Below are 60,948 nucleotides of genomic sequence, written 5' to 3'. Positions count from 1 at the left end.
CTATTGTGTTTCCTTCTAAACACATGCATCTACTGCGGTGATCCCCCTAAAGAGCACACACACACACACACACACACCACGGTAGTCCATAAATACTTCCTGCCTACCAGCCCAGGGGAAGCCCTTGCTAAGTACAGCCGTTGATCCCCAGTTTCCTAAAACACTCACACATGTTGTCTATAAATATGCTAGCCAACCAACTGTCAGGGAAAGCCCTCACTACATGATGACTCACAGACAGTCAGGGTGGAGAGGTTAACTGTGGTTATTATTAACTGTTTGTTTAGGCAATGCTTTAGGCTCTTGCGATTCCCCAATGCTTTAGGCTCCTCCGATTCCTCAATGCTTAAGGCTCCTCCGATTCCCCAATACTTTAGGCTCCTCCGATTCCCCTCCAGGATCTCTTTCAGGCACCTCCACTAACCTTTGCAGTGGCAGGCAAAAGAAGGGCTTCAAAGTGTTTCCTTTCAAATGGTACCAATAATATGCATATCGTTGCTTCAGGGCCTGAGCTACAGGCAGTTAGATTTGGGTATGTCATTTTAGGTGAAAATTGAAAAAAGGGGTTAATCTTCCATGGGATCGGTGTCCCCCCACAGGACGGTTGAGCTAACGTGCACTAATGTGATTAGCATGATGTTGTAAGTAACAAGAACATTTCCCAAAACATAGATATGTCTTATATGATCAGAAAGCTTACATTCTTGTTAACCTCACTACACTGTCCAATGTACATTTTAGTCATTTAGCAGACGCTCTTATCCAGAGCGACTTACAGTAGTGAGTGCATACATTTTCATACTTTTTGTTGTTGTTGTTTTGCTTCCATTCTGGTCCCCCGTGGGAATCGAACCCACTACCCTGGCGTTGCAAACACCATGCTCTACCAACTGAGCCACACGGAACCACCATGTACAGTAGCTATTACAGTGAAACAAATACCATGCTATTGTTTGAGGAGAGTGCACAAAAACAAAAAACTTTTATCATGGCAACTGGTTTGATACATTCACCTCTGAAGGTAAATAATGTACTTACATTCAGTAATCTTGCACTGATATGTCATCCTGAGGCTCCCAGAGATAAAATGTAGCATGGTTTTGTTCGATAAAATCCATTTTTTTATTCAAATGTAGAAACTGGGTTCTACAGTTTCAACCCCCTGCTGTGTCAGTCTAAAACTTTGCACATACACTGCTGCCATCTCGTGGCCAAAATCTAAATTGTGCCTAGACTCCTAAGTGTAATAATGGCTTTTCTTGCATTTCAAAGATTATGAAAACAATTACCGTAAATTCCGGACTATAAGCCGCAACTTTTTTCCCACACTTTGAACCTCGCGGCTTAAACAATGACGCGTCTAATATATGGATTTTTCCCGCTTTAAATTTTTTTTTCTCCAAAAAAACACATTCTGTGATGTGCTCAGTTTTTTGGCGGCATGAAGCTTTCATTAGACCAATGAAATTGCCGAACGGGTTAAGGTCAAACAACTTTTTAGTTTACTGTTTAGATTAAATCAAGCGCTCTCAAACTTCCCATCATTCTGATTATGGTAGTCATTTTGTCACCCTCATCATGGCAAAGACACAGAGAAATGCATATGATGCAGCTTTCAAGTTGAAGGTGATTGATCTGGCTGTTGGAAAAGGAAATAGAGCTGCTACACGGGAGCTTGGTCTTAATGAGTCGATGATAAGACGTTGGAAACAGCAGCATGAGGAATTGACTCAGTGCAAAAAGACAACTAAAGCTTACTGCTCATTTTTTATTTTTTGTTACAAGCCGTGTTTCGTTAAAGCCTATTTATTTTTGTTACAAGCCGTGTTCCATTAAAGCCTATTCATTTTTGTTACAAGCCGTGTTTCGTTAAAGCCTGTGTAAAGTTAATTTGTTTCAATGTACCGGTAGGCACCTGCAGCTTATAGACATGTGCGGCTTATTTATGTTCAAAATAATATTTTTTTTTAAATTCAGTGGGTGCGGCTTATATTCAGGTGCTCTTAATAGTCCGGAAATTTCGGTAATAATAGAAAACGCTTGTTTTCTTCTTTGTATTATCTTTTACCAGATCTAATGTGTTATATTCTCCTAGATTCATTTCACATTTCCACAAACTTCAAAGTATTTTCTTTCAAATGGTATCAAGAATATGCCGATCCTTGCTTCAGGTTCTGAGCTACAGGCAATTAGATTTGGGTATTTCATTTTAGGCGAAAATTGAAAAAAGGGTCTGATCCTTAAGAATATTAAAGTGGTCTTAAAATTAAAAATAAAATTGCTAAATCATCCTTGGCATGATCATCTTAAAACAATTTCATATGTTAGCTTAACCCCCCCCCCCCCCCCCCCCCCCGGCTTAGACAGGGCTTAGACTCTAGAGGGTAAATGGTTAGCCCTTGGAAATCAAATCTTTACAGCCCTGAACAATGAACATGCTCTTGGCATCTTTTTTGATTTATCCAAAGCCTTTGACATGGTTGATCATGAAATATTACTTTTCTAAATTGCATTATTATGGTTTTCATGATTATACATACAATTGGCTATATCTAGAACCAGACTACAAGATGCCATTACACAACGAAATTACACAATGACTGCTCTGCAAGTACAAAGCACAAGCTCTACAATCACCATACGTGGCGTTAACAGATTGTTGGACGTCTATTAACACGCTGTCATACATCACTGTTAAGAGCCATCAAACTGATGAGAAGTGGGACATGAAGTACTGACAACTGAGAACATAGAGAAACACAGCAGAGAGCCTAAAACGTTGTTGCTGACTGGGTGGCACCCATATGGCTCTCACTTTACTGTTGTCACCCACCCAGTCAATCTACCGCAGTCCTGACTACCTAACAGCTGGCTCTCACTTTACTGATGTCCCCCACCCAGTCAATTTACTGCAGTCCTGACTACCTATTAGATGGCTCTCCCTTTATTGCCTTGGTGGAAGAGTGGTGTAACATCTCACAGCAATAACTGGCAAATCTGGTGCAGTCCATGAGGAGGAGATGCACTGCAGTACTTAATGCAGCTGGTGGCCACACCAGATACTGACTGTTACTTTTGATTTTGACCCCCCCTTTGTTCAGGGACACATTATTCCATTTCTGTTAGTCACATGTCTGTGGAAATTGTTCAGTTTAAGTTGTTTAAGTTGTTTAAGTTTAAGTTGTTGAATCTTGTTATGTTCATACAAATATTTACACATGTTAAGTTTGCTGAAAATAAACGCAGTTGACAGTGAGAGGACGTTTATTTTTTTGCTGAGTTCATGAGCATGATTTACATGATTCATTATTCATTATTGACGTTGGTTCCTGCGTCTAACTGACCGATACCTCACGAGGCGTATTCTCTCTAAGCTGAGACTGTCACAGGGGTCGTTGAATGGAGACCAAGGCGCAGCGTGTATAGTGCTCATTTTTAAACTTATAAGGAAACACTTCAACAAACAAACAATAAAATCACCAACAACAGTCCCGTCAGGTACTCTAGACTAAACGGAAACAACCACCCACAAAACCCCATGAAAAACAGGCTGCCTAAGTATGGCTTCCAATCAGAGACAATGATAGACAGCTGCCTCTGATTGGAAACCATACCTGGCCACAACATAGAAAATGACAACATAGAATGAAACTCTAGACAACCCACATAGAAAACAGAAAACCCAAAACACATAGACAAAACACCCCCCTGTCACGCCCTGACCAATCTACTAGGGAAAAATGACCTCATACCAGGGTCAGGACGTGACAGAGACCTTGAAACTGAGATAGTCCTCTTGGTTCCCAGAGCAATGTTCTGGGCGTACTGCCAAATTGCTAATACAGTGATAGAGAGGATTCCCCCCATGTTCAATCAATCACTGTGTACAATCATTCAGTCACTCGCATGAACCCAAAAGAGTTGGTTATTAGAAAAGCAGTAGTTATGCTAAACATACGATCTGTGTATGACCGGATAGACTCAAACATTTTCCCTCACACACAAAAAGCTTATTTCTCAAATCACAAATTATTAAGTTTACATCCCTGTTAGTGAGCATTTCTCTCCTTTGCCAAGATAATCCTTCCACCTGACAGGTGTGGCATATCAAGAAGCTGATTAAACAGCATGATCATTGCACAGGTGCATCTTGTGCTGGGAACAATAAAAGGCCACTCTAAAATGTTCAGTTTTGTCACACAACACAATGCCACAGATGCCTCAAGTTTTGAGGGAGTTTGCAACTGGTTTGCTGACCGCAGGAATGTCCAGCAGAGCTGTTGCTAGAGAATTTAATGTTCATTTCCTGTTCATAAGCCCCCTCCATCTTTTTAGAGAATTTGGCAGTACTTCCAATCGGCCACACAACCGACGATGACGTGTAAGACGTTCTGTGCTTGCTGATGTCAACTTTGTGAACAGAGTGCCCCATGGTGGTGGTGTGGTTATGGTATCGGCAGGCATAAGCTATGGACTACAATGCCAATCGCATTTTATTGATGGCAATTTGAATGCACAAAGATACTGTGACGGGATCCTGAGGCCCATTGTCTTGTCATTCATCTGCCGCCATCACCTCATGTTTCAGCATGATAATGCATGGCCCCATGTTGCAAGGATCTGTACACAATTCCTGGAAGCTGAAAATGTCCCAGTTCTTCCATGGCCTGCATGCCAGACATGTCACCCATTGATCCAGTTTGGGATGCTCTGGATCGACGTGTATGACAGCGTGTTCTAGTTCTCACCAATATCCAGCAAGTTCGCACAGCCATTGGAGAGGAGTGGGACAACATTCCACAGGCATAATAAACAGCCTGACCAACTCTATGCGAATGAGTTGTGTCGCGCTGCATGAGGCAAATGGTGTTCATAACAGATACTGACTGGTTTTCTGATCCACGCCACAACCTTTTGTTTTAATAAAGGTATCTGTGACCAACAGATGCATATCTGTACTTCCAGTCATGCGAAATCCATAGATTAGAGCCTAATTTATTTACTTCAATTGACTGATTTCCTTATGTGAACTGTAACTCAGTAAAATCGTTGAAATTGTTGCGTATTGCGGTTATATTTTTATTCAGTATATATCTTAAATGACCGCATTTTAAAACATTTGATGACATAATCGTCGAGCCCATTCAAAAGATTAGGGGAAATGACCCTGAAGTATGATGTAGGACGATTACCATGTTTATAATGTGTATTACCATGTTTATAATGTGTATTACCATGTTTATGATGTGTATTAACGTGTTAGTGATGTGTATAAACGTGTTTGTGATGTGTGTTGCCATGTTTATAATTTTTATTAATGTGTTAATGTGTGTTACCGTGTTAATGTGTTTTACTGTGTTTATAATGTGTATTACTTAGTTGATAATGTGTATTACCATGTTTATAATGTATTACCGTATTTATAATGTATGCTACTGTGTTTATAATGTATATAACCATTTTTGTATTACCGTGTTTATAATGTATATTACCGTGTTTATAATGTGTTTGCTGTGTTTATAATGTGTATTACTGTGTTTATTTTGTGTATTATTGTGTTTATAATGTGTAAAACCGTGTTTATAATGTGTAAAACCATGTTTATAATGTTTATTACCATAATTTATCTAAGAAATCATACGAAAATGTATTACCATAAGAACTCTAATCATTACAGAAGTGTATATCTGCTGAAAGGGTTTCTTTGCAAATGCAAACTGGCTAATGATAAAAAAAAATCACATTTGTCATTTATTTTCTCATTTATATGCACATAATATCAGTAAAACCCAGAACTAAAATCTTGAGTAATTTGGTCAGATGCTCTATCACCATTAATGTTTACGTAGTGTGTCCACAACAGATTCATATTTGTATAATCTGTGAAAAAAATAAAATACTCTCCCGCGAGGCGGGTTGCCTCACCCAATGCGGTATGGATCTGCTATTTTCTAAAGTATTTTTCTTTACTTTCGAATCCCCCAACAGAAGCTAGCCAGCTAACTAGCTACTAGCTAGTAGTCAGCTAACCACTGCTAGCGGTCAATCGCTAACCTCTAGCTCAGAAAACTCTCACCAGTTCAAACGCGATTCAAACCAGAGCATACCGTACTTATTTTCTCTCCACATACCCGGATTCCTACCGCAAGCTCTGAACCATTTCACCTGGATCATCACAGCTAGTTAGCTGCAATCCGAGTGGCTACTTCTAGCTAACGTCTCTGCCCCGAAACAAGCACCAATTAGCCTGGAGCTAGCCCATGCTAGGCCAATCTCCTGGCTAGCTGAAGAGGTCCATCAGCCACTCCTTGGGCTACAATACCTATTTTGCCAATTATCCTGGACTCCTTTTACTACACGAAGCCCTGCTAATCCATCACGACTGGACTACCGACGTAATCTGCCTGAGTTTTTTTTTTCTTCCAACAGGTCCCTCCGTCGCGACGTCCCCTGAATGCCCATCTGCTAGCCTGCTGTCCGTGGCCCGCTAGCTGTCTAGAGCATATCGGACTGTTAGCTGAATAGGTCCATCGGCCAATTTCTTGGGCCACTTTACCTATTTTGCCAATTGGACTGGGCCCCTTTACTGTCCCGAACCCTACTAGTCCATCACGGCTGGTCTGCCGATGGAACCACACGAGGAGGCTCCGCACAAGGAGGCTACAACAGACTTCTTCCGTCGCAACGCCCCTCTAAGGCCCTTCTGCTAGCTTGCTAGCCCCGGCCCGCTAGCTGTCTGAATCGCCGTGTCTCCAGCCAGCTTAACTACTCACTGGACCCCTATGATCACTCGGCTTCGCATGTCTCTCCCTAATGTCAATATGCCTTGTCCATTGCTGTTCTGGTTAGTGATTATTATCTTATTTCACTGTAGAGCCTCTAGCCCTGCTCAATATGCCTTAGCTAACCCTTCCGTTCCACCTCCCACACATGCGATGACATCACCTGGTTTAAATGATGTTTCTAGAGACAATATCTCTCTCATCGTCACTCTATGCCTAGGTTTACCTCCACTGTATTCACATCCTACCATACCTTTGTCTGTACATTATGCCTTGAATCTATTCTATCACGCCCAGAAACCTGCTCCGAAAGTACTAGACGACCAGTTCTTATAGCCTTTAGCCGTACCCTTATCCTACTCCTCCTCTGTTCCTCTGGGGATGTAGAGGTTAATCCAGAACCTGCAGTGCCTATCTCCACTCCCATTCCCCAGGTGCTCTCATTTGCTGACTTCTGTAACCGAAAAAGCCTTGGTTTCATGCATGTTAACATTAGAAGCCTCCTCCCCAAGTTTGTTTTATTCACTGCTTTAGCACACTCTGCCAACCCGGATGTCCTAGCCATGTCTGAATCCTGGCTTAGGAAGACCACCAAAAACCCTGAAATTTCCATCCCTAACTATAACATTTTCTGACAAGATAGAACTGCCAAAGGGGACGGTGTTGCAATCTACTACAAAGATAACCCGCAGAGCTCTGTCTTACTATCCAGATCTGTACCCAAACAATTGGAGCTTCTACTTTTAAAAATCTACCTTTCCAGAAACAAGTCTCTCACCGTTACCGCTTGCTATAGACCACCCTCTGCCCCCAGCTGTGCCCTGGACACCATTTGTGAATTGATTGCCCCCATCTATCTTCAGAGCTCGTGCTGCTAGGTGACCTAAACTGGGACATGCTTAACACCCCGGCCATCCTACAATCTAAGCTCGATGCCCTCAATCTCACACAAATTATCAATGAACCTACAAGGTACAACCCAAATTCGGAAAGACAGGCACCCTCAGATATCATCCTATCCAACTTGCCCTCCAAATACAACTCTGCTGTCTTCAACCAAGATCTTAGTGATCACTGCCTGTTGCCTGCGTCCGTAATGGGTCTGCGTGTTCAAACGACCACCCCTCATCACTGTTAAACGCTCCCTAAAACACTTCAGCGAGCAGGCCTTTCTAATCGACCTGGCCCGGGTATCCTAGAAGTATATTGACCTCATCCCGTCAGTAGAGGATGCCTGGTTATTCTTTAAAAGTGCCTTCCTCACCATCTTAAATAAGCATGCCTCATTCAAAAAAAATTTAACCAGGAATAGATATAGCCCTTGGTTCACTTCAGACCTGACTGTCCTTGACCAGCACAAAAACATCCTGTGGCGTACTGCATTAGCATCGAATAGCTCCCGTGATATGCAACTTTTCAAGGAAGTTAGGAACCAAAATACACAAGCAGTTAGGAAAGCTAAGGCTAGCTTTTTCAAACAAATATTTGCATCCGGTAGCACAAACTCAAGAAAGTTCTGGGACACTGTAAAGTCCATGGAGAATAAGAGCACCTCCTCCCAGCTGCCCACTGCTCTGAGGCTAGGAAACACTGTCACCACCGATAAATCCACGATAATTGAGAATTTCAATAAGCATTTTTCTACAGCTGGCCATGCTTTCCACCTGGCTACCCCTACCCTGGTCAACTGCCCTGTAACACCCATAGCAACTCGCCCAAGCCTCCCCCATTTCTCCTTCACCCAAATCCAGAAAGCTGATGTTCTGAAAGAGCGGCAAAATCTGGACCCCTCCAAATCAGCCGGGCTAGACAATCTGGACCCTCTCTTTCTAAAATGATCTGCCGAAATTGTTGCAACCCCTATTACTAGCCTGTTCAACCTCTCTTTCGTATCGTCTGAGATCCCCAAAGATTGGAAAGCTGCTGCGGTCATCCCCCTCTTCAAAGGGGTAGACACTCTAGACCCAAACTGCTGCAAACCTATATCTATCCTACCCTGCCTTTCTAAGGTCTTCGAAAGCCAAGTTAACAAACAGATCACAGACCGTTTCGAATCCCACCGTACCTTCTCCGCTATGCAATCTGGTTTCCGAGCTGGTCATGGGTGCACCTCAGCCACGCTCAAGGTCCTAAACGATATCATAGCCGCCATCGATAAGAGACAATACTGTGCAGCCGTATTCATCGACCAGTCAATCACCACATTCTTATCGGCAGACTCAACAGCCTTGGTTTCTCAAATGACTGCCTCGCCTGGTTCACCAACTACTTCTCAGATAGAGTTCAGTGTGTCAAATCGGAGGGCCTGTTGTCCAGACCTCTGGCAGTCTCTATGTGGGTGCCACAGGTTTCAATTCTCGGGCCGACTCTCTTCTCTGTATAAATCAATGATGTCGGTCTTGCTGCTGGTGATTCTCGGATCCACCTCTACGCAGACGACACCATTCTGTATACTTCTGGCCCTTCTTTGGACACTGTGTTAATTAACTAACCTCCAGACGAGCTTCAATGCCATACCACTCTCCTTCCATGGCCTCCAACTGCTCTTAAATGCAAGTCAAACTAAATGCATACTCTTAAACCGATCAGTGCCCGCACCAGCCCGCCCTTCCAGCATCACTACTCTGTACGGTTCTGACTTAGAATATGTGGACAACGACAAATACCTAGGTGTCTGGTTAGACTGTAAACTCTCCTTCTAGACTCACATTAAGCATCTCCAATCCAAAATTAAATCTGGAATCGGCTTCCTATTTCGCAACAAAGCATCCTTCACTGATGCTGCCAAACATACCCTCGTAAAACTGACCATCCTAGCAATCCTCGACTTCGGCGATGTCAGTTACAAAATAGCCTCCAACACTCTACTCAACAAATTGGATGCAGTCTATCACAGTGCCATCTGTTTTGACACCAAAGCCCCATATACTACCCACCACTGCGACCAGTATGCTCTCGTTGGCTGGCCCTCGCTTCATACTCGTCGCCAAACCCACTGGCTCCAGGTCATCTACAAGTCTTTGCTAGGTAAAGCCTCGCCTTATCTCAGCTCACTGGTCACCATAGCAGCACCCATCCGCAGCACGTGCTTCAGCAGGTATATTTCACTGGTCACCCCAAAGCCAATTCCTAATTTGGCCGCATTTCCTTCCAGTTCTCTGTTGCCAATGACTGGAACGAACTACAAAAATCACTGAAGATGGAGAATCATATCTCCCTCACTAACTTCAGGCACCAGCTGTCAGAGCAGCTCAAAGATCATTGCACCTGTGCATAGCTCATCCAACTACCTCATCCCCTTACTGTATTTATTTATTTTGCTCCTTTGCACCCCACTATCTATACTTGCACATTGATCTTCTGCACATCTATCACTCCAGTGTTTAATTGCTATACCAGAATTACCTTGCCACTATGGCCTATTTATTGCCTTACCTCCCTTAACCTACCTCACTTGCACACACTGTATATAGACTTTTTTCTCCTGTATTATTGACAGTATGTTTGTTTATTCCATGTGTAACTCTGTGTTGTTGTATGTGTCGAACTGCTTTGCTTTATCTTGGCCAGGTCGCAGTTTAAATGAGAACTTGTTCTCAACTAGCCTACCTGGTTAAATAAAGGTGAAATTAAATTAAATTGAAAAAAATGCAAAATTCTGGTTTGTTGTTTTCTGAGAACATAGTTCTGAGAATATCCCTACAATTCCAGCGTAAAGAGTGTAAAGAGTTAAAACTATAATTTTTTTGTGTTATGGATGGTCAGTCCTTACATCCATAGCTCAGTCTGAGAATTTGATAGTGGTTACATTTCTCCATCCTCATCCCTCAGATGTTTACCAAAAAAAGTTACCGCTTTGTTGGGGTGTCTGCTTTGTTGTTTTTGGAATCCCAAATTGCACCATTAAATAAAGTACAATATTCTATGGTATTAAAAATCTGTTTGCTAAGTAATAAGTCCACAGTCACAAAGGAAGTGTATGTAGGCCAACATGTTTTTAATCAATGCTCAACATTTCACCATGAAAATCATATTTTATGCAACACTGGAAAATGAAAAGACTTTGGTCTTCGTTTATTCAGCAACTTCTTTTCCCTGGAAGAAGAAAGAAATAATACAATGGATCAGTAATAATAATGAACATGATAAATATATGGATAGACTTGGACAAAATATATTATATCAAGCATTTAATGCTCAGTGCTCAGCTTGGATTTTCAATTTTGGACTACCAACAGAATTAACCTTTCTTTTTTAGCAATTCCTGAAATGTGCTGCTTGGTGATCTTAAATACAGCTGAACAAGTGTAAAAGGTCAGTATTGACCTCTGTGAAGACTGAGTCATAGGTGGTGTTGATGTGGTCATATCTGAACATGAGTCAGGTATAGGTTTAGCAGCAGTTCTGTACCTTTCCAGAGTCACGGGTCTTGGCTCTGAGCTTGTTGACCTGAGTCTCAGCGATGTCAGCACGCTCCTCAGCCTCCTCCAGCTCATGCTGAACCTTCCTGAACTTAGACATGTGCTGGTTTGCTGCTTCCTCCTGGGTGAGGAAAAGAGTGCAGAGCATCAGCATTTCAAGTTTGATGTTTCAGGTAGCAAATTAATATTCTGTCAATTTTTTTAAATAAAAAAAGACAGATTTAGGATAGGAATCTATAAAGGGAGATTGATGATACAACAGAAGGAGTGAGTGGCAGAACGGGGGATCAAACCGCCTCCAGCACGATCACTAGACCAGCAAATTCAAATTCAACCCCCTCTCCTTTAAGTTGGTAACACATAGGAATAGGAGGCACTCAGAAATGTGTATAATTTCATCAGCAATTACTTGCACTATCAATTGTCCCTGTTGACTGATGTGCTGTAGCAACACTTACTTCAAACTAAATTGTATGGACATTAAGTTTTGTAATGTTTACGGGGGATTTTATAAAACAAAATTGTTGAATTTATGCATTCAGAGTATTTAACTCAGTATGTGACTCACCGCTTCCTCAGCGTGCCTCTTGTAGGCCTTCACTTTCATCTGCAGCTTATCTACCAGGTCCTGAAGTCTGTTAACATTCTTCTTATCCTCCTCAGTCTGTGGGAGAAGAGCAAAGAATCAATGTCACAAGAGTTTTATACACAAACCTGTCTGTGTTAGAGTCAAGTATGTGAAGAATGCACTTTCTCTTACCTGGTAAGTGAGCTCCTTGACTCTGCGCTCATACTTGCGGACTCCCTTTACCGCGTCTACACCTCTTCTCTGCTCAGCCTCCACCTCAGTCTCAAGCTCACGCACCTTTGGGGAACAAATACATTTAGGCATTTGTTTGAGGTGGTGAAACAAATCTTTGTAAAATAGAGGTAGAGTCTTCTACCCAGTCAAGGAGGCACAATTGTTGTCTTTCACTATGTACTTTTCCAAGTGGTTCCCAAAGTGGGATTAACATTACATTTGTTCATGAATATTGCTAGCAACAACAGATGAAACTACCAAGGATCTGTGGAACAAGATTAGAAGGTCCAATACAATGTAATATTCTTAATCCACTATTTATGTTCTTAACCCTTAGATGTACAACATGGGTGTGGGAGGCTCACAGGGATATTGGTAGGCACACTATTCCAACAATTTCACATTTTTTAAACTCAATTGTTCTTGTAGTTATAATATATAGGACTCTTTTTTTATTTGACTGATTTTGTCGTGCATTTAGCAGTGCATGTTGCAGTACCAGTATGGCCAATAGAGGCCGCCACTCGCCTGTTTTAATGTTATGAGTTTGCTTCTGTTATAGGGGATTGCGAAGTTTGCCACAGCAAGACAGAAGCACCGACATAAATACATTTTTATGTCTTTATTTTTAAGGTAAGCGAGTGGAAAAGCACCATATTCTAGAGAGTAATGTTTGTTAAGATGTTATATTTTCATGAACTTATGAAAATCCTGTAGCCTACAAGCTAATTTAGCCGTCAGCCTTCTAGCTGGTAGCCCCGCATAGCAACGCTAGCTTTCTAGTAACGGCCCTTTTGCAGCAGAGTGAATGAGACATGTAGCTAGCGATCTAGAGAGAGAGAGAAATGAAATATTACTTTGAGATGAATTAGATGAATGTGTGTTCATGTATCATGAATTTGTATTATTATTATTGAATCTATTAATTAACTTGCAGTTGTCACGATCGTCGTACAGAGTGGACCAAGGCGCAGCGTGAGTTGAGTTCCACATCTTTATTCAAAGTGAAACTACCAAAGAACAAATAACCAACACCAAAACTGTGACCACAGTGGCGCTACATGCACAGACACAAAACAATATCCCACAAAGCAGGTGGGAGAAAGGGCTTCCTAAATATGATCCCCAATTAGAGGCAACGATTACCAGCTGCCTCTAACTGGGAACCATACAAGTCACCAACATAGAAATAGAATGACTAGAACACCCCCCACTCACGCTCTGACCGAAACACCATAGAGAACCAAGGGCTCTCTATGGTCAGGGTGTGACAGCAGTTTAGAAGAATTGTACAAGCCTAAATGAAACAACTAGATAAATACATTTTTATATCTTGGCTCCAATTGTTCTCAACTCCATAACATAAGTGTAACATATTCCCAATGTTTTTGTTTTGAACATAATTGCACTGTAATTTATGCTTGAAAACTGGAAAATATTCCCTCTGATGCCAAGAGAGGGGACTTTCAAATGTTCTTTCCCAGGGGCCAAGACTTGATTAGTCCGACCATGCAGTGCTGAAGTCATAGTAAAACTGTGTGGATGCTATTTATATCGCACTCTATTGTAAGATTTGTGTTCTGATATTATGAAGGGGTCCCTGATGCAAAGACATTTGGGAACTCCTGATTTAGGGGGGCTAATGAGAGAAAAAGTAATTACAAAATGCTCCAGTGTATTTTACATGATCAAATACATTTCCAGGAAACTGTCTTTTAATCCAACCCCAAATCCACCCTGCTGATAACTCACCCTGGATTCCAGTTTCTGGAGTTGTTTCTTGCCTCCCTTCATGGCCAGATTCTCAGCCTCATCCAGGCGGTGCTGCAGGTCCTTGACTGTGATCTCCAGGTTCTTCTTCATTCTCTCCAGGTGAGAGCTGGTGTCCTGCTCCTTCTTCAGCTCCTCAGCCATCATTGCCGCCTGGAAAAGTAGTTTGTTTAATTCATCATAACGTTCCTCTGAGATCTTTGTTGCTCTTAACCAGCCCAGCTACCATTGGCGCTTAGGGACAAATCAAGATGATGTAATTCAAGGACTCACATCAGTGATTGCCTTCTTGGCCTTCTCTTCTGCATTCCTGGCCTCCTGGACGATGTCATCCACCTCTCCCTGCACCTGCACCAGGTCAGTCTCCAGCTTCTTCTTGGTGTTCAGAAGGCTGGTGTTCTGAAGGAGGAAACAAGATGATTTGTTTAGCTCTAAAGAGAATTTACAAGGCTGAAATGATTAAACTCTCAATGCAAGCATTGTTGAATTCAAGGTGTGTTTAAACAGAATGCTTGGTTGGAAATGGCTTTTGACCCATACCTGGGAGTGCAGCAGTCCAACACGCTCGCTGGCGTCTACCAGCTCAGTCTCAGCCACTTTGCGGCCTCTCTCTGTCTGCTCCAGAGCAACTCTCAGCTCCTCGATCTCAGCCACCATCAGACCGTTTCTGCGCTCCACCATGGCTGCCTGCTCCTTCATGTCCTCTGCGACACGGACGGCATCATCAAGGTGCAATTGGGCATCCTGTGGTTCACAAGGACATACGTTCATTAGGACATGTGGAAATAGGGGTAATAGGATGGGTGATATAAACGTTCATTGGGAAGAATTTCCCCAGTATCCCTAACTTTCTACAGTGCATTGTCCACTCTATTCAATTCCTCTGTTCTTTTCTTTTCTACAGATTCACAAACAAATCCCTCTCCATGTTCAGGTTTTTGAGCCTGATGTCCCAGTCCCAATACCTTGAGCTGTCCCTGGACATTCCTCAGCTGTTTCTGGGCCTCAGCGGCCTGCCTGTTGGAGTGGCTCAGCTGGATCTCCATCTCGTTCAGGTCTCCCTCCATCTTCTTCTTCACCCTCAGGGCATCATTCCTGCTCCTGACCTCAGAGTCCAGGGTGCTCTGCATGGAGTCAACCATCCTCTGGCTGTTCCTCTTGATCTGCTCCATCTCCTCGTCCTTCTCAGCGATCTTCCTGTCCACCTCACCCTTGATCTGGTTCAGCTCCAGCTGCACACGCAGAATCTTGGATTCCTCGTGCTCCAGTGTGCCCTGGACAAACAGAAGCAGTCAGGCCAATTGTGTTTAATACATTTGGATGTAGGAATTAAATATATATGACTACAATAAACTCTAATACAGGGATCATTGGACTGTAGCTGGCATTGGCTAGTGTAACACTGCTTTCCCCATCAAACAGCTGTAGTTTGTACCTCAGCCTCCTCCAGAGCGGTCTGGATCTCAGACTTCTCTGTCTCCACGGTCTTCTTGGCCTTCTCCAGCTCATGGATGCTCTTGCCAGTCTCTCCAATCTGCTCAGTAAGGTCAGAGATCTCCTCTGCACACACACACACGAAGTTTAGACTTGGGAGATTTTCAGTGGATATGCCAGTGCACCGAATTTGACATTGAGTCATATTAATAGTTCATTAACTAACATTACCTCATAGCATCTTGCAAATATATTTGCCTACTACTTATTTGGAATATTCAAAGGAATACTGTCTACAAGTAAAACAATATATACAATTATGCAGAACACAAAATTTCTGAAATGGTGTAATAGTAGTTTTGATGATTGCAGTTCCCTCCATTTTCAAAACACTAGTCGAACATGAGCCAAATAAAACTGCTGTCAAATGCTCACGTTGCAGGTTCTTGTTCTCTCTCTTCAGAGTCTCCAGATGATCCAGAGCCTCCTCGTAGGAGTTCTTCATCTTGAAGAGCTCAGTGCTCATAGAGCGAGCCTCCTTCTGAGCTCCTTCCAGCTCAGCCTGACCCTCCTCATACTTCTGCTTCCACTCTGCCAGAACCTAGGAGAATCCATGGGATTTTCATTAGAAGTCGAAGATGAAATTAGTCGAAATTAGAAATATGCAACAATTATACAATTGATAACAAATATAGGTTTATTAATTTTCACCTTGTCAAAGTTCCTCTGCTTCTTGTCGAGGTTGGCGGCCAATGCGTTGGCTCTCTCAACATCAATCATGAGGTCCTCCACCTCTCCCTGTAGTCTCTGCTTGGTCTTCTCCAGGGAGGCGCACTTGGAGTTGGTCGCCTCAATGGTCTCCTCGGCATCCTGCAGACGCTGGGCCAGCTTCTTCCTGTTGGACAACAGACGGTGGTTTTATGGTGTAATTTTTTTAACATTTTGACAAACAATACATATTGATGTAACATTTTCTCAAAGCCCCCTACCACCCTCACCATCTACACCATATCTGAGTTTTTTTCTGTTGCGTGCGACTCACTTGGCCTCCTCCAGCTCCTCTGTGCGCTGGATGGCATCAGTTTCATACTTAGTCCTCCACTGAGCCACCTCACTATTGGCCTTGGACATGCCGCGTTGCAGCTCTGCCTTGGCCTCCTGCTCCTCCTCAAACTGCTCCCTCAGGAGGTCACAGTCATGGCGGGCAGACTGAACTCCGTGGGCCAGTGCATTTTTAGCCTGTGAGAAAGAAAGACAAAATGCAAAGAGAGATGAGAGAGATAATAAAATAAATTATGGCCGAAGTCTCTGAGGGTGGTGAGACAGTAGCAGTCTCTGAGGGTGGAGAGACAGTAGGAGTCTCTGAGGGAAGTGAGACAGGACTCTGAGGGTGGTGAGACAGTAGAAGTCTCTGAGGGTGGTGAGACAGTAGAAGTCTCTGAGGGTGGAGAGACAGTAGGAATCTCTGAGGGTTTAGAGACAGTAGAAGTCTATGAGGGTTTAGAGACAGTAGAAGTCTCTGAGGGTGGAGAGACAGTCGAAGTCTCTGAGGGTGGAGAGACAGTAGGAATCTCTGAGGGTGGCGTAGTCACTGTCTATATAAAGATATAGCTCTAAACTCTGTGGACGGTGGAGTCCGTTTTGAGTCCCTTACCTTGACCTCCTCCTCAATCGCCCTCTTCAGCTCCTCCACCTGCTGGGTGAAGGCCTGTTTGCCTCTGGTCAGCTGAGACACCAGGGCTTCCTTCTCCTCCAGCTGCCTACCAAACTCACCTGCAGGGACAGGGGAATATCTTGTTAATAAGGTCTCTGTTCTCTAAGATTGAAAATGTATGTTTAGGAATCGTAGGGCAATTTTAGGTGATGAATAGTACAGTAGAAACTATGTGGATTTAGCAATTAATACATGTTGTGTTCTACTGAAGGAATGCATTGGCTTGTTGTTCATTGTTGATGTTACCATTTTCTGTCAGGAGTCTGGCCCTCTGTCCGCTGATGTCGTTGACCTGGCGAACATTCTCATCATTCTTAGTCTTGAGCTCGCTCAGCTGGTCCTCAAGAGTACGGCACATCTTCTCTAGATTGCCCTGTTAGTGGAACATGTACCATCATTACTTTATATATGTGACTCCTGTCAACTTCAGTTCACTTGAATGGTAATGTAGTTGACCCTCCTCAACACTGCTTTACCAAAACATTACTACTCACCTTAGCCTTGGCAACGGCCTCCATGTTGCTGGAGAGGTCATCAATCTCCATCTTGTACTCGCTCTTCTCCTTCTCCAGCTTCTGCTTGACGCGCTGCAGGTTGTCGATCTGCTCCCCGAGCTCAGCCACACTGTCGGCCTGCTTCTTGCGCAGAGCGGCGGCTGTGGCCTCATGCTGCAGGGTGGACTCTTCAAGATCACGACGCAGCTTCTGGAACTCAGCCTCACGCTTCTTGTTCATCTCAATCTGAGCAGCAGTGGCGCCTCCGGCCTCCTCCAGCCTCTCGCTGATCTCCTCAAGTTCCCTGGAGAGATCAGCCCTCTGCTTCTCAACCTTAGCCCTGGCAGCACGCTCAGCCTCAATTTCCTCCTCCAGTTCCTCAATACGGGCCTAGAACAGGGGGCAGGAGCAGGGGGGATGAACACTACAATACAGTTGAAACAATTGAACCTCACAAAATTATAATAGTATGTATATTTAGCATAAATGTGTTTAATAAAAAGCCAGTTCCACTAATATATTCAGTAGACAGTGTCCCATGCAGGAACCAAAACAACAATGTTCAGAACCAACATCTTCCAACCTACTCAGCCTTCAGAAACCACCGGGAAGCATGTGTGCTACCAGAATAATGTTTTCAGGAAATGATTCAAGTCTGTGCTTTTCTGTACTGGAGCTTATATCCTGTACTATACCTGGAGTTCCTTGATCTTCTTCTGCAGCTGAGCTCCCAGAGACTGCTCATCCTCAACCTTGCTGAGGAGCTGAGTGGTCTCAAACTCCTTCCTAAGAAACACAAACACATCGATTGCTTAGTTAGTTTTTGTTTGATAGTGTAAAGGGAGAGAATCATACCATTCACTTTGCTTTTAAGAATACCATTCAAGTGTTAATTCATAATTACAAGAATTAGTCAAGAACAACCATTATAGCAGGTAATACTGTAGTCATTTGTTTGTGTTTACTTCTTGATTTTCTCATCAGCTTGCTGCTTGTCATTCTCCAGGTCCATTATGGACTCCTGGGCCAGTTTCAGATCTCCCTCCAGCTTTCTCTTGGATCTCTCAAGGTCCATGCGGAGCTTCTTCTCTTGCTCCAGAGAACCCTCAAGCTAGAAGATAAAAACACATATATTGTTAAAATCGAAACAACTGAAGATAATATCATTTTACATACTATCATGGCCAAAATGTCCAAATCCACTCACGTCGTCCACTTGCTGTTCCAGCTTGGTCTTGGCCTTGGTCAGAGTGTTGACTTTGTCCTCCTCTGCCTGCAGGTCATCCAGTGTCTGCTGGTGGGCCTCTTGTAGGGCTTTCTTCTCCTTGGTCAGCTTGGCAACACTCTCATCCATAGATGCCATCTCCTCTGTCAGGTTTTTAACCTGTAAATGGCCACAACATAATTACACTTCACCATAAATGGGAGATTTAGATTGGTATATATTGTTATACATTGCATTCATTTCATTTCGCTAACAAATCTCATCAACACTAGATGGCAGTGTTCACAATGTCAGTGTACTGAATGGAAGTCATAAATGAGAGGGATCAGAACATTCAATGAATGTTGGGAGTACCCCACAACTGAAATTCCACTATTGTGTCTTAATTTTTCCTGCACCCACAATACAACTTGAATTCCATATCTGTTAAGCTATGTTTTGATTGGATTATTGTTTGGTTAGACTGTCTATGGTAAGACACAAGACCTTGTTTTCAGTGGCGTGCTTCTCCTTCTCCACTTTGGCCAGGGTGAGCTCCAGATCATCAATGTCCTTCTTCAGCTCAGAGCACTCATCCTCCAGCTTCCTCTTCTTGGCAGTCAACTCAGCATTGATCTCCTCCTCATCCTCCAGCCTCTCGGTCGTCTCTTTGAGTTTGGCCTCCTGCTGGATCTTGCTCTTGATGAGCCCCTCGCACCTTTCCTCAGCATCGTTCAGACTCTCTCCTTCCTGGTTTCAGAACAGGAGTAAACAAATCAGAGGCCTCACTTTGTGTATCAAAATATACATTTTACTCAAAGAGGTCAGAGCAAATCAATAGAAATTCATGAAATATATACAATATATAACATGGGCAATAAAAATGTGTGAGTTAACCACATACTTTACAGTGTGTTCATATTTGTGTGTATGTGTGTGTATTCATGTGTATGTAAATGTGCCCATACGAGGGTAGGTGCTGACTCACAGATGCGACTTGGAGTGCCAGGTCGTTCTTCTCCTGCGTCAGGGACACCAACTTCTCCTCCATTTGCTTCTTTGTAGACAGAGCCTTGGCCAGGTCTGTCTTCATTTTCTCATAGTTCTCCTTCATGTTGGCCAGCTCCTTCTCAGTCTCAGCGCTCTGCAGCAGGGGCTTGATCTTGAAGTACAACTTCATCCATGGCCAGGTTTTCACATTCATGAATGAGCGGATGTTGTACTGGATGGAGTAAATTGATTCTCTGGTCGACAGAAACGATGGAGAGGCATGGTGAGTCATTAGATGATGGAATTAGATGAACAACAAAACAGAACCACCTGTCACTGTTTGTTTACAGATGAGCAAGGGGGCTAGGGAAATGTAACCCCTCCTAAATTCACAGATAGTGGACTAGATGCAAGGACTGACAGGTTATGCTAAGCTCATGATGTATTTTATATTCTTCAAGAATTAGAAGGTAAATACTACACATTTAAATGACAGTTGAACAGCCAAATCCCAAACTGCAGCTATAATGCTAGAATCCTTAGTTGCTACATCCATTTCTGGACTAAATGAATTAACCCAAAAGCTTTAGTAGACCATTATAAGATGTACTTTCTCATTCTGAACAGCTCCCAGCATTTACAGTACGTAAACATAATGCATTAGATACAGCTGGTTGACAGAAAGCTTTGCCAAGATGTCTACTATTTCTCACCTCCTCTCCATCATCTTGGTGAACTCTCTCCTCATGAGGAATCCACGGCTGAGAGCCTGGAGCATGCCGACTAGAGAGGCCAGCTTCTCATCTCTCATCTCCTCCAGGACACCCAGCAGACCGGCTTTGAAGAACACCTGAGACACAGGTTAACATCTTCAATGGAACAACAGATGCTGACAGATAGAAATGTTGGAATCAAAAGAGGGGAACAACACCACTAGATTGATTTAAACAACATTAACTTTGATATGGTTACAAACAAACCATGTGATAGGTTGTTTCTATGTTGTTAGTTATAAATTAATAGTTATAGATTAATAATGTTCACAGATACAGATAACAGCATTCATACCACTCTAACACAATGTACATGAAAAATAGTTTAGTTTCTCTTCTATACTTGTGATGCATGAATTTGAAGAAAAACACTACAATGTTTTCCACCTTTTCCATTAGTTAAATGAAGAAGAAAGAACAAAAGGATGGATAGATCACCTGGAGAGATTTTATATGGTACTGGTTTAAATTATCATTGAAGTTGTGTTTTGTTGTCAGCTTTTGCTGTGGGTATTTGACTGACCTTGGTGTGTCCAAACTTGTAATCCTCGTGATTCACATCAATGGATCCAAGCAGCTTCTCAGAAGCCTTCTTGTTGTCCATGAACTGGCCCTCAGGGATGACGCTGGCATTCAGTACTTTGTACCTGAATGAGAGGACAGTTTTAAAATATGCCAAGTTGTAATTGGTTGGTTGGATATACAGTGCGGTTCAAAATGATTGGCACCCTTGATAAAGATGAGCAAAATAGACTGTGTAAAATGAATAATACAAATGCTGAGATATATTGTAAGGTCAAAATGTTTTTTGGAATCGAAACAAATATGTATATGAGGAAAATAACCCCATACCTACTGTAAAATATGTTTATGAGGAAAATAACCCCCATTCCTACTGAAAAATATGTATATGAGGAAAATAACCCCCATACCTACTGTAAAATATGTATATGAGGAAAATAACTCCATACCTACTGTAAAATATGGTGGAGGATCTTTGATGTTATGGGGCTACTTTACATCAAATGATCCGGGGGCCTTCGCTAAGGTCAACGGCATCATGAACTTTCCCAGTACCATGACATTTTTGCCAAAACTCGGTTGCCTCAGCCAGGAGGCTGAAACGTGGCCACAGGTGTGTATTACAGCAAGACAATAACCCCAAGCACACATCAAAATCCACAAAGAAATGATTAGTCGACCACAAAATCAACATTTTACTATGGCCATCTCAGTCTCCAGACTTGAACCCCATTGAAAACCTGTGGTTTGAACGATGGATATCAAGGATCTGGAAGAATTCTGTATGGAGGAATGGTCAAAGATCCCTCCCAATGTGATCTCCAATCTCATACAACATTCTAGAGAAAGACTCAGTGCCATGATCCTCTTATTGAAAAAAGGGGTGTCAATAATTATGAGCCCTATCTTGAAATAAAATATGAATTATTAAACAAAATATTTTTCTCTGAGTATAAAATAATATAGTTGTCACAAATGCTTGATCATACAATATAGCTCAGTATCAGTGTTATTTATTTGATACAGTCTTTTCTGCTCATCTTTATCAACAGTGCCAATAATTTCTGTGTGTGTGTGTGTGTGTGTGTGTGTGTGTGTGTGTGTGTGTGTGTGTGTGTGTGTGTGTGTGTGTGTGTGTATGTGTATGTGTGTGTGTGTGTGTGTGTGTGTGTGTGTTTGTGTGTGTGTGTGTGTGTGTGTGTGCATGCACGTATGTACCTTTGCTTGAAGTCAGCATAGATGATTCTGCTGGGGAAGCCCTTTCTGCAGATCCTGATACCCTCCAGTACACCATTACACCTGAGCTGGTGGATAACCAGGAAGTTCTCCATCAGACCTGGTAAAACAAAACAAGTCTCTTTTAATACTCATAAACAGGTTAAAGATTGGAATGGTTGAGGTTACTGATACTGTACTGATAAGATGACATATTTAACTCAATATTTCTTGTACCTGGAGTCTTTGACTCGTTGGGGATCAGGCAGCGCACAAAGTGAGGATGAGTGCTCCTCAAGTTGGTCATCAGCTTATGTAAGTTCTCCTGTAAGAGGGTTACAAACCATTTTCTCAGAAATAATTTATAATAATTGCACCTTTTAAAGGACTGAATATACACATTTCAATAGCTCACCCTGAACTGGGAGGACACAGTCTGCATGGAACCACCCTTCTTCTTGCCTCCTTTCTTGGCTTTATCTGTTAAAATGGGGAAAAGTAAAAGATATCTAGAAAAGTACATTTCCTAGAGTGGGTGGAATAAATATAATAATAATAATAATAAGAGTATGTAAGAAATATAGAGTGGTCTTGTCTTCAGCAAGCACACTAATTATAAACCGGAGAATCTCTGGTTAACTTCACACTTATCTAGAGGCAAATGCTGCCAATGAGATCATGTTAAAAAAGACCTACTGCATGATTAAATTAACCAAGTCTATGAGTAAATCAACCTAGTAATAAACGTTGAGAAATTGTGATACATTCTAAGACTTTAAAGAACATTTGGGTCTGAGTTGTAACTAGTGCCTAATTAAATATTGTGACGTGATGCTGGTCTTACCCTCAGGAGGGGGAGGGGGATACAGGGCAGCCAAAATTTTGACTCCGGACTTCCCATACAGTTGACAAACTGAGTCGTTCAAGGGGTCCTTGTTCTTCTCCAGCCAGCCAGTGATGTTGTAGTCCACAGTACCGGCGTAATGCACCAGGGAGAAGTGGGCCTCTGCCTTGCCTTTGGCAGGCTTGGGCTTCTCAAACGCCTTTGTTTTACCAAGATGCTGGGCGTACAGCTTGTCCTTGAAGGTAGTGTCTGAAGACTTGGGGAACATGCACTCCTCTTCAAGGATGGAGAAGATGCCCAATGGCTTTACGAAAATAGATGTATATCAAATTAGTGATATTTCCATTTAGGATCACAATCATTCCTTTAGTAAACATTCTATTTGAGGATTACATTCATTTTGGGGTACATAATAGGAAACATATTGAGTTCTCAACATTCAGATACGTTGTACCACTGTGATAATATCTCACAGAGGACTCACTATGATCTTCGCTTTTGCGGTCCATTACAATCTTCACAGACAGCTTACCTTCTCAATAAGCTCAATGCAGGCAGCCAAATCCATGCCGAAGTCAATGAAGGCCCAGACGATTCCCTCCTTCTTGTACTCCTCTTGCTCCAGGACGAACATGGTGTGGTTGAAAAACTGTTGCAGTTTCTCATTGGTGAAGTTGATGCACAGCTGCTCCATGCTGTTGTACTGTTGATGGAGTTTTAAAAGGGGTAATTTCATCATACAAGACTGTAATCCATCTCAATCACAACTAATTGTCTTGTTCTGGTGTCATACTCACATCAAAGATCTCAAACCCGGCAATGTCAAGCACACCGATATAGAACTGCCTTGGATTCTTGGTGTCCAACATCTCATTGATACGGATGACCATCCACAAGAACATCCTCTCATAGATGGACTTGGCCAGAGCACTGACTGAGTTATTAACCTGCCATGATAATACCTCAAATTAATACATTAGCTATTGACCGTGTCTGGTGATAATGTGATAAGACCTTGGGATAAACAACATCACTATTTAAAAAAAGCAATGCACTCGTCCCCAAATAATTCCGGTGCTCAGAAAATGGTAGATGCTGTGTTTTGCAGTCTTACCTGAGCCACAGTCTGTCCCTTGGTCACATACTCGTTGCCGACCTTCACTCTGGGGTAGCACAGAGCTTTCAACATCTCAGCTGAGTTCAGGCCCAGCAGGTAGGCGATTTTATCAGCCACTGGAGAGAGAACCAACAACAACAGATTCAATGACACTTGATCGCTTGTTTCTGATGTCACACTGACAAAATAGTTTGGATAACTTTAAGGTGAGGTTTTGATTTTCTCCCATATTCATCATTTCAAATCATTTCTGGAGGTGGGAATTTGGTTTCCAAAAACTCTCCTACAAGACTTCTGTAATGGAAATTCTCCACTAAAGACGAACACTCAATGTAAATGAATCCTTTTTTATTAACCTGTTGGGGATAGGGGGCAGTATTTGCACGGCCGGATAAAAAACGTACCCGATTTAATCTGGTTACTACTCCTGCCCAGTAACTAGAATATGCATATAATTATTGGCTTTGGATAGAAAACACCCTAACGTTTCTAAAACTGTTTGAATGGTGTCTGTGAGTATAACAGAACTCATATGGCAGGCAAAAACCTGAGAAGATTCCTTACAGGAAGTGGCCTGTCTGACCATTCCTTGAGCTTCTTGACTCTGTTTATTGAAGACTGAGGATCTTTGCTGTAACGTGACACTTCTTACGGCTCCCATAGGCTCTCAGAAGGCGGGAAAAAGCTGAATGATGTAATTCCAGCCCCAGGCTGAAACACATTAGCGCTTTTGGCAAGTGCTCTATCAGAGAACAATGGGCTGAGGCGCGTGCATGAGTCGACCCCATGTTTTTATTTTCGTTCGTCTCTGAACCTAAACACTAATTCCCGGTCGGAATATTATCGCTTTTTTACGAGAAAAATGGCATAAAAATTGATTTTAAACAGCGGTTGACATGCTTCGGAGTACGGTAATGGAATATTTAGAATTCTTTTGTCACGAAATGCGTTGTGCGCGTAACCCTTATTTACCCTTTCGGATAGTGTCTTGAACGCACGAACAAAACGCCGCTATTTGGATATAACTATGGATTATTTGGGACCAAACCAACATTTGTTATTGAAGTAGAAGTCCTGGGAGTGCATTCTGACGAAGAACACCAAAGGTAATAACATTTTTCTTATAGTAAATCTGACTTTGGTGAGTGCTAAACTTGCTGGGTGTCTAAATAGCTAGCCCTGTGATGCCGGGCTATCTACTCAGAATATTGCAAAATGTGCTTTCACCGAAAAGCTATTTTAAAATCGGACATATCGAGTGCATAGAGGAGTTCTGTATCTATAATTCTTAAAATAATTGTTATGCTTTTTGTGAACGTTTATCGTGAGTAATTTAGTAAATGTTTAGTAAATTCACCAGAAGTTTGCGGGGGTATGCTAGTTCTGAACGTCACATGCTAATATAAAAAGCTGTTTTTTGATAATAATATGAACTTGATTGAACAAAACATGCATGTATTGTATAACATAATGTCCTAGGTGTGTCATCTGATGAAGATCATCAAAGGTTAGTGCTGCATTTAGCTGTGGGTTGGGTTTATGTGACATTATATGCTAGCTTGAAAAATGGGTGTCTGATTATTTCTGGCTGGGTACTCTGCTGACATAATCTAATGTTTTGCTTTCGTTGTAAAGCCTTTTTGAAATCGGACAGTGTGGTTAGATTAACGAGAGTCTTGTCTTTAAAATGGTGTAAAATAGTCATATGTTTGAGAAATTGAAGTAATAGCATTTCTAAGGTGTTTGAATAACGCGCCACAGGATTCCACTGGCTGTTACGTAGGTGGGACGATTTCGTCCCGCCGACCCTAGAGAGGTTAAGAGTAATATTATTAGACTAAAATGAAAACAATTCCTTCCAATAAGGAGAAAGTTATCATATTTGTTTTGCATGTTTCTCAACCTTACAATAGGGGTAAAAGCAGAACATTGTTTGAGAGTGATCCATGTGTATTAGCAGTAGTGATTGAAAGGGTTATCCTACTGGAAAGAGCTATGTCCTAGTTTAAGGAAACTGATAACCCATGTTCTTCTGAAAGGGGAAAGAACACTCACTTAATGGTGTTGAATGACCTTTGCTCTGACTTTCTGGTGAGGCCTGATCACTCAAAGGCTAGAGACACTGGGTGAGATTTCAGTGTAATATGTAAATGCTGGTAAATGCTATTAAGTAGTGTATTGCTGTTGTTGCTTGGCTTCAACACATCTCACCAGATTGGGACTGCTGTTCTCTGACTCCCTGACCCTGTAACTCTGCCACGAGGTTGCCAATATGACAGGGGAGTATAAGCCAATTTGCAAACAGTTGGGATTCTCTTTGACATTTGAAATGGTTTGAACAGTTGTGATTCTCTTTGAAATTTGAATTAAGAATATTGGGAATGTAATAATTTGTCATGCAGTGAATAGTTATTCTGGATTTCCTGAATCAGAAATAGCCTAAACTGTTGTTCTGGTCTGTCCTCTCTCGGGGTTATGGCGAAGGTGACCACAGATGGTATCTAGATGCATGGAAGGGATCATTCCGCCAAGAACATTGTGACCCTCAACCCCTCCAAACGTATCTCATGCTGCTTGTGCACTGGCCGGAAAACGGATAAGACAGAATGGACCACAAAGGGTGGTGGCTCAGGTGAGTGTTTCGTCTGCTTGGGGATATTGAAATCGGGACATTATCAAGGGCCATCCACACTGACAGGCATGAGTTCCATGTGTACCATTCTGAGGATGAACTGCAACGCTATCTTAAGAAGAAAACAAAGAGACTCCAGAAGAGTGCTGGGAGAGAGGAGGAGTGGTCAACCGTTACCCGTAATTGATTTAGGATTGTCCAAAATTGTTTATTTGGGGGTATTAGGTTGATTGTGGGGGTCTGCACACTGTGAAATGTTATTTAGTAATTTAGAATAGAAATGCATTGAGATACCGATCTGTCACTAACATGCCACTGGTGAACAGTATAAGACAAGGACAAAGATATGTTGACATGTAGTACATGTACACACCCATGTCTTTAGATGTACATTCTGCCAGTGTCGGTGTGTGCTAAGTTGAGAGACTTAATAACCTGTTAGGGCTAGGGGGCAGCATTGACACGGCTGGATAAAAAACATACCCGATTTAATCTGGTTACCACTCCTACTCAGTAACTAGAATATGCATATACTTATTACATATGGATAGAAAACACCCTAAATTTTCTAAAACTGTTTGAATGGTGTCTGTGAGTATAACAGAACTCAAATGGCAGGTCAAAACCTGAGAGATTCCTTTACAGGAAGTGGCCTGTCTGACCATTTCTGGAACTTCTTTGCCATCTCTATCATTTACTAAGGATCTCTGCTCTAACGTGACACTTCCCACGTCGTCCATAGGCTCTCAGAGCCCGGGAAAAAAGAGAATGTCGTCATTCCAGCCCCAGGCTGAAACACATTATCGCCTTTCTCAAGTGGCCCATCAAGAGACACTAGTTTATGCGCGTGACCCCGACCGCCCCCGCCTTTGGGATTTTTTCCTCTGTTTGCCGAAAAGGAGATTCCCTGTCGGAATATTATCGCTTTTCTACGAGAAAAATGACGTAAAAATTGATTTTAAACAGCGGTTGACCTGCTTCGACGTACAGCAATGGAATACTTTGAATTTTATTGTCAGGAATTGCGCCAAGCGCGCGACACTTCTTTACTATTTCGGATAGTGTCTGGAACGCACGAACAAAACGCCGCTATTCGGATATAACGATGGATTATTTTGGACCAAACCAACATTTGTTATTGAAGTAGACGTCCTGGGTGTGCATTCTGACGAAGACAACAAAAGGTAATGACATTTTTATAATAGTAAATATGATTATGTTGAGTGCTAAACTTGCCGGGTGTCTAAATAGCGAGCCCGTGATGCCTGGGCTATGTACTTAGAATATTGCAAAATGTGCTTTCACCAAAAAGCTATTTTAAAATCGGACATATCGAGTGCATAGAGGAGGTCTGTATCTATAATTCTTAAAATAATTGTTATGCTTTTTGTGAACGTTTATCGTGAGTAATTTAGTAAAATGTTAGCGAATTCCCCGTAAGTTTGCGGGGGGTATGCTAGTTCTGAACGTCACATGCTAATGTAAAAAGCTGGTTTTTGATATAAATATGAACTTGATTGAACAAAACATGCATGTATTGTATAACATAATGTCCTAGGGTTGTCATCTGATGAAGATCATCAAAGGTGAGTGCTGCATTTAGCTGTCTTCTGGGTTTTGGTGACATTATATGCTGGCTTGAAAAATGGGTGTCTGATTATTTCTGGCTTGGTACTCTGCTGACATAATCTAATGTTTTGCTTTCGTTGTAAAGCCTTTTTGAAATCGGACAGTGTGGTTAGATTAACGAGAGTCTTATCTTTAAATGGCTGTAAAATAGTCATATGTTTGAGAAATTGAAGTAATAGGATTTTGAAGATTTTGAAAATCGCGCCACAGGCTGGCAGTGGCTGTTACGTAGGTGGGACGAATTCGTCCCGCCGGTCCCATAGAGGTTAAAGTAAAGTCATAGATTCAAGAAGCATGGGATCATTTATCAGTAGTTTAAAGAATGATTCGAAAAGCCGAGAAGGAGAGAAAATGATTAACCATGTATTCTCTATCTTCCCAGTTCAAGGCAATATGTATTCTAGGTGGTGTGGAACATGTGAGTGATCACCGTTCCAGATGAGGGACTAATTATTTGACTTGGCCGCGTTTTAGTATGTTTCTTAACCTGTTAGGGCTAGGGGGCAGTATTGAAGCAGCCGGATAAAAAACGTACACGATTTAATCTGGTTACTACTCCTGCCCAGTAACTAGAATATGCATATAATTATTGGCTTTGGATAGAAAACACCCTAAATGGCAGGCCAAAACCTGAGAAGATTCCATGCAGGAAGTGGCCTGTCTGACAAGGTGTGTTTTATCTTGGCTCTTTTTATTGAAGACTGAGGATCTTTGCAATAACGTGACACTTCCTACGGCTCCCATAGGCTCTCAGAGCCCGGGAAAAAGCTGAAGGATATCGAGGCAGGCTCTGGCTGAAACACTTTATCGCTTTTGGCAAGTGGCCGCTCAGAGTACTATGGGCTTAGGCGCGTGCCCGAGTCGACCGAATGCTTTCTTTTCTTTTGTCTGTTTACCTAAACGCAGATTCCCAGTCGGAATATTATCGCTTTTTTTGTGAGAAAAATGGCATAAAAATTGATTTTAACCTGTTAGGGCTAGGGGGCAGTATTGACACGGCTGGATAAAAAAACATACCCGATTTAATCTGGTTACCACTCCTACCCAGTAACTAGAATATGCATATACTTATTACATATGGATAGAAAACACCCTACATTTTCTAAAACTGTTTGAATGGTGTCTGTGAGTATAACAGAACTCATTTGGCAGGCAAAACCCTGAGACATTTTCTGACAGGAAGTGGATACCTGATGTGTTGTATTACCTTTAAACCTATCCCATTGAAAAACACAGGGGCTGAGGAATATTTTGGCACTTCCTATTGCTTCCACTAGATGTCACCAGCCTTTACAAAGTGTTTTGAGTCTTCTGGAGGGAGATCTGACCGAACAAGAGCCATGGAACGATGATGGCCCATTAGACACCTGGCGCGCGAGTTCATGTTGGGTACCCTCGTTCCAATACGTTATAAAAGAGTATGCATTCGTCCACCTTGAATATTATTCATGTTCTGGTTAAAAAAGGCCCTAATGATTTATGCTATACAACGTTTGACATGTTTGAACGAACGGAAATATATTTTTTCCCCTCGTTCATGACGAGAAGTCCGGCTGGCTTAGATCATGTGCTAACAAGACGGAGATTTTTGGACATAAATGATGAGCTTTTTTGAACAAAACTACATTCGTTATGGACCTGTGATACCTGGAAGTGACATCTGATGAAGAGAATCAAAGGTAATGGATTATTTACATAGTATTTTCGATTTTAGATCTCCCCAACATGACGTCTAGTCTGTATCGCAACGCGTATTTTTCTGGGCGCAGTGCTCAGATTATTGCAAAGTGTGATTTCCCAGTAAGGTTATTTTTAAATCTGGCAAGTTGATTGCGTTCAAGAGATGTAAATCTATAATTCTTTAAATGACAATATAATATTTTACCAATGTTTTCTAATTTTAATTATTTAATCTGTGACGCTGACTTGACTGCCGGTTATTGGAGGGAAACGATTTCCTCAACATCAATGCCATAGTAAAACGCTGTTTTTGGATATAAATATGAACTTGATAGAACTAAAAATGCATGCATTGTCTAACATAATGTCCTAGGAGTGTCATCTGATGGAGATTGTAAAAGGTTAGTGCATCATTTTAGCTGGTTTTATGGTTTTGGTGACCCTGTCTTTGAATTGACAAAACATTACACACAACTCTTGTAAATGTACTGTCCTAACATACTCTAAATTTATGCTTTCGCCGTAAAACCTTTTTGAAATCGTAAAACGTGGTTAGATTAAGGAGATGTTTATCTTTCAAAGGGTGTAAAATAGTTGTATGTTTGAAAAATTTGAATTTTGACATTTATTCGGATTCAAATTTGCCGCTCTTGAAATGCACCTGCTGTTGATGGAGTGCACCACGGGTGGCACGCTAGCGTCCCACCTAGCCCATAGAGGTTAAACAGCGGTTGACATGCTTCGAAGTACGGTAATGGAATATTTAGAAATCTTTTGTCACGAATTGCGCCATGCTCGTAACCCTTATTTACCCTTTCGGATAGTGTCTTGAACGCACAAACAAAACGCCGCTGTTTGGATATAACGATGGATTATTTTGGACCAAACCAACATTTGTTATTGAAGTAGAAGTCCTGGGAGTGCATTCTGACGAAGACAGCAAAGGTAATAACATTTTTCTTATAGGAAATCTGACTTTGATGAGTGCTAAACTTGCTGGGTGTCTAAATAGCTAGCCCTGTGATGCCGGGCTATCTACTGAGAATATTGCAAAATGTGCTTTCACCGAAAAGCTATTTTAAAATCGGACATATCGAGTGCATAGAGGAGTTCTGTATCTATAATTCTTTAAATAATTGTTATGCTTTTTGTGAACGTTTATCGTGAGTAATTTAGTAAATTGTTAGTGAATTCGCCAGAAGTTTGCGGGGGGTATGCTAGTTCTGAACGTCACATGCTAATGTAAAAAGCTGTTTTTGATATAAATATGAACTTAATTGAACAAAACATGCATGTATTGTATAACATAATGTCCTAGGGTTGTCATCTGATGAAGATCATCAAAGGTTAGTGCTACATTTAGATGTGGTTTGGGTTTATGTGACATTATATGCTAGCTTGAAAAATGGGTGTCTGATTATTTCTGGCTGGGTACTCTGCTGACATAATCTAATGTTTTGCTTTCGTTGTAAAGCCTTTTTGAAATCGGACAGTGTGGCAAGCGTCCCACCTAGCCCATAGAGGTTAAAGTGGCCTAGTAGCAGTAATTCATGTGTTATGGGTTAGATGGAATGATCTCTGTGCAACTGTATTTGTGGCCGGTGGCAAAGTACAAAGGGGGCATGTCTCTGAGACAGAATGTTTCCACAAGAGTGAGATAGGAGTCATATCGTAGAGCTAACTATATAGATTATAAACTATTGCCGTATAAAACTGTCTGATAGCTTCACTGTTTTATATCATTATATAAATTGCTTAATCTCAAATAGCTGTTTGTGTATGAGTCTGGGTAATTAACAAAGGACTGAGGCAGGCTGCAAGAACGTGGACTTCCTAATCTGAAGGCTTCTCCTGACTGATATCAAGACTGGGAGACACCACCTGAATAGCCACAGAGATTCATTGTACATCCTAGACTCAGAAGGGGAGAGGGCTTGTTTGGGAAAACAATAATTATACTTGGGAAAATAATCATTATACTTGTTGACTGCATATTTGCATGAAAAATAGAGGCGAAGTGAGGATGACATGATGTGGGAACACCTCTCCTGTTGCCTGATGAGGAAACCTAGGTGAAAGCATGAGTCAGCGTTTTTAGATCCTTCATTTTTTTATGGACCCCAGCAGAACAGTATCCTAAAGGTATAGAGTCAGTCAGGCTAGGGGAGAGTGGGAATCATCATGTTATCAGGTATAGAGTTAGCCTAGAGTCAGGCTAGGCTATTACTAACACTGGTCATATTCACTTTTTTCTTTTTCTTTTCAAGTCTCTTAGGAACCAGAAGGTTGAAGAGAAAGTCCAAAGCTCCAGTTCTCCCCTGCCGCTTATGATGTTTCTATTAATAAACTTATGTAATGAAACATGTGTGTACCTGTGTGAAAGGAAGGTCTTAACCTGTTAGGGCTAGGGGGCAGTATTTGCACGGCTGGATAAAAAAAATGTACCCGATTTAATCTGGTTACTAATCCTACCCAGTAACTAGAATATGCATATACTTATTATATATGGATAGAAAACACTCTAAAGTTTCTAAAACTGTTTGAATGGTGTCTGTGAGTATAACAGAACTCATTTGGCAGGCAAAACCCTGAGACATTTTCTGACAGGAAGTGGATACCTGATGTGTTGTATTACCTTTAAACCTATGCCATTGAAAAACACAGGGGCTGAGGAATATTTTGGCACTTCCTATTGCTTCCACTAGATGTCACCAGCCTTTACAAAGTGTTTTGAGTCTTCTGGAGGGAGATCTGACCGAACAAGAGCCATGGAACGATGATGGCCCATTAGACACCTGGCGCGCGAGTTCATGTTGGGTACCCTCGTTCCAATACGTTATAAAAGAGAATGCATTCGTCCACCTTGAATATTATTCATGTTCTGGTTAAAAAAGGCCCTAATGATTTATGCTATACAACATTTGACATGTTTGAACGAACGTAAATATATTTTTTCCCCTCGTTCATGACGAGAAGTCCGGCTGGCTTAGATCATGTGCTAACAAGACGGAGATTTTTGGACATAAATGATGAGCTTTTTTGAACAAAACTACATTCGTTATGGACCTGTGATACCTGGAAGTGACATCTGATGAAGAGAATCAAAGGTAATGGATTATTTACATAGTATTTTCGATTTTAGATCTCCCCAACATGACGTCTAGTCTGTATCGCAACGCGTATTTTTCTGGGCGCAGTGCTCAGATTATTGCAAAGTGTGATTTCCCAGTAAGGTTATTTTTAAATCTGGCAAGTTGATTGCGTTCAAGAGATGTAAATCTATAATTCTTTAAATGACAATATAATATTTTACCAATGTTTTCTAATTTTAATTATTTAATTTGTGGTACTGACTTGACTGCCGGTTATTGGAGGGAAACGATTTCCTCAACATCAATGCCATAGTAAAACGCTGTTTTTGGATATAAATATGAACTTGATAGAACTAAAAATGCATGCATTGTCTAACATAATGTTCTAGGAGTGTCATCTGATGGAGATTGTAAAAGGTTAGTGCATCATTTTAGCTGGTTTTATGGTTTTGGTGACCCTGTCTTTGAATTGACAAAACATTACACACAACTCTTGTAAATGTACTGTCCTAACATACTCTAAATTTATGCTTTCGCCGTAAAACCTTTTTGAAATCGTAAAATGTGGTTTGATTAAGGAGATGTTTATCTTTCAAAGGGTGTAAAATAGTTGTATGTTTGAAAAATTTGAATTTTGACATTTATTTGGATTCAAATTTGCCGCTCTTGAAATGCACCTGCTGTTGATGGAGTGCACCACGGGTGGGACGCTTGCGTCCCACCTAGCCCATAGAGGTTAAGTTAAACCATTCTACTTCAATGGTTTTACAAGTGTTAGACCTATGGAATAAGGATAAGTTATTAGTTAGATTGTATAACCCAGAATGAAGGGTTTGAAAGGATAAAGTGTCACTTTATGTGTTGATTTCACTTACTTTTATAGAAGTATTTTGATAGAACCTCCTTTGCTAGTTTAAGCCATAATCTAATGCTCACCTTAACATGTTACAATAATTATAACGGAAGTGATAAAAGGAGGGAATGTGATGGAACATTTTATGTTTGTGTGTTTTCAGATCAATGCTGCTTTTTCTTAAAATGCTTTTTCTTATTACCAATTCTGTTGGGTTCATTCGAGTGACTGATTGTACTCACTATCACTGTATAAGCAATTTGGCAGTATGCCTAGAACATTGCTCTGGGAACCAAGAGGAGTATCTCAGTTTCAAGGTCTCAGCTTTGAGAGAAGAAGCCTCGTGAGGTATGGGTCAGTCACATGCAGGAACCACCATTAATAATGAATAAGGTAAATCATGCTGATATGACTTGTTTGTGTAGCAGTATATAAGGACTGAAAGGGTACGCCCTTGTCAGAGTTTTCATCAAGCTTGTATTGAGTTTGTGAAATTCTCCAGTTAACTGTTAAAACCTCTTGACGGTCGCCTAGGATCGGGGGCGCTACAGCGATTTCTGAAAAAAATTCGTGTCCATTTTAAACGGCCTCCTACTCAAACTCAGAAGCTAGGATATGCATATAATTAATACTTGTGGATAGAAAACACCCTAAAGTTTCTAAAACTGTTTGAATGGTGTCTGTGAGTATAACAGAACTCATATGGCAGTCAAAACCCCGAGACCGATTGTAACAGGATGTGGAATTCTGAATTGCGGACTCAACTTCATCACTTTGGCTATTAATCACACCGTGAGCAATGGTTCATTGAGCACTTCCTATTGCTTCCACTAGATGTCCCCAGTCTTTACAAAGTGGTTTGAGTCTCCTACTGTGAAAACTGACTGAATGAGACGCTGTGGAAAGTGGTCACATGAGGAGGGCCATTACCATTATGACGCCGGCGCCCCTGGCTACCCTTGAATATTATTGGAGCTCTGGTTGAAAAAGGCCCTAAAGATATATGTTATACAACGTTTGACATGTTTGAACGAACCTAAATTAAAAAAAATGCATTTTATTGAAAGAGGAGTCCCGCATTCGACGGAGGTTTTGGAGCAGCCTTCAGAAAGCGCTAACAAGAACAAGCTATTGGGACGTCAAGGATTAACTTTTTTGAACGAAAATACATTTGTTGTGGACCTGGGATTCCTGGAAGTGCTTTCTGAGGAAGATAATCAAAGGTAAGGGATTATTGACAATAGTATACAAGAGTAGATTTGATATGCGATTGTTCCAAGATGGCGCTGACCTGTAACGGTAGCCTATTTTCCTGAGTATCGCATCCCCTTTTATCGCAAAGTGTGATTACCCAGTAAAGTTATTTTTAAATCTGGCATTACAGGTGCTTTCAAGAGATATTCATCTATAAATCTTAGAATGACAATATTACATTTTAAAAATGTTTTCGAATAGTAATTTAGTAAATTGTAGCGCTGTTTCACCGGATGCATTTGAGGGAAAATAGTTAGTCAACGTCACGCGCCGATGTAAAATGCTGTATTTTTTATATAAATATGAACTTTATCGAACAAAGGAATGCATGTATTGTGTAACATGATGTCCTAGGAGTGTCATCTGATGAAGATTGTCAAAGGTTAGTGCTGCATTTAGCTGTTTTTTGGTTATTTGTGATGCATGTGGTTGGTCGGAAAATGACTATCTGGCTACTTTTACGATATACTCCTCTAACATAATCTAATGTTTTGCTTTTGCTGTAAAGCCTTTTTGAAATCGGACAACATGGTTCGATTCAGGAGAGGTGTATCTATAAAACGATATAACATAGTCCTATATTTGAAAAAAAAATATATTACATTTTGTTATGCTAATGGCGATAGGATTCTTCGCTGGATGTCTGTCCCGCATACGGGACGGAGCCCGACCAGGGGTTAATAAAGATGGATTCATTTACATTGAGTGTGCATCCTTAGGGGAGAATTTCCATTACACTTTCATGTGGCACTGTCTGTCTTAGGTGTTCTATTTCTATGTTTGGGACTGGGAATGGGACTAATGCTCTACATATTGTATATCTGTGAGTGGGACTCACCCTCTGTGCCGTCTGGCTCGGCCTGCTCCTCACGCTGCTTCTGCTTGAATTTCAAGTTGCCATGGTGCACTACAGCTCCTGTCAGCTTGTATATTCCAAGCTTCTCCTCATTAGTGAAGCCCAGGATTGTAATGGCTTCCTGGCAATAAAGAAGAAGTACAAAAATGACGTTACGCTACAGTTCTGTGCTCACTCCAGAACGAATGGGATGGATAGATTTGACTCTTGGCCAACACATTAGCAGATGGCAACACAAAATGAGTTTTATACAGTTCCACAGGGCACTTAGTGGCACTCTCTTGTGGATGTCTTACATGTATGTGCCTCACGGCGAAGTGTGAAGGAATGAAAAGTTCCTTTATGTTCATGCTTAACAAACACAAGGCATTTAGAATCAAACAAAAATACATGAAAATTCCTAGCAAGTTGGAATTTCACAGACCTTCAGTGGGTATGGTGGTCCTACCCATTCTATATCTATAGTTTGGTTAACCCTTTGTTTGACTCACATCTGTGGCATCCAGCTCTTCATTGTCGTTGATGCTGGCCACAGCAATCTGACCCTGGCTGCACATGGGGAAGTCGTAGGGGTTGGTGGTGAGGAGTGCCAATTCTGTGGACAACGGAGAACAGCTTGTCAGTTAAATCTCTTATAATTCTGCTGTCCTACCTTTACAGTATCTCTCCCTCCTTTACTCAATAGATGGACTCAAGGATACATGTAGTATATAATAAATAGCATCAAAAGAGGAGACTGAGACTTGTGGACTAGTGCATTACAGTGCATTACTTTACAGATATTTCCCAAATACCTTCTAAATGTCTAGATGCCTTGTTACCTTGGATGTAATCATTGTAATAGTATTATTAGTGTGTACTATGAATATTTTTAACAAGTTCCACAGATGGGGGTGGGAATAATTTCCCCTGGACCTCTACTTTGTCGTACCAACTAGCTCAGGTTTGTGGCCTGTCATCATCTGGAAGAAGATGTGGTAGCCTCTCTCATCGGGCAGTTGGAAGGACACTCTGGACTTCTCCAGCAGGTCTGAGGGTGAAAGAGAGAGCGCGAGTGACACAAAGAGAGAGAGAAAACATAAGATGAAATCAAATTTGATGTTAAGATCTCCAAACAATAATCTGTGTGAATTTAGGAAATCATTGAGAAACAATCAATACCAACTCACAGGTCTCAATGTCAGCTTTAGCCAGTTTACCAGCTTGGAAGTGAATCCTGATGAATTTACCCTATAGTAGAGCATGGGGGTTAGTAATAGGTCAACAAATAAATCTAACATTTTATTTTGATAGACCCCTTTAAATGTTACAGTTTGTTGGACATCTATTGATATAACAATAGGGAACTACTGAAATACATTTTTCCAATATAAGGTAACTTCCACAGTATGCCCTTCATACTTACAAAGCGAGACGAGTTGTCGTTCCTCACTGTCTTGGCATTACCGTAAGACTCTAGCAGAGGGTTAGCTGCAATGATCTGATCCTCAAGAGACCCCTGATTGAGATAAACACAAGTTTCTCAGAAATGGGAAAAGTGGTAAAGATTGTTTTTCTCTATGACTTGAACACTTTTCTTGAAACATGATTCACAAAAAGTTTGCTCAGAAAACCAAACTGAAATGTGATTAAAAGGCAAACATAAGAACAACCTACCTGCATTTTGTTGGGGTCTGCTTCCTTCTTGCCACCAGACACTGCAATGGTGGCAAAGTACTGGATGACACGCTTGGTGTTGACAGTCTTTCCTGCACCGGATTCTCCACTGGTTTAAATGACAGAGAAAGAGGGGTTTTAGGTACATGTTTGAGTGTCAGCTTGGCTTTCACCAAGAAATAGCATAGAAAAATACCTGTTTTCTAACATAAGTAAATATTCCCTTTCATCGACTCATTATTACACATAGCCTAATGTCATAATCCATTCATAATGTCATGTATTTCATCACACCAAGTGACCCAACGTATTACAATAGAAATACTTTCTCAAGTGACATTTTAGTAAACAACTTACGTAATCAGGACGGACTGGTTCTCCTTATCTGGAACCAAAAAACATATTGCTTATCATACTCAAGCAACATTATGGGTACATTATTGCATTTGAATAGTCATGAATTTAATTTTGGAACATTTTCCATTCATGGATACTGAAATCAGACATTCCCAGCAAACTGTTCTAACCTAGACGAGAAAACTCTAAAGCATATTTGAATTTGATTTGATTTGATTTTACACCCAACCATCCATCCATCCAGCCATCCATCCATCCATCCATCCATTAGCACTTATGGACTGTGAGATCTATATGCAGTTATGGACATCCATAGAGCTCCATTTTTATGGATTGTCTATCCGTGTGAGAGACGACGACTCGTTCTCGACCTTTAAGTCTGTTGAAATTCTCCTGTCTTAGCTGGGTTCCTGTATGAACTTAAGTATTCTCCCTCTCTATCTCTGAGGACCAGAGCCCTAGGACCATGCCACAGGACAACCTGGCTTGATGACTCCTGGCTGTCCCCAGTCCACCTGGTCGTGCTGCTGCTCCAGTTTCAACTGTTCTGCCTGCGGCTATGGAACACTGATCTGTTCACCTGACGTGCTACCTGCTGTTTTTTGACTCTCCCTATCTCTCTCTCTCTACCGCACCTGCTGTCTCGACCTCTGAATGCTCGGCTATGAAAAGCCAACTGACATTTACTCCTGAGGTGCTGACCTATTGCACACTCCACAGCCACTGTGATAATTATTTGACCCTGCATGTCATCTATGAACGTTTGCACATTTTGTATGGCCATAATGGCCATATACTCCTATAATCTCAAGCCAGAAGAGGACTGGCCACCCCTCAGAGCATGGTTCCTCTCTAGGTTTTTTCTTAGGGTCTGCATTGCTTGGTGTCTAGGGTTTCAGTCTGGGTTTCTGTATAAGCACTTTGTGACATCTGCTTATGTAAAAAGGGCTTTATAAATAAATTTGATTGATTGATCCATCCATCCATGACAGCTCGTACCAATCATCATGAACTGAAAGGCGTTGTCAGAGACGGAGAAGATATGTGGTGGAGCCTCCACCCTCTTCTTCCCTCTGTAGGCGTTGACAACCTCTTCGTCGTACACTGGGAGCCACTTGTAGGGGTTCACCGTGGCACAGAAGAGCCCAGAGTAGGTCTGGATGAAAGCATAATTAAAATAAAGGATTAACAAAATCAGATGTACTTTTCCCTGGATTTATGTGAGGATGTGGGTGTACTTTGGTATACTGATGTGCGGTCTACTGTATTGATATGTTTTGGTTTCTACCATTTAATTATGTCTAGTACTGTATGTGTGTATTTATTATGTTCATGTATGTGTGTATGTATATGTGCAGGCCTCTTACATAGATCATCCATGCTGCATAACGCTCTTTGAGGTTATACAACACAGAGGCTTCATTCAGGTAGGTCATCATGGCCATGTCCTCAATCTTGTCGTACTTAGGGGGGTTCATCTCATAGATGTCTGCATCTTTGAACTCTTTTCCTTCCTGAAACAGTCAGAAACCTAGTTTACACGCAGATCAAAGTGGACATGACTGAATGTTTTTTTGCTCATTAAATACAAGTTTAATAATTTAAAAAAAATGCATATCCACATTAATCCAACTACTTTGTTATCACCCACTGACACATACCTGGAGATTCTTGACTAGTCAACATGAGAAATTCCATATAATTTTTAAATAGCAGCAATAAAATGTATGTCTTTGAAGATTATATTCTGCTTACAAAAAACATTGGAAGTTTGTTTTTGCATTTAGTTGACTTTTCAAGAATTAGAGTGATTGCACAAACTTGAACTTGAATACTTTTCAGATCAGGCTTACCTCCTTACTGCCGTCAGGGTTGGTAACTGTCACAGTACACTTCCCGTCGGCCCTGGCAGTGACTAAACCCTTAAGGTACAGCTCCACCTTGTCTGTCACATAGCAGGCGTTCTTTGAATCAAAGGGCATGGCTTGTGCCTCCATCCTCTCCTTCTCAGACTTACGAAGGTATATGGCAGCCTTGCCGTAGACTTGCATCTCCGCGTCCGTACTCATGGTGACGGATAACTAGGAAAGAGATGAAACAAGAAACATGATTCAATCTGTGGTGCTTCCTCCCCATTCAACAGAGTTAGGTGAGTGGTATCTCTCTCAGAATATTCTCATCACTTTTTATGTGAAGACTGAAACCGTCTCACCTTCTTTTCCCCTCCTACAGATGAATGTGTACTTCTTGGAGGACCCTGTGACACATTAGGGTGTTGTGAAAACACACAAGTCTAAAGCCTTATCATTTATCCCCTAAAAGGCTAGAAAACATTTAACTCAATCATTACATGTCAAATTCAACTACAGGTGCAACTGGTAACTTTCCTTTACTACACATCCACACATTCTGTTTGGAATTCAAATAAATACCCCTGAAAACCCAGTTACATTCTAGAACACCCTTTCAAGTGCAGGAGCACCACTTTTTACTGTAAATGAAAGTTACAGATTTGAAGTAAAACACATAATAAAAACAACGTTATTTTTAATGCCACTTGATTTAATATTGTAAAATCTTACAGAACTAAATTCAAATAGTGCAGTTAGCTACTGCCTCAGATGCTGAGTGCAAGGACGAGACACATTTAAAAATCTAAGGAGGTGGAGCGGTCTTACCACAGAAGAAGAAGGTATCTGACTTAAGGATGTTGGGGCCTCAGCCTCCTTATATCTGGTTGGAAGTGCTAACCAAGCAAAAGTTAATTATGGACCACTCTGGGAAAGGAAATGAATTGGATGAGAGACCTGTTTATTTCTGTGTATCACTAGCACCTCCCACTTCCAGGAGCACCACACTCCCATTACATGACTTTTTAATGTTTGTCTCCGAATTGAATTTCAGTGAATTAACATAAATGACAGATTTCATTACCAATATCAAAAGTTTGTTTAATCTAATTGATTCCAATGTTCCTACCACTGACCCTCAAATACTGTAGTGGAATCCATGTTGCCCCAACACCTTGAAATAGTTTTCATTAAATCTAATCTGACCTTATTTAGTTCCATTTTAGTGGCATTAATCCTCATCAACAACTTTATATATATGTTCACCTACTTTTATATTGTTTAGCTTGTAAACACATCTGAACTGTCTCCTCACCTCATGCTTGTGACAGAGTTGGCCGTTACCTCGTGCCTTGCTTAGTTTGATTTATCACCCTGGTGGAACCATATTAAATTAAGATTTAAAAGCTAGAATGGAAACATTTAGGCTTTTAATTACAGCTCATAAAACTGTTAAATATAATGTTTAGGTAAACTATATATAAACATACATACAAGTATGTGAACACCCCTTCAAATGAATGGATTCGGCTATTTCAGCCACACCGAATGCTGACAGGTGTATAAATTCGAGCACACAGCCATGCAATCTCCATAGACAAACATTGGCAGTAGAATGGCCTTACTGAAGAGCTCAGTGACTTTCAACGTGGCACTGTCATCTGATGCCACCTTTCCAACAAGTCAGCTCATCAAATTTCTGCCGAGAGCTGAAGCACGTACAAATCGTCTGTCCTCGGTTGCAACACTCACTATCGAGTTCCAAACTGCCTTTGTCAGCACAATAACTGTTTGTCGGAAGCTTAATGAAATGGGTTTCCATGGCCGAGCAGCCGCACACAAGCCTAAGATCACAATGCCCAATGCCAAGAGCCAGCTGGACTGGGGTAAAGCTCGCTGCCGTTGAACTCTGAAGCAGTGGAAATACGTTCTCTGGAGTGATGAGTCACGCTTCACCATCCGGCAGTCTGATGGACAAATCTGGGTTTGGAGGAAAGCTACCTGCCCGAATGTGTAGTGCCAACTGTAAAGTTTAGTGGAGTAGGAAAAATGGTCTGGGGCTCTTTGTCATGGTTCAGGCCCGGCCCCTAAGTTCCAGTGAAGAGAAATCTTAGCGATACAGCATACAATGATATTCTAGACAACTCTGTGCTCTCAACATTGTGGCAACAGTTTGGGGAAGGCCCTTTCCTGTTTCAGCATGACAATGCCCCCGTGCACAAAGCGAGGCATATACAGAAATGGTTTGATGAGATCGGTGTGGAAGAACTTGACTGGTCTGCACTGAGCCCTGACCTCAACTCCATCGAAAACCTTTGGGATGAATTACAACGCCGACTGCGAGCCAGGCCTAATCGCCCAACATCAGTGCCCGACCTCACTAATGCTCTTGTGGCTGAATGAAAGGAAGTCTCCACAGTAATGTTCCAACATGTAGTGGAAAGCCTTCCCAGAAGAGTGGAGGCTTTTATAGTAGCAAAGGGGGGACCAAATCCATATTAATACCTATGATTTTGGAATGAGATGTTCGACGAGCAGGTGTCCATATACTTTTGGTCATGTAGTTTATCAACAGTATGATAGTCGTTCCACTAAATGAGTCTCTTTAGCATCCATTTGACATTTTAAGAAGAAATTGTGCACCAATATTGCATTTTAAAAGCCTGTTATAGTAAATCAAATGCTCTGTTCTCAAATATAAATAAAGACTTGCTAAAATGGCAAAATTCATGCATTTAGGAATGTCCCTCTGTGAACACTCTGTGACTTCTAGGAATATTTTAACCCCCTTAACCCCAGTGATTTTATCATTGCTAGTTGTTTTGTTGCTTTGACAAATACATGTTGGAAGATTATTATTTATTTCGTGTGATTAGTGATTCATTTTAAGGTGAACGTGATCTTAACTCCTGTTTTAATATGATGAATCCTTCTCCTTTCTAAATATTTTTTTCAATGCAAACATTGAATAGTCAAATGTTGGTGTAAAAGCAGGTGAGCTGGTTCTACTCTTTTTGGCCACTTTGTGGTGGAAAACTGAGCGGGTCAAGAATAACACGACAACCCTGTTACCCTTAGACATACAGGCTAGAAATGTTTTAACAATTACATTTGTTTTGTAAAGCTTTCATTCAATTGCCCTTCCCTGTTGCACACAGGAAGCCTGTCACAAGGGGATTCATGGCTGATTTCAGATAAAAACCTCAACCCTGTTACGATCCATCCTGTTACCTTATTTGGCACTTAATGTAGAGGCACTTACTATAGTATTATTTTTGTTGAACTTCTTTCGATGGGAAAACATGTGTTTTATTAAGTTGAACATGTTCTCTTTACAACGGAACGTTAAAATTAGGTGAAATTAAATGCTTTTATTCGCCAAGTTTCACTACCCAAAAGGGACTCATTATGTGGAACAACCCATGTTCTATTGAAGATTCTGGAGGCGCTTTTATTAGTCTCACATTTCAGTTGGCTAAAACGGTCCAGTAGGATTCTTATGACTTACATAACACCAGTACAGTATTTCAATAATCTTATCCACTCATATTGCTGACAGCGATATAACTGCCTCAAACTTTTATTACACTCTGAAGTGAACTGCTTAGCAGCTGAGCTGGCTTCAATGATGACCTTTATTTATGACCTTTTCTGTTGGCCATGAATTTTCTGAGAGACCACTGAGCATCACTCGGGGCAACATACACATACCCTGCAAAGGGATAAATGTAAGAAAATAAATATGGCAAATGATTTCCTTTGGTCTGAAATGGCACACAGAACACTGTTAGAACTTATTGAAACTTTAGACGTGTGGTATGAAACATTTTGTGTTATAATTTGGTCCCGTGTGGCTCAGTTGGTAGAGCATGGCACTTGCAATGCTAGGGCTGTGGGTTCAATTCCTCTAGGGGGACCAATACAAACAAATATGAAAATATATGTACTCACTACTGTAAATCCCTCTGGATTAGAGCATCTGCCAAATGACTTAAATGAAATGGGAAAATATGATTTGAATAAAGAATATTACCTGAAATCAGCTGAATGAGCCATGTTGGGATGATGAGTTAAGGGACCTGTGGTCTGTAATGTGAGGAGCCCTTATTTACACAGTGTAAAGATAGGACAAGAAGAGGCCATCTTAGAAAGTATGTGTTTTATAAAATATACTGCCTATTCTAACACATATCAGAGAGGGCAGTTATTACACCTTGAGTAGATACAGATATGAAATACTCTACAGTTATGGAACCTAATAAGTTAGGAACAACAAAACAACACAAGAAAGTCCAATTGGAAGTCTGGGAAGAGCGGTGTGGGGGGGGGGGATGAACTCTGATAACACACAGGTACTTAATGAGTGGTAGAAGGGGTTTGCGAATTTGTTCTCAAGTAATGAAAATGTGGCATATTTTGAGGAAGAATTTTATAAAGCCACATGTTCACTGAAAACTAAACTTGAAAAAACAATGTCAGAGCCCTCTTATATCCAGCATTTTATTTAATATTCCCAACACAAGAACAGAGTTTGGTAGGAAGTCATTTAATACAATGTTCCCAACACAAGAACAGAGTTTGGTAGGAAGTAATTTTATATAATGTTCCCAACACAAGAACAGAGTTTGGTAGGAAGTAATTGTATATAATGTTCCCAACACAAGAACAGAGTTTGGTAGGAAGTAATTTTATATAATGTTCCCAACACAAGAACAGAGTTTGGTAGGAAGTAATTTTATATAATGTTCCCAACACAAGAACAGAGTTTGGAAGGAAGTCATTTTATATAATGTTCCCAACATAAGAACAGAGTTTGGGAGGAAGCCAATTTATATAATGCAGTGGAGGCTGCGGATGGGAGGATGGCTCATAATAATAACTGGAAAGGAGCAAATTGAATGGTATCAAATGCATGGAATCCATGTGTTTGCTGTATTTGATATGATTGCACCCATCCCACTCTATCCATTACTACAAGCGCGTCCCCCCTGTGATATTATGTTCCCAATATTAAAACAGAGTTTGTTAGGAAGTCATTTTATATAGTGTTCCAAATACAAAAACAGAGTTTGGTAGGAAGTCATTTTATACAATGTTCCCAACAAAAGAACAGAGTTCGGTAGGAACGCTTTTAGCTTTCCTGAACTATCATCGTGGAACATTTTACACAGCTATTTTCATGTCTCTCCAGAGATGTTCGTTCGGGTTCAAGTGCTGGCTCTGGCTGGGCCACTCAAGGACATTCAGATACTTGTCTCGAAGCCACTCCTGCGTTGTCTTGGATGTGTGCTTAGGGTTGTTGTCCTGTTGGAAGGTGAACCTTCACCCCAGTCTGAGGTCCTGAGTGCTCTGGAGCAGGTTTTCATCAAGGATCTCTATGTACTTTGCACCGTTCATCTTTGCCTCGATCCTGACTAGTCTCCCAGTCCCTAACGCTGAAAAACATCCCTACAGCATGATGCTGCCACCACCATGCTTCACCGTAGGGATGGTGCCAGGTTTCCTCCAGACGTGACGCTTTGCACTCAGGCACATGAGTTTAACCTTGGTTTCATCAGACCAGAGAATCTTGTTTCTCATGGTCTGAGAGTCTTTAGGTGCCTTTTGGCAAAGTCATGTGCCTTTTAATGAGGAATGGCTTCCATCCAGCCACTCTACCATAAAGGCCTGATTAGTGGAGTGCTGCAGAGATGGTTGTCCTTCTGGAAGGTTCTCTCATCTCCACAGAGGAACTCTAGATCTCTGTCAGAGTGACCATCGGGTTCTTGGTAACCTCCCTGACCAAGGCCCTTCTCCCCCAATTGCTCAGTTTGGGCGGGCGCCCAGCTCTAGGAAGAGTCTTGCTGGTTCCAAACTTCTTCCATTTAAGAATGATGGAGGCTACTGTGTTCTTGGGGACCTTCAATGCTGCAGACATTTTTTGGTACCCTTCCCCAGATATGTGCATCGACTCAATCCTGTCTGAGCTCTACGGACAATTCCTTCAACCTTATGGCTTAATTTTTTTTCTGACACGCACTGTCAACTGTGGGACTTTATATAGAGAGGTGTGTGCCTTTCCAAATCATGTTCAATCAATTGAAATTACCACATGTGGAGTCCAATGAATGATCAATGCAAACAGGATGCACTTGAGCTCAATTTCAAGTCTCATAGCCAAGGGTCTGAATACTTACGTAAATAAGGTATTTTGTATTTTTTATTTTTAATACATTTGCAAAAATGTCTACAACCTGTTTTCGGTTTTTCATCAGGGGTATTGTGTGCAGATTGCTGAGGAAAAACATTTATTTAATCAATTTTAGAAAATGGCTGTAATGTAACAAAATGTGGAAAAAGTCAAGGGGTCTGAAAAATGTCCAAAGGCACTGTATGTTGTGTTGTGTTTCATATGTTTACTATATGAATGCTGCTTTCCAGTCCAGGGCTCACTGTCAATCTCGATATGACTTTCTCAAGTTACATAAAGGAGAAATACAAATATCTGTAACCCGTAACTAAATGATTGACGAACTGTCTAATGAAGTCTTAAAATCCCTGAATTGACTAAAGTTCTACATGGTTTGATCCTAATATGTTTATTAGGAAGGATTACTTAATCCTATCCCAGGTATTCCATAAAGAGGTGGTGTTTCAAGTGTCTCCGGAAGGTGGTGATTGACTCCGCTGTCCTGGCGTTGTGTGTGTGTCCTGTTCTGAACTATTCAGCAGGAGGGTGGGGTTCTAAAAGGTATGAAACAAATGAATATGTCCATAACAGAGAAGGGTGTTATTTTTTGGTGTTCAAAAGTTTACGCCTATATTGGCAGTAACTGGGGACATAGGCAGGGAACATATAACAAAGTGCATGTATCTATAGATTGTGTAGGTCTCTATCTCTCACACCTGACTCTTCTCTTTGTGTCAGAATGGGTTTAAATGCCATCCATTTAATTTATTTGTTACCGCTCTAGGGTTATTGTTATTGCTTGGATTACCTTATGTACTATTATATATTAATATTGATTCATTCTTTATGCCCAGTGTCCACCCAGCACATCAGTACAAGAAGCCCCATATCTGCTGGATACACTAGTGAGCACGGTGACCATCTGGAAGGATCCCATCAAGGCCTTTTCATTTCTTGGACTGTGCTCTCATCTTCACTGCAGCCAAGGTTTATTGTTCGGTATATCTGCCAACGCAGCTTTATTCTGGCACCGACCCCACTGTTATTAGACAAGATATTTACTTGCCATGTTTGTGGGTGGCGAGAACATTAGCACCATGCAGACGAAACATTTATGATATTCATTTTAATGTGCAAAGATCTTGCATGACCTATGACCTGCGTTTTTGTATTTGAGGGACATGTTTAGCTCCAAACTTGCTCTGGGCAGAAGTTACCCTCCGGGATATAACTGACCTTAGATCAGTGTCAGAGGAATATGTACAGCTGTCATACCCAACTAGACAACTGTGCATTTGGCTACAAAGACCTCATCTGACTTTACAGCCATGGGTCTTCTCACAATGCAGATCAGGGGTCATTTCAAGTAAATTCAGGATGTGAACTGAAATTATGTCTATTTAAAAGCATTGTGACATTTTTGAATTTTGTTTACTTCCTGATTGAACTGAATTGTATTTCTTCCACTCCAGCACTAACGTACTGGACCTGATTTAAAGTAATTAAGGGCTAAATTGAAGATCATGATTAGTTGTAAATCAAATGTTTTTGGTGACGTAACACATATTTTGCAGATGTTATCACAGGTGCAGCGAAATGCTTATGTTCCTAGCAGTGCAGTAATACCGAACAATTCAATACAGGCAAATCCCCCAAAATAAAGGAATTAAATATAGAACAAAGGATTTATTGTAGTAGAATGTTTTCATTGGTCAGAATGCAATGAGGAGATTGAGATTAAGAATCCAGGTTCAGTATGTATTACACAGTGGAACAGGAAGAGAGAGCACATGAGGGGAGGGTTTGATTAAGGTTGATTAAGGTTTAGGAGTTGGAGTTGGGGCTTGTAATGGCTGATAGGACGGTTAGGTTGTGGAAATGTAGAAACATAAAATGGTATTTTAAAACGTTAGACAAACAACTGCCTATGAGACATTAGCTTGTCATTTAGTGGGTTAGGCCGATCGTTTCCCCTTTTGCAGTGTGACTTCTCAAGGAAATGTACCACGTGTGTACAAATGATGTTGGGACTTTATTGGATATGCAGTGAAATGGAGTGTAACATTTATTTTAACTGAGTGCAGTGAACCACTTCTACATTCTTCGATTGGGGTTCCATTTATGACACTGAAGGAATTTGTGAACAAAGCTCCAACAGGGTATCTCATGAATCCTAACTTTAAATGAGAAGGGAGAGACTCATCAAAGAACAGTAGCATGGATGAAGTTCATTTCTTTTCCCCATCCACCATACAGGTCAATCGACATACACCAACCACTCCATCGATATATCTTCAGTTATATCCTCTTCCTTTATTTCTTGCGCCACCCCAGAAATAACACCCTTTATAGGCAGCCTACTACGACAATCCATAGAGGAAAAATTCCACACCAAAACGTATATATTTTAAAATATATATATTTCACCTTTATTTAACCAGGTAGGCTAGTTGAGAACAGGTTCTCATTTGCAACTGCGACCTGGCCAAGATAAAGCATAGCAATTCGACACATACAACAACACAGAGTTACACATGGAATAAACAAAACATACAGTCAATAATACAGTAGAAGAAAAGAAAAGAAAAAGTCTATATACAGTGAGTGGAAAGGAGGTAAGTTAAGGCAATAAATAGTCCATGGTGGCGAAGTAATTACAATATAGCAATTAAACACTGGAATGGTAGATGTGCAGAAGATGAATGTGCAAGTAGAGGTACTGGGGTGCAAAGGAGCAAGATAAATAAAATAAATACAGTATGGGGATGAGGTAGATAGATGGTCTGTTTACAGATGGGCTATGTACAGGTGCAGTGATCTGTGAGCTGCTCTGACAGCTGGTGCTTAAAGCTAGTGAGGGAGATATGAGTCTCCAGCTTCAGTGATTTTTGCAGTTCGTTCCAGTCATTGGCAGCAGAGAAATGGAAGGAAAGGCGACCAAAGGAGGACTTGGCTTTGGGGGTGACCAGTAAGATATACCTGCTGGAGCGCGTGCTACGAGTGGGTGCTGCTATGGTGACCAGTGAGCTGAGATAAGGCGAGGCTTTCCCCAGCAGAGACTTGTAGATAACCTGTAGCCAATGGGTTTGGCGACGAGTATGAAGCGAGGGCCAACCAACGAATGTGTACAGGTCGCAGTGGTGGGTAGTGTATGTGGGTTTGGTAACAAAACGGATGGCACTGTGATAGACTGCATCCATTTTGTTGAGTAAAGTGTTGGAGGCTATTTTATAGATGACATCGCCGAAGTCGAGGATCGGTAGGATGGTCAGTTTTACGAGGGTATGCTTGTCAGTACGAGTGAAGGATGCTTTGTTGCGATATAGGAAGCCAATTCTAGATTTAATTTTGGATTGGAGATGCTTAATGTGAGTCTGGAAGGAGAGGTTACAGTCTAACCAGACACCTAGGTATTTGTAGTTGTCCACATATTCTAAATCAGAGACGTCCAGAGTAGTGATGCTGGACGGGCAGGCAGGTGCGGGCAGTGATCCATTGAATAGCATGCATTTAGTTTTACTTGCATTTAAGAGCAGTTGGAGGCCACGGAAGAAGAGTTGTATGGCATTGAAGCTTGTCTGGAGGTTAGTTAACACAGTGTACAAGGAGGGGCCAGAAGTATACAGAATGGTGTCGTCTGCGTAGAGGTGGATCAGAGAATCACCAGCAGCAAGAGCAAGAGCGAGAATTGAACCCTGTGGCACCCCCATAGAGACTGCCAGAGGTCTAGACAATAGGCCCTGCGATTTGACATACTGAACTCTATATATGCTTCTTCTGCTCTGCAGATACACACACACAAAAAATAAGACCACTTCTTGTGACTCTCACTGACTCCACACTATCCTTCAACACGTTCCAGATATTCCTAGAGATGTTAAACGGATTTCCCAAGTAGCATTGATCTAAAATACCTCACTCCGACTAAAAATGAGTCTCGTGATTACCTTTTTTCCACCACAGCTTTGCTTCTCTTGTTACCCTTTCCCTTGTAACCCACTCATTCTCACTTTCTGTACTATTAGCTTCACTCGACTCACTAGCATTTTCAAACAAAACCTCAGTTTCCGCCATCTCCAATTCTCTTCTATGGTATAAAGGCTTTGACACAATTTGAATGTGCATGCCGCCATCTACTCACCAATTTTAAATGGAAATGAAAGGGGTGTAAAAAGGCAGTGGAGAGATGATTAGGGAGTGGTAACAGGTGTGGAGGGAAGGGGCGTGGCCTAGGGTAATTAGAAGCAATTGGGAGTCCTGTAGGAGTAGCATGACCCTTCACAACAAGTTGATTTTGCCAAAGATTGTTTATTATATTGACCATATATTTTTGTGACCACTCTAATAATGGAAATGGGAGGAGGTGAGATTAGGTGTGACCATTGTAGCCAATGAGAGGGCAGATACTGTGTGTTAACAACAGATAGATAGAGGACTCATATTTGTATCTGTGCCATTATAGTGTCTGTGACCGCATGGGCAGTGCCATTGAGGCTATCTCCATTTTAGAGTAGTTAATTCTATTCTTCTTCATTGGCTGATGGCTCCCAACTCATAGGACTCCCAACCTGATTTCAAGTAATTAATGGCTAAATTGAAGGTTATGATCATTTGACGTAGCTGAACCCACTGTGTTAGTGCTGGGGTGGAATAAAAGCCTGCACACCATGTGGATGGGCTGTCCAGAACAGGAGTTTCAGGTCCCTGATATACTGTTATTAACTGTCAGATGTCATTAAGCAGTTGAGTAAACTGACATAATAAAACTGTTATTGTACATTTGTATTTTATCAGGGCCTTGGGGAGGAATCAGATAGCAACTGTTGATCCAATACATTTTGTTCTGTAAAACGACCTGCAAAGTAGTTGGCCTGAGACACCCCAGAGCCTTGGATAACGTCAGCATTTTGTTTTACATGATTCAATCCATTAAAATGTCAAAGCCACTCAAATCTATATCTGGATTTGAAATGTCACATGCTGCGGCATGGACCTACTAAACATCCAATCTTGGCTCGGTTAATTCAGATCTTATTTTCCAGGTCACATATCTTGCTGTAAATCTGTTACGGTGTCAGCAATGTGAGGACCTCATGGTTGACTAATAAGGTCAAAATAATGTGCTGGCCTGTATCGGATCTCTCTGTGCTCCCCCTTTCAGCATGCAGTGTAATGTCAATGAAATATTAATCTAATACATTTACAAGGATAAACACTTGGACCAAATGGGGAGTTGTTGTGTTTTTCAGCAAGTTGTACAGATCTTTGGACAAACAAGTCCACAGTTATTACCCCCTGACTAGTGACCTTCTCCAACCATGATCCAAACTGGGTGTCAGAAATACATGCAGCCTAAAGTAGTTTTGGATTGATTCATGACCCTGCGTCATAAAGATGGTATCAAACCACATCTGCTGAACTGTTCTTGAAACTCCAATTTGATCCCATACAGTCGATGGCAGAGTTACAGGAAGCAAACTAAATCAACAGATCATTTACAAGCCCAATATGTCCATGTTCAGAAACAAGTGTGTCAGAAATACCACCAGCTTCCACAGCAATACAGTGCCTTCGGAAAGTATTCAGACCCCTTCCATTTTTCCACATTTTGTTACGTTACAGTCTTATTCTAAAATGGATAAAATCAAGTGAATTCCTCATCAATCTACACACAATATCCCATAATGACAAAGTGGAAACAGGTATTTTGAAATTTTACCAAATGTATTAAAAAAAATTGTATTTACATAAGTATTCAGACCCTTTGCAATGAGACTCGAAATTGAGCTCAGATGCATCCTGTTTCCATTTATCATCCTTGAGATGTTTCTACAACTTGATTGGAGTCCACCTGTGGTAAATTCAATTGATTGAACATGATTTGGAAAGGCACACACCTGTCTATATAAGGTCTCACAGTTGACAGTGCACGTCAGAGCAAAAACCAAGCCATGAGGACGAAGTAATTGTCCGTAGAGCTCCGAGACAGGATTGTTTCGAGGCACAAATCTGGGGAAGGGTACCAAAAAATGGCTGCAGCATTGCAGATCCCCAAGAACACAGTGGCCTCCATCATTCTTAAATGGAAGAAGTCTGGAACCAGCAAGACTCTTCCTACAGTTGGCCGGCCTGCCAAACTGAGCAATCGGGGGAGAAGGGCCTTGGTCAGGGAGGTGACCAAGACCTGATGGTCACTCTGACAGAGCTCTAGAGTTCCTCTGTGGAGATGGGAGAACCTTCCAGAAGGACAAACATCTCTGCAGCACTCCACCAATCAGGCCTTTAGACAATGAGAAACAAGATTCTCTGGTCTGATGAAACCAAGATTTAACTATTTGGCCTGAATGCAAAACGTCACGTCTGGAGGAAACCTGGCACCATCCCTACGGTGAAGCATGGTGGTGTAAGCATGCTGTTGTGGGATGTTTTCAGCGTTAGGGACTGGGAGACTGGTCAGGTTTGTATGGAAAGATAAACGGAGCAAAGTACAGAGAGACCCTTGATGAAATAGTCCGGGTGGCCATTTTATTAATTGTTCAGCAGTCTTATGGCTTGGGGTTAGAAGCTGTTAAGGAGCCTTTTGTTCCTAGACTTGGCGCTCCGGTAACGCTTGTAGAGCGTTAGCAGAGAGAACAGTCTATGACTTGGGTGACATGAGTCTTTGACAATTTTTTGGGCCTTCCTCTGACACCGCCTAGTATATAGGTCCTGGATGGCAGGAAGCTTGGCCCCAGTGATATACTGGGCCGTACGCACTACCCTCTGAAGCGCCTTGCGGTTGCCATACCAGGCGTTGATGCAATCGGTTAGGATGCTCTCGATGGTGTAGCTGTCGAACATTTTGAGGATTTGGGGACCCATTCCAAATCTTTTCAGTCTCCTGAGGGGTAAAAAGTGTTGTTATGCCCTCTTCACGACTGTCTTGGTATGTTTGGACCATGATAGTTCGTTGGTGATGTGGACACCAAGGAACTTGAAACTCTTCGCTCGCTCCACTACAGCCCCGTCAATGTTAAAGGGGACCTATTCAGCCCGCCTTTTCCTGTAGTCCACGATCAGCTCCTTTGTCTTGCTCACACTGAGGTGAGAGGTTGTTGTCCTGGCACCACAATGCCAGGTCTCTGACCTCCTCCCTATAGGCTGTCTCATCGTTATCGGTGATCAGGCCTACCAGTGTTGTGTCGTCAGCAAACTGAATGACGGTGTTGGAGTCATGTTTGGCCACGCAGTCATGGGTGAACAGGGAGTACAGGAGGGGACTAAGCACATACTTCTGAGGGGCCTCAGTGTTAAGGATCAGCTTGGCAGATGTGTTGTTGCCTACCCTTACCACCTGGGGTGGCCCGTCAGGAAGTCCAGGATCCAGTTGCAGAGGGAGGTGTTTAGTCCCCGGGTCCTTAGCTTAGTGATGAGCTTTGAGGGCACTATGGTGTTGAACGCTGAGCTGTAGTCAATGAACAGCATTCTCATATAGGTGTTCCTTTTGTCCAGGTGGGAAAGAACAGTATGGAGTGCGATTGCGATTGCGGTTTCCGGGATGATGGTGTTGATGTAAGTCATGACCAGCCTTTCACAGCAATTTATGTCTATCGACGTGAGTGCTACGGGGCGGTAATCATTTAGGCAGGTTACCTTCACTTCCTTGGGCACAGGGACTATGGTGGTCTGCTTGAAACATGTAGGTATTACAGACTCAGGCAGGGAGAGTTTTAAAATGTCAGTGAAGACACTTGCCAGTTGAACCGCGTATGCTTTGGGTATAGGTCCTGGTAATCTGTCCTGCCCCGCAGCTTTGTGAATGTTGACCTGTTTAAAGGTCTTGCTCACATCGGCTACGGAGAACGTGATCATACAATCACCCGGAACAGCTGGTGCTCTCATGCATGCTTCAATGTTGCTTGCCTCGAAGCAAGCATAAAAGGCATTTAGCATTTTATGGTAGGCTCACGTTACTGTACAGCTCACAGTTGGATTTCCCTTAGTGGTCCCTAATAGTTTTCAAGTCCTGCCACATACGACGAGCGTCAGAGCCGATGTGGTAGGATTCAATCTTAATCCTGTACTGATGCTTTGCCTGTTTGATGGTTCGTATGAGGGCGTAGCGGGATTTTTTATAAGTGTCCGGATTAGTGTCCCACTCCTTGAAAGCGGCAGCTCTAGCCTTTAGCTGGATGCGGATGTTGCCTGTAATCCATAGCTTCTGGTTAGGATATGTACGTACGGTCACTGTGGGGACAACGTCGTCGATAAATTATTGATTAAGCCGGTGACTGAGGTGGTATACTTCTCAATGCCATTGGGTGAATCCCGGATCATATTCCAGTCTGTGCTAGCAAAACAGTCCTGTAGCATAATATCCACATCATCTGACCACTTCTGTATTGAGCGAGTCACTGGTACTTCCTGCTTTAGTTTTTGCTTGTAAGCAGGAATCAGGAGGATATAATTATGGTCAGATTTGCCAAATGGAGGTCGAGGGAGAGCTTTGTATGCATCTCTGTGTGTGGAGTGAAGGTGGTCTAGAGTTTTTATCCTCTGGTTGCACGGATTTCAGTTTGCCTGCATTAAAGTCCCCGGCCACTAGGAGCGCCGCTTCTGGATGAGCATTTTCTTGTTTGTTTATGGCCATATACAGCATGTTGAGTACGGTCTTAGTACCAACATCAGTTTGTGGTGGTAAATAGATGGCTACGAATAATATAGATAAGAACTCTCTTGGTAGATAGTGTGGTCTACAGCTTATCATGAGGTACTCTACCTCAGGCGAGCAATACCTCAAGACTTCTTTAATGTTAGACATTGCGCACCAGCTAAAAGTGGTAAAAGTAGTAGCCTACAATAAGGGAAAATTCCAGGTAAACAGAAAGTGTCCAGATAAAAATATGTTATAAATATTAGATGACGCTTTCCCAGACACACTTGTGTAAATTGATGGGTCATGTGAAAGAAATGCTATAACCCCCAGCAACATCTTGCCAAGTGGATGGTTCTCCACAGAAGGTGTAAAAAGTACAGCCAAATGGTTACTTGCATGATAGCAATATAAGAAATAGATAGTGTCAATATAAATAAAACAATATACAGTATGTACAAGAACAATATCAATAACAATATCAGTGATAGATGAGGTAGTTATATGCACACAATCAGTGGTAAAGTGGCTGAGCAGCAGGAGAGTTTTTGGAGAATCATTTGAATAGAGGCACTGCAGATAGTGCTGATGACTGGTCCGTCCGAACCACGCATGAACAAGGGAATCTATATTCGGAAAGCATGTTTCTGTCCTGCCCTTGACTTTGGTGAAGGGCATGTGATGTCCATAGCCTCTTTGTCGCAAAACTCCCTGATCTTCTCAAAAACATACGTTTGTCTAGCTGTGTCCAGTCCAAGTGGTGCTTGTACAGGCAGACCATCTATGGGAGGAAGGATGTCAGCGTTGCGCAGCAAATGAAACCTGGTCCTGACTGAGTCCGAAAGCTCCTTGGTGACAATAACACCAGGCTCCAGAGCATCGATACTGTAAAACAGGAAATAACAAAAAAAATGTAGAAGACATTACAACCTTCCACAACATCAATTCACCTCCCAAGTTTGTATCAGAAGAATAACCTCACAGAATGCAATGAAAATTATATTCACCTGAAATGCTGGTACTGCTTGAACTGTGGCAGCGGCCTGAAGTACGGAGTCAGTTGTTGTTGCCAGCCATAGCTTTCCACCAGCACCGTACCATCCTCCAGTCCAACCAGCTGTGAGATGTTGATCCCTGTCACAGTGCTGTCCTTCACAACACCAGAATGATTATTTCTCCTATATTTCTCCTAATTATCCTATTTACACTTTGTTGTCAATTTGGCACTAGAGTAAATGTTTCTGACTCATATCAAGCCACACTGGCCATTTTCAAAAGGAGAAGTTGGTTTTAAAGGGCAGTCGACCGACTATTAACTGCTGCTTTGGTAATATCCTTGACCTCTATAGCAGCTGTTATGTCTGGGATGACTGAAGACCTGATGATAGGAGCCTCTGTTTTATAGTCCTGCAATTTATCCCGCAAAAAGGGCCATGTACCACGTCATAATATGTCAAACGGTCATAATAACAGTCAACTTTAATATCACAGTCATCTCAATAATGTTGTATTTTTTTTCAATTTGTTGGATTGGAATTAGGGTTGTGTTCATTAGGTACAGCGTAGCAAAACATTAAGCCGGCAGCCACCACTTAAGAAGTGTAACGGCTGTCTTCTGTAGAAATGGACCAAGGCGCAGCAGGTATGTGAATACTCATCTTTAATTAAAATAAAGGAGTAGAGCATCCACTTAACAATTCAAACAATATATACAACAGGAACAGTTTTGCAGGCACACAACACGCAGTGCAAAAACAACCACCCACAACCCCAAAGAAAAACAGACACACCTATATAGGACTTCCAATCAAAGGCAACTATACACACCTGCCTTCAATTGGAAGTCCCAATCATCCACCCAACATTTAACCAATACAAACATGCCACGTCCTGACCCCAAAACTAAAACACTAGCTCCATCTGCTGGTCAGGACGTGACAGTACCCCCCCCCTCAAGGTGCAGACCCCGGAATGCACCTACCAACAAAAAAAAAAAACAACACAAAACCCATAAACAATAACCCTAAAACAATAAGGGAGGGAAGGGAGGGTGGCTGCCGTCACCGACGGCACTGTGCTACACCCTCCCTCCCCAACCCACCTATCCTGGAGGTGGCTCAGGTGCAGGGCGTGGACCTTGCTCCACCGTCGGCGTAGCCCACTTCGGTGGCGCTGCTAACTGCGCCGGGCAGATGGGCCACTTGGGCTGACCCTGGCAGACGGACCACTCGTGCTGGGCCGGAGGACAGGAGGACCCCTCGGGCTGGACCGGGGGACAGGAGGGCCCCTCGGGCTGGGCCGGGGGACAGGAGGGCCACTCGGGCTGGGCCGGAAGGCATGCGGGCCACTCGGGCTGGGCCGGAGGGCAGGAGGACCACTCGGGCTGGACCGGAGGGCAGGAGGACCACTCGGGCTGATCCTGACAGGCCGGGCACCCTGGCAGATCAGGGCAGGCGGGCACCTCTGGCAGAACAGGCCAGTCCGGCCACTCTGGCAGAACAGGGCAGTCCGGCCACTCTGGCAGAACAGGGCAGTCCGGCCACTCTGGCAGAACAGGGCAGTCCGGCCACTCTGGCAGAACAGGGTAGTCCGGCCACTCTGGCAGTTCAGGGCAGTCCGGCCACTCCGGCAGTTCAGGGCAGTCCGGCCACTCCGGCAGTTCAGGGCAGTCCGGCCACTCCGGCAGTTCAGGGCAGTCCGGCCACTCCGGCAGTTCAGGGCAGTCCGGCCACTCCGGCAGTTCAGGGCAGTCCGGCCACTCCGGCAGTTCAGGGCAGTCCGGCCACTCCGGCAGTTCAGGGCAGTCCGGCCACTCCGGCAGTTCAGGGCAGTCCGGCCACTCCGGCAGTTCAGGGCAGTCCGGCCACTCCGGCAGTTCAGGGCAGTCCGGCCACTCCGGCAGTTCAGGGCAGTCCGGCCACTCCGGCAGTTCAACGCAGTCCGGCCACTCCGGCAGTTCAGCGCAGTCCGGCCACTCCGGCAGTTCAGCGCAGTCCGGCCACTCCGGCAGTTCAGCGCAGTCCGGCCACTCCGGCAGTTCAGCGCAGTCCGGCCACTCCGGCAGTTCAGCGCAGTCTGGCCACTCCGGCGACTGTTGACTGGCGGGCAGCTCCGACGACTGTTGACTGGCGGGCAGCTCCGACGACTGTTGACTGGCGGGCAGCTCCGACGACTGTTGACTGGCGGGCAGCTCCGACGACTGTTGACTGGCGGGCAGCTCCGACGACTGTTGACTGGCGGGCAGCTCCGACGACTGTTGACTGGCGGGCAGCTCCGACGACTGTTGACTGGCGGGCAGCTCCGACGACTGTTGACTGGCAGGCAGCTCTGACGACTGTTGACTGGCGGGCAGCTCTGGTGACTGTTGACTGGCGGGCAGCTCTGACGACTGTTGACTGGCGGGCAGCTCTGGTGACTGTTGACTGGCGGGCAGCTCTGGTGACTGTTGACTGGCGGGCAGCTCTGATGACGACTGTTGACTCCTGATGCGTGGTGCAGGTATTGGACGTACCAGCCTGGAGACACGCACCTCCATGCTAGTGTGTCTAGCGGGAAACACCGGACCGAAAGGGCGCACTGGCGGTCTTGAGTGCAGGGTTGGCATCACCCCTTCCGGCTCGATGCTCCCCTTGCCCTGGCACCTGCGGGGCGCTGGTACTGGGCGAAGTGGGCTGTGCGTCCGTATAGGCGAGATGGTGCGCACCTCAGCGTAACATGACGCCCTCCACCTCGTACGCACCTCCCTGTAGTCACGGGTAGCTGGCTTACGGCTCTTCCCTGGCCTGGCCAAACTACCCGTGTGCCCCCCCCCAAAGAAATCTTGGGGCTGCCTCTCGGGTTTCCTAGCCAACCGTGTTCCAGCGTAACGTTCCCGATGGTTCCTCTGTCCAGCTGCCTCCACTCTCCTGAGTGCCTCCACCTGTTCCCATGGGAGGCGATCCCTTCCGGCCAGGATCTCTTCCCAGGTGTAGGCTCCCTTGCCGTCCAGGACGTCCTCCCATGTCCATTGTTCCCTTTTTCTCTCCTGTGGCTTCCTCCTCTTCTGCTGCTTGGTCCTTTGGTGGGTGGTTCTGTAACGGCTGTCTTCTGTAGAAATGGACCAAGGCGCAGCAGGTATGTGAATACTCATCTTTAATTAAAATAAAGGAGTAGAGCATCCACTTAACAATTCAAACAATATATACGACAGGAACAGTTTTGCAGGCACACAACACGCAGTGCAAAAACAACCACCCACAACCCCAAAGAAAAACACACACACCTATATAGGACTTCCAATCAAAGGCAACTATACACACCTGCCTTCAATTGGAAGTCCCAATCATCCACCCAACATTTAACCAATACAAACATGCCACGTCCTGACCCCAAAACTAAAACACTAGCTCCATCTGCTGGTCAGGACGTGACAAGAAGGCATTGATCAATGCTCAATGTTCAATTAAAATCTTTCTACCATCAGATCTAAGCCAATATCACAACAATTGACTATAGATGAAACTTAGAAAATCAACTTGTATGGAGACACACAACACACTCCCCTCCCCGCTTCTCGTCATGTTCCATTCAGCCATTACCGAGAACCACATACCTGATTTTTAGGGCCGTTAAATGTCACATATGATCCAACTTCATTTAATTATTTCTCAATTATGCTTTAACCTGTTATGGCTAGGGGGCAGTATTTTCACGGCCGGATAAAAAACGTACCCGATTTAATCTGATTATTACTCCTGCCCAGAAACTAGAATATGCATATAATTATTAGCTTTGGATAGAAAACACACCAAATTTTCTAAAACTGTTTGAATGGTGTCTGTGAGTATAACAGAACTCATTTGGCTGGCCAAAACCTGAGAAGATTCTGTACAGGAAGTACCCTGTGTGACCATTTCTTGGCCTTCTTGATTATCTCTATCCAATACAGGGGATCTCTGCTGTTACGTGACACTTCCTACGGCTCCCATGGGCTCTCAGAAGGCGGCAAAAAGCAGGGTCTGGCTGAAAAACAGTAGCGCGTTTGGATAGTGGCCGGTCACAGTACTATGAGACTCAGGCTCGTGCACGAGTCGACTCCATGTTTTTATTCTTTCGTCTTTGAACGAAAACCACCACTCCCGGTCGGAATATTATCGCTTTTTTACGAGAAAAATTGCATAAAAAATTGATTTTAAACAGCGGTTGACATGCTTCGAAGTACGGTAATGGAATATTTAGAATTTTTTTGTCACGAAATGCGTCGTGCGCGTGACCCTTCGTCACCCTTGGATAGTGTCTTGAACACACAAACAAAACGCCGCTATTTGGATATAACTATGGATTAGTTTGAGCCAAACCAACATTTGTTATTGAAGTAGAAGTCCTGGGAGTGCATTCTGACGAAGAACACCAAAGGTAATCAAACTTTTCTAATAGTAAATCGGAGTTTGGTCAGGGCTAAACTTGGTGGGTGTCAAAATAGCTAGCCGTGATGGCTGGGCTATCTACTCAGAATTTTGCAAAATGTGCTTTCACCGAAAAGCTATTTTAAAATCGGACACCTCGATTGCACAAAGGAGTTCTGTATCTATAATTGTTAAAATAATTGTTATGTTTTTTGTGAACATTTATCGTGAGTAATTTAGTAAATTCACCGGAAGTGTTCGGTGGGAATGCTAGTTCTGAACGTCACATGCTAATGTAAAACGCTGGTTTTTGATATAAATATGAACTTGATTGAACAAAACATGCATGTATTGTATAACATAATGTCCTAGGCGTGTCATCTGATGAAGATCATCAAAGGTTAGTGCTGCATTTAGCTGTGGTTTTGTTTTTTTGTGACATTATATGCTAGCTTGAAAAATGGGTGTCTGATTATTTCTGGCTGGGTACTCTGCTGACATAATCTAATGTTTTGCTTTCGCTGTAAAGCCTTTTTGAAATCGGACAGCGTGGTTAGATAAAGGAGAGTCTTGTCTTTAAAATGCTGTAAAATAGTCATATGTTTGAAAAATTGAAGTTTTTGTATTTTTGAGGAATTTGTAATTCGCGCCACGCCTATCATTGGATATTGGAGCAGGTGTTCCGCTAGCGGAACGTCTAGATGTAAGAGGCTAAGGTCCGAATTTAGAAATTGTATGTTGACCATCTTTGAGAATTTTTGTATTGTTGGTGTTCTGTTTTCGTGTTGTTTGTGAAAAAAATATTAGCCCCCCCAAAAAACA

General features: G+C 42.3%; 1 protein-coding gene across 1 annotated transcript; it reads right to left on the bottom strand.

Annotated features, from left to right (window-relative positions):
- Positions 1 to 10,763: 10,763 nt before the first annotated feature.
- LOC106593179 (myosin heavy chain, fast skeletal muscle-like) lies at positions 10,764 to 40,802 on the bottom strand. The gene is made up of 41 exons (XM_045710304.2): positions 40,770 to 40,802; positions 40,304 to 40,348; positions 39,945 to 40,172; positions 39,459 to 39,605; positions 39,091 to 39,247; positions 38,092 to 38,119; positions 37,735 to 37,843; positions 37,484 to 37,576; positions 37,248 to 37,308; positions 37,010 to 37,108; positions 36,570 to 36,673; positions 36,061 to 36,199; positions 24,080 to 24,198; positions 23,763 to 23,912; positions 23,498 to 23,668; positions 22,966 to 23,269; positions 22,537 to 22,601; positions 22,359 to 22,446; positions 22,125 to 22,242; positions 20,908 to 21,031; positions 20,325 to 20,461; positions 19,610 to 19,865; positions 19,129 to 19,371; positions 18,625 to 18,801; positions 18,383 to 18,528; positions 18,113 to 18,203; positions 17,418 to 17,807; positions 17,170 to 17,296; positions 16,864 to 16,982; positions 16,252 to 16,448; positions 15,921 to 16,104; positions 15,645 to 15,810; positions 15,211 to 15,335; positions 14,741 to 15,049; positions 14,316 to 14,519; positions 14,049 to 14,174; positions 13,758 to 13,928; positions 11,964 to 12,068; positions 11,772 to 11,867; positions 11,193 to 11,324; positions 10,764 to 10,877 (listed from the first exon to the last, which is right to left on the bottom strand). The coding sequence occupies exons 3-41, from the start codon at positions 40,158 to 40,160 to the stop codon at positions 10,857 to 10,859; spliced, it is 5,814 nt and encodes a 1,937-aa protein (XP_045566260.2). The 5' UTR covers positions 40,161 to 40,172; positions 40,304 to 40,348; positions 40,770 to 40,802; the 3' UTR covers positions 10,764 to 10,856.
- Positions 40,803 to 60,948: the final 20,146 nt, after the last annotated feature.

Source organism: Salmo salar, chromosome 02 (assembly GCF_965601325.2).
Source record: "Salmo salar chromosome 02, fSalSal1, whole genome shotgun sequence".
NCBI classification, from domain to species: Eukaryota; Metazoa; Chordata; class Actinopteri; order Salmoniformes; family Salmonidae; genus Salmo; species Salmo salar.
Note: the sequence above shows the minus strand (reverse complement) of the source record. Positions and strands in the feature narration are given on the sequence as shown.

Excerpts from the sequence above, each read along its gene's own strand:
- LOC106593179 (XM_045710304.2), bottom strand. The coding sequence starts at position 40,160 with ATGAGTACGGACGCGGAGATGCAAGTCTACGGCAAGGCTGCCATATAC. Across the intron at positions 38,120-39,090 it reads CTTTCAGTTCATGATGATTG|ATAAGGAGAACCAGTCCGTC; the intron begins GTACGAGCTGTC and ends TTTTGGTTCCAG. Across the intron at positions 11,325-11,771 it reads AGAGGCACGCTGAGGAAGCG|GAGGAAGCAGCAAACCAGCA; the intron begins GTGAGTCACATA and ends TTCCTCACCCAG.